Source organism: Cynocephalus volans, chromosome 1, assembly GCF_027409185.1.
Source record: "Cynocephalus volans isolate mCynVol1 chromosome 1, mCynVol1.pri, whole genome shotgun sequence".
Classification (NCBI taxonomy): domain Eukaryota; kingdom Metazoa; phylum Chordata; class Mammalia; order Dermoptera; family Cynocephalidae; genus Cynocephalus; species Cynocephalus volans.
Genome location: NC_084460.1, coordinates 249,942,344 through 250,014,432, shown reverse-complemented (window position 1 = coordinate 250,014,432; position 72,089 = coordinate 249,942,344). Strand labels below are relative to the sequence as shown.

Here is a 72,089-nt window from a genome sequence, read left to right as displayed (position 1 = left end):
TTATGCACCACATATACTATGGTGGTCAGAGCAATAGACTATACCATTAAGCCTAGGTGTATAGTAGGCTATACCATCTAGGTTTGTGTAAGTACACTCTGATGTTTGCACAATGACGAAATCACCAAACAGAGCATTTCTCAGAAGTATCACTGTCATTAATGTTTATCAATGTCATTAATGGCATTACAACTCAAGTCTTTTAGGAACAACCTAGTGCAGTGTTATTAGAACTTTCTGCCATCATAGATGTGTTCTATATCTGCACTGTCCAGTATGGTGGCCTTTAGTCAATTTTTATTAATTTAAATTTAAATAGCCACAAGTGCCCGTTAGGCAAAGGTGACAGGTAAAAAGTAAAAACCTGGAGGTCCTGGCAAAGGAGCCCATGCAGCATAGTAAAGAAATGTGGTTAGGAAGTTCATAGTGCAATGCAAACAGAAGCTTCAGTTACGGCTATCAGGCAAGAGGCCAGAAGTAGCAAGCCCTCATCTCTATACCAAGAAAGCAACAGCCACAACTCTGATTGTTCATACAGAGAAGTTCATCTAAGACTTACTATTGCAGAGAAGGAAAAAAAAATGTTTCCTCTACCCGTCTTAGGTTCCGTAGCTGGAGTCTAAAACTTAAACTGACAAAAGACAGATCAACAGCGGAAAAGGTATACAAATTTTACTTGATGTTAATATTTTAATTTTTACATACATGAATGCCTTCATAGAAAATAAACAAGGGGCAGGCCCCATGGCTCACTCGGGAGAGTGTGGCACTTGGAGTGCCAAGGCCGTGGGTTCGGATCCTATATAGGGATGGCCAGTGCGCTCACTTGCTGAGTGTGGTGCAGACCACACCGTGCCAAGGGTTGTGATCCCCTTACCTGTCAGGAAAAAAAAAAAGAAATGAGGACCCAAAGAAGATGGTTAGACCTGGGGACTATATACCATTTATAACAACTTAAATAAATTATTTAAATGGTATATAATACAATAAGTTTATAGAGAAATGACAAAGGAAAAGGGCTTTGGGCTTCTAGGTGCAGTAAATTGTGGGAGACAAGGGTTATTTTACTAAAGTTTTTGCAGCTCCATCTCTGTGCTGACTTTCTATCTCCAGTGATAACCGTTTTCCTCCTCCTGCTGTGGGAGAGCTGAGGGGAAAGAACTTCACAAAGGGACATTTATGTCCTGCTTTTATGAGACAAGGGGAGGGCAGAAAGCTCTTTCTGCCTCTGCTGCTTCTTAATTGCCTTCAGCTCAAAATAATCTTTATACCAAAGTGGCATATTTTGGGGTAATATATTCTGATCCCCTTCACTATCACTACTGGTTTTTGCATAAGCTGAAATCATATGTCTTCTCTGATGATTTTCTTTTCTATTTCTTTTCTGTTTAAAAGAGTTTGTATAGAAATATAATGGGGCAGAGATATAAAGTTCAGCCTTCTCAAAAACATAGTCCCACCTCCACCATTTTGAGATTTTGCATTCACTAAATCTAAGTCTCCTCAAATTTAGACTCTATAAATCTTTATTAGGTTCACATTTCTGCTGCCATGACCAAAATATATTATGTAAGAATATAAGCATATTTCACAAATATGCATTGAGAATCAACTATGTACATGAGACTGTGTTAAGCAATGAAAATACATTGGTGAACAAAGGAGACAGGGTCTCTGCCCTCATTGAGCTTACAGTTTTGTGGATAAGAAAGACATTTTTAAAAGTAAACAAATAAATAAATACAGAATGATGAATCGGGATGAGAACCCTGAAGGAAAAGAACTGAGTGCCACAAGAGAGAATAGCAGGGGGAACTACTTTAGCCAGGGGGAGTCAAAGAATGCTTCTCAGGAGAGGTGAGACATAAAGTCTGCAAAGGAGCTAAGCAGTTTAACATGAAAAAAGAGTAAACACGAACAACTGTGCAAAGGCACATTTGAGAGGACAAGAGGACAGATGTACATTAGAGGAAACCAAGGATGCAGGCAGAAACAAGCTTGTTTTGGATTCTGTAGACTTGAGTAGGAGTTGAGATTTTATTCTAAGTACAGTGAAAAGCTTCAAAGAATTTTGGAAAGGAAGTGACATGATCCAATTTACATTCTAAAATTATTATAAATCAGTAGTTCTGGCTGCTGTATAATAGAGAACAAAATAAAGAGAACAAGAGTGGATGCAGAAAGACCGTTCCGAAGATTAGAAAATGGCCCAGTATGTGCTAATAAATGGCTGCAAATAGTAGTTCCTGCAGCAGTCTATTAATAATAGCTGTTGTACATGAACTATTTTTTGAAACCCAAAACTAAATCAATATGTTAAGAGAGCAAGCGCTGAAGTTTCATCACAAATCAGCTCAAGCCTTCAGACTGATGCCTGAGATTCACTACACTAAGAAACTATTGATATACGGTCATTCGGACACGAATGGAGAAAACCCAGAAAAGAGGAAAAAGAACAATCCAAGCAAATGATGAAATTATAGTGCTTGGTATCAGAAGGACTACAGAAGATGAGAAGGAACCATGAAATATAACTCTCAAAAGGTGACAAGACTCAGACCCAAGGCCACACAGCTACTAAGCAATATTTGTCCACTTGGAGCTCTAGATTGTATTTTCCTGAGTTTCCTCATCTATGATATGGGCATAAACAAAAGTTTCTGCCTCATGGTGTTGTGAGTATTAAGTGAGCTAGGAAATATAAGCACATGAAATAGTGCCTCAAAAATCGTGTCTGGTTCAGAACATAAACAAACTTTGTTTAAATAAATTTAAGTAAAATGTCAGATATCCCTCATGTTTTGTTTTATCTTCAAATAACAGCCATTCCATATGGCAATCTAGGAAAATTGAAGTTAATATTTACAACGTCTTTTCAATATAAATTTTGTTGATTTATATGACTTAGCTGCCCCATTTTATTAAATTTATTTTTTATTAATTACTTTATATACACTCAGTTACCTCCTTTAGAAATCTTGTTTATTCATTTTGTGGCTCCCTATTGAGTTTAATAAGATATTTACTCTTAATAATGTAATAACTCTAGGTAAAACAGTATGATTAGTTTGAAATTTATTTTCTAAGTTAATAATATATTTAAATCTTTGGATAGCGCTTCTTTGCAAGGCTAGGATCAAGTTAGAAAATAATCACCTTTGAGATGTTGAGAAAAGTCTGGAGACATGAGACAAAAGGGAAAGGCATCCTTATTTTTTGAAACATGTTTGGGAAAGGTCAAAAAAGCAAGTATTTTTATTCAAACTTTGATTCATTCTACGCTTCCAGTGATTACAAACACACGATACAGTATTTCATTACATTTCGCTACCTAAATTGTAAATCAAATAGCTCTTTGGAGACGTAAGTATTTACCATATATAATTAACTTTTCAGTCGTAAGTGCTGATATAAATCAACGTTAACATTTGTATTTCTTATCTTTTAAAATGGTTAAATGATGAATACAGTTATCACAAAGGGACGGAGGGATTGAAAACCCTTTAACTGTTACTAAATCCCGAATCCTGTTCTGAATTTCAATTTGCTCTTAGAAAAATTTTAAAGCACTAGCACTTTGAGCCCAACCTCCTTTATACATAAATGCCATTTACTTCTTGCAACTTGCTTTTAATAATTGCTTGAGTCATTTAAATGCATGCAGACTTCTTAGCTGATGCTGAAACTTTGTACAAGTACTAAGGGTAAAATTAAATGACTCATTTCCTTTATGATCAAAGCTGAAAACCTTTTCTTGTTATTATGTTGTGAATTCCACTAAATAATTCCACAGTCATTTATTGGATTTTTCTTCTTTCAGACATTCACATTCCATGCTATTGTACTGTAGGTGAACTGGTAACTTTTTTCAATATACCTCAAAATTTCATTTTAAATGCCCTGCAGCAAAGATAATAGTAGCTATTTCCTGGCAGTGGGGTGAGCCAGTTTATCCTTTCTAGACTTTGACATTTAAAAGAAGTCCAGAAATATAAATCAAGAACATCTTAAGTTAAGGCCATACATTAAAATATAGCAAATAACACGTTTGCAATTAACTAATTTTGAATAAATGTCTGCTTAAAAGAAAAAATTCAGTCTTTCCTAAACAAAGTATCTTGTGAGTAACCTTGAAATATAATTTCAGAAGTCACAAAGCATCTTTGCTCTTTTTTTAAATATGTAACAGCTTCTGTACCTCTACTTATATCATTCCAATGAAAAAGGAAAAGAAAAAACAAATCAGAAACTCTACAACAGTAAAACCTTGCGATTGCTAAGTGGCAATTGTCAAGAGTCAAGAACAAAATATCAGTAATAATTCTAAGAATCTTGGTAATCGGAAAAAATTTATGAAAGCTTGATGTGACTTTATGTTGGTGATTCATTAAAGTCAACTTTCTTAGCTCCTTTAAAATCTTATTCAAGATCAGTTCACCTTTATTTTTTGGTGTTTTTGTTTTGTTTTGTTTTGTTTTTTGGTGGCTGGCCAGTACAGGGATTGAACCCTGGACCTTGGTGTTATCAGCACCACACTCCTACCAACTGAGCTAACTGGCCGGCCTTCAGTTTAGCTTTAAATGGAGAAATATTTTAACTCACCAATCGCTAATAAAAACATGATCTTCATATATTCAGCAAATTGCATTTCTGTTTTCTAGGACTGATAAGGAAGACAGCAAGACATCAATCAGTTGATATGACATTCCATAGGCTCTGTTAAGAGATGAATTAGGGCAATGTCATGTGCAAAACTGACTGTTAAAAACTATACCAGGTCACAGTATAATTTTTGTAGGTATCTTTTACTCTCTCCCTTCGTCTTTTATATTCAGTCTGTCACCAAGTGCTGACATTCTTCCATTATCATCTCCCTTCCTTCTCTTTTTCTTTCTTCTCCTTTCCCAGGTTCTCATTATCTTATGCCTGAAAAATTATGATATTCTCTTAGTTCAGGGGATCTTGAATATCAATCTGAGGATCTGTGCAGATATATATAACAGTGTTTTACAGGTACAGGAGAAAAGAGAAAAAAAGATCAATGCTGTAAGTCTTTCATAACATCAAGTTTATTCATCTTAATGTTCTGTCCTTTATCTGGCAGTACGTCCTTCCTACTGACTTGATATTAAAATCCCATTTCTTTATGAAATAGTAGAGATAGTATGTGGTAACTTATTTTTTATTTTTTGTTGTTAGTTTTCTTTTTAATATCCTTCCTTAGCAAAATAAATAATTTATACTACATATTAGAACTCAAGAATTTTTTAGAAACTTCAGTGGTCTATGAAATCCAAAAATCTGCAAAACAGTATGCTGATCTCCTTGAGTTTGGTTACTTCCTTCCAAATTCACTATTTGTTAAAGTTGTAAGATGCTCTGCCTAAAACCCAGAATCAGGCCAATCCATTGCCCAAGAACCCTCAATAGCTCCTTGTTGCATTCAACATGTGTTCTAACATCTACAGCAACCTCTACAATCTGGTCTTTTTGCACCTGTCCACCTACTACAGGCAGGCAAGTGGCCTCACTCTCTCTCCATATACTATCCTTCTTTCAGCTCCAGGCTTTTGAACAGGCTTTTAACCCCTGTAAAAAATCACTCTTTCCCCAATTTAAATATGTCTGACACTAAAGATTGTATTTATTCAAATAACTGGTGGCTCATCCTGTTTGTTTGTTCCAGTTCCTTTCTAGAACCAAATTTCCTGAATTCATTTTCTTGGTGAGTCAGTCAATAAATCTTTTTAGTATTATTATCTTCACTATTTCCAGTAGTCTGTGCATCTTCTCAAGGAGGTGGCCTTTGAGAAGGATTTTATTAATACAAATTGAACTATAAAAGGGAAAGCCAGATTTTTTTAATCTGAGTGTTCACATATTCATTACTTAAATTTTAAAAGGTATCTAGAAAGCCCAGATTTTAGTATATTGCATAAATATCAGTTTTACAGATAGAACAGTGTTTTGTAGGTTCATAGGCACTGATAAATGAGCCAGAGATGGCCATAAAACTTCGTTATGAATATTGTAGGATTAACTGAAGCTTAAATCAACAGTCTGGTAGCCATATTTCAGATAATAATCATATCCAATTACTTTTCTCATTATTTCAACTCAAACTCCTTTAACCTCTTCTCATTGTGAAAGAGTATTAAACACCCTTCTCTATGTTAAAGACAATGCAATCTTGTCTGTTCAGAGCGCAGTGATGTGAAAGGATGTCTATTAAAGTGCATAGTGGTTCTTTGTTGCCAACCTCAGCTCATTTAATACCAAAACTCATTGAATATATAGCATTTTGATAAGTCATTAAAAGAGCTTTAAATTGTTGAAAACATATGATCCTGTAATGTCTGAACAAAAATGTCAATTAGAGAAATTAATTTACTTTGCAGAGTCACTATATCTATGTTGTTACTTGTGTACATGCATTGTATCCAAGTACCTCGACCATAGTAGAAACAGCTCTAAATTTGGAGTCAGCAAACCTAGATTCGAGGATATACACATTCAGATCCTGTGGTGGAGTGAATATGGCAATTCACCTTCCTCTTTGAGTTTCAGTTTTTTCATCTGTAAATAGGAGAAAAATTAAATACCCTTCAAAAGTTGTTTGAAGATTAAATGAGAAAATGTTTATGAAAAATCTTTGTAATATTGCATTACTATAAGAAGTCTCAAATTAAACAGGACTTCATTAAATTTGTGCTCAAGTATTATGACTATAAGCCAAAAAAAAAAAAAAAAAAAAGCTGCCTACAGCCAAAATCCCTATTAAAAAAGTGAGAGAAAACACCTCACATGCCTTCAAAACTTACAACCAACAGTAATATTTCAAGTAACACAAAAATATTTTTATTGTGCAAGTTTCTATTTACTGTTGATAAAAAATATTATTTCTTATTCCATCCAGTTTGACGGACAGGTTCAATTTTCTCTTTGGCCAATACACAATGAATGACTCAGCAAATTATCATGCACTGTGTCATACCATAAAATTAAAGAGATTTATGCAGAAAGTAAAAAAAAAAACTAATTATATGTGATTTTTGTTAAAAGTTTCCTTGCCATGAGCAATTTCAGTAGATTGATGAAGTCACAATTCAATTTGCAGGTGGCTGAGGAGTAAATAAGAGGTGAGAAGGTGCAAATGGCAATTCTGTGCTTCTCTTTTAAGAAGTTCCGCTGAGAAAGGATGGAAGAAGATGCGATGGAATCTAAAGGGAGGCCACTGAGACAAAAAGGAGAGAAGGAAAGAAGGAGTAAGAAGGTACTCAAGTTCAAAATGAACAAGTAAAAGGGAAGGGAGAAATCTGTGGGATCAGAAACCAGATTGCTGAGATTTGAGAAGTAAATGAGAGTCAAGAAAATGGCAACAGCAAGACCCTTTCTTTTGCTACAGCCCAGATTTGTATTTTTTTTTTCGTTGTTAACAATTTGAGAGGAACTATATTTTTTTCAAATTGCATAACTTACTAAAATCAAAAATGACCTGCAAAATGCCAAATCAAATGGACACTATTCAATCTATATCTTGCAGTGAAGCATTTACATCTTCATCTTCTTGAACCTTCTCTCAGCATTCTTTTTTCATCTCCTTGAAAGTCTCCTTTTCCTAAGGCTCCCCCTGAATCATTAGAATAGACTAGGTAATAGTGTGTTAACAAATAACTCAGTGACATAACTCAACAAAAGTGCATTTGTCAGTCACACTGCAAGTCCAAGACAGTGTAATAAAAAGGATCAGAAATGCCCTGCTTTGTTGCAACAGTAACTCTGTACCCATTACAGGCTGTTGGATGAAAACCAGACACTCCTATCTGTGTCCAATCACCAGTGAGTAACAGTAGCTTTGGGACCCAAGATCTTTCAGACAGTTGAAGACTGTCACCTTCAGGTAGAGGGTTGAAAGCAATGTGATTAATATCTGAGTATTATTGGGAGCATTGTATTCGAAAGAAAAATAAAGGGCATGCAAAAGACTTTGAAAGATCTATCTCTCTTAGCATCCTGAAAGTTCTATCTCATTGCAATTAAAAGAATCAAAGGAAGGTCTAGCATAAGAAGGAAAATCACCTCCAGTTTTGACCAAGTATTTTGTACTTAAAAATCTTGTGAACTTTTTTTAAGCCCTCTGTCCTATTTTCTTCAATATTAATTTCTTTTAGTCCCAACAGATGGGTAAATTTATGTAATGGTAGCATATCTTCCATTAGTCATCATTCATAAGGGAAAACTCTATAGTTTTTCAGATAATCTGACTTGTGGATATAATCATGCAGAATTTTTACAACAATTTAGATCTAAAACTGAGCACTTTTTGGGAAAAAAATCTGGGTGGTGAAGTTACTTTTTTTTTAATAGTCATAGCATTCCATACTTAATTCTATGAAAGTTTTAGTACTCCATTGAACACGTGATAAAACTGATCCCAGATGCAGTTTTTATTTCACTAAATGCAACCTGAAAATGAACATGCTCTTTCATTTGGGAACAAAATTCAATTATAAAGAAACAGAAAATGCAATCTGAGATCAATAGCCTATTACAGTGCCAGCATGAGGGATAATTTCAGCTCAGTTTAATCTACTGAAATATGTGGCTATACACTGTTTATTTGCTTGTGCATTCCTAACATACATTTAGTTTAATTTTATTGGAATACAAAGAGTATATATAGAATCAAGTAGTATTCAAAAGCATAATAGAAAATTTTAAATCACCAAGCTGACAACTGAGGCAAAAAAAGAAAGTATCTCAATATGATATATAGATTCTCCTTAAAAATACAATTAGAATTTTAATATCCAATAGTCTCATTTTAATGAACATTTTCTTTTTTTTTTTTTTAAGTTGATTGGCAAGAAACAGAAATGCACTAGGTCTCTGAGCTGGAAATTAAATCTTAAGATGCATATTTCAATTTCATACATTTGTTTTTGAGGTAGGAAGCTTGTGTGGATTATGTAATCCACTTCTATGATTTCATAGATGAGCAAACAGTGTCCCAGAGAGATTGAATGACTTGCTTAAGGTCAATCAGCTAGTTCATTGAGACAAAAAGTGTGCTCTCATGGCTGGTTAGCTGGGATAGGAAGCCCACAGATTTGAAATGTCTCTAAGAACACAGGCTCTGTATCTGATATCTCAATCCCTCCACTTATTACCTATGTGATCTTACAAGGTTACTTAATCTCTTTGTCCTCAGTGCCCATGTTTGTAAAATAGGGATAATTATATTGCCTACTTCCTAGGGGTGCTGTGCTCATTAAACAAGTCAACAGATGTCAAAAACTATGAACAGTGCCTGGCACACCAATGTAAATGATACCCCCAGAGTTCTGCAGTGTACAGTCTATCTAGTCACACACACGCGTGGGGCCTTCAAAACATTCATGGAAAGATTTGTATTATCTTTCACTTCTATTTTTCCAGGAACTTTTAAAAATATTATATATATATATACATCTCTCAAAATATATACTGTATACTACAATACTGCATACTAAACACATACTAAATACTATGTTGTATACTGGATTGGATCCCAGAAGAGCAAAAGGACATTAGTGGGAATACAAATTATATCCAAATAAAGTCTGGAGCTTAGTTAATAATAATGCACCAATGTTTTCTTAGTTTTGAAAAATGTACTATGGTAATAAAAGATTCTAACATAAGGGGAAAAAAATAAATGAAGAAAAAAGAATATACTACAAAGCTATAATAACCAAAACAGTATGGTACTGGCATAAAAACAGACACACTGACCAATGGAATAGAATAGTGAATCCAGAAATCAACCCACACACTTACTTCCACCTGATCTTTGGCAAAGGCACCAAGCCTATTCACTGGGGAAGGGACTGCCTCTTCAGCAAATGGTGCTGGGATAACTGGATATCCATATGCAGGAGAATGAAACTAGACCCATACCTCTCACCATATACTAAAATCAACTCAAGATGGATTAAGGATTTAAATATACACCCTGAAACAATAAAACTTCTTAAAGAAAACATAGGAGAAAAACTTCAGGAAGTAGGACTGGACACAGACTTCATGAATACGACCCCAAAAGCACGGGCAACCAAAGGAAAAATAAACAAATGGGATTATATCAAACTAAAAAGCTTCTGCACAGCAAAAGAAACAATTAACAGAGTTAAAAGACAACCAACAGAGTGGGAGAAAATATTTGCAAAATATACATCTGACAAAGGATTAATATCCAGAATATATAAGGATCTCAAACAACTTTACAAGAAGAAAACAAGCAACCCAATTAAAAAATGGGCAAAAGAGCTAAGCAGGCATTTCTCTAAGGAAGATATACAAATGGCCAACAGACATATGAAAAAATGCTCAACATCACTCAGCATCCGGGAAATGCAAATCAAAACCACACTGAGATACCATCTAACCCCAGTTAGGATGGCTAAAATCCAAAAGACTCTGAACGATAAATGCTGACGAGGTTGCGGAGAAAAAGGAACTCTCATACGTTGTTGGTGGGACTGCAAAATGGTGCAGCCTCTATGGAAAATGGTATGGAGGTTCCTCAAACAATTGCAGATAGATCTACCATACAACCCAGCTATCCCACTGTTGGGAATATACCCAGAGGAATGGACATCATCAAGTCGAAGGTACACCTGTTCCCCAATGTTCATCGCAGCACTCTTTACAATAGCCAAGAGTTGCAACCAGCCCAAATGTCCATCATCAGATGAGTGGATACGGAAAATGTGGTACATCTACACAATGGAATATTACTCAGCTATAAAAACGAATGAAATACTGCCATTTGCAACAACATGGAGGGACCTTGAGAGAATTATATTAAGTGAAACAAGTCAGGCACAGAAAGAGAAATACCACATGTTCTCACTTATTGGTGGGAGCTAAAAATTAATATATAAATTCACACACACACACACACACACACACACACACACACACACACACACACACAAAAACCGGGGCCGGGGGAAGAAGATATAACAACCACAATTACTTGAAGTTGATACGACAATCAAACAGAAAGGATATTGTTGGGGGGGAGGGGGGAAGGAGAAGGGAGGGAGGTTTTGGTGATGGGGAGCAATAATCAGCCACAATGTATATTGACAAAATAAAATTTTTAAAAAAAATTTAAAAAAATAAAAAATAAATAAATATTTTACCTACAAACATATTGTATGTTTGTTGTAAATAATCCAAACAAAAGAAAGGCCTATGTTTTGTTATTTCACAAATATGTTTTGTTATGCAGTTTCATTTTCTCTAATACTACATAATGCCTAGTTTTATAGTATTATCAGGAAATTTCTCTCTCCATCTGAATATTAACTTTGATCAGGTGCTAGTTTCCAATCAAATGCATTCTTCTGGTATTTGTAAAATAAACTTAGTCCATAATTCAGATTTTATAAACATGATAGAGGAAATGAAAGCCAGGTTTCTCAAATAACCCATGTTTCCAGTTATTCAATTTTCTCTTACAAAAAATAATTTAAATAATCTTCGACAAAAAGAAAAAATGTTATATGGACTCTTAAATCCTTTAATGTTCTACCAAAACATAAAATTCTCTAGAAATTTTTTCCAGATTTATTCTGTGTAATTCAATTCTACAATAACAATTAAAGCAAGGGAGATAGATCACCTGCATCAGGATCTCCAGAGAAGCATGTTAAAACTATGGATTATCAACCTGGCCCCAAACCCATTGGTTCAGAATACCTGATAGTACAGCCAAGAAATGTGCATTTTTAACAAGCTTCCCTCACTTCCCAGCCAATACAGTGAGCCTTACCCACACTAAATTTTAAGAACCCCTGTGGTTTGGTGAGTCTTAGCTGTAACCCTCACTGCTTCCTATGCCCTGTTCTACATAGAGTGTGTTATCACTAATAAAATGGAACATGGGTCTTCTTTGGGACTCTTCACTTGCTCCTAAAACAGGACAATAAACTTAAATTCGCAGTCAATATAAATTTAGTTAACCTAGGAAAAATACACAGCACATATTTCTTTTTTAATTTTTTTAAATTTTATATTTGAGTTATATAACATGATGCTTTAATAGACAAATACATAGTGAAGTGATTACCACAATCTAGAAAATTAACATATTCATCATCTCGTATAGTTACCTTTCTCTTTTTTTTTCTTTTTTTCTTTCTCCTTTTTTTTTTTTTTTTTCCTTGATGGTAAGAGTACTGAAAATCTATTCTCTTGGCAAATTACTAGTATACAATACAGTATTATTAACTACAGTCCTCATGTTCTACATTAGACTCTAGGCTTACTCATCCAACATAACTGTAGGTTTGTACCCTCTGACCTGCATCTTCCATCCCTTGGGTAGCCACCTTTCTACTCTGTTTCTATGTATTTGATTTTTTTTTTTTTTTTCAGATTCCACATATAAGTAAGATCATGCAGTATTTTTCTTTCTGTGTCTGACATATTTCAGTTAGCATAATGTCATCTAGGTTTATCTTTGTTATCACAAATGGCAGCATCTGCTTTTTTAAGGTGGAATAACACTCCATCATAATTTCTTTATCCATTCATTCATCAACGGACTCTTCAGTTGTTTCCATATTTTAGCTATCGTGAATAAGGCTGTAATGAACATGGAGATGAGAGAGCTTTAGGAGGTCGTGGTTTTGTTTCCTTTGGTATAATTCTGATGGGATTGCTGGGTTATATGGTTTTATTTTTAATTTTTTTAGGAACTTCCATACTGTTTGCCACAATGGCTGTACCGATCTACATTCCCACAAATAGGGTACAAGGGTTTCCTTTTCTTCACACCCTCGCCAACATTTTTTAACCTCATCTTTCCATCCTAACAGGTGTGAAGTGATATCACATTGTGGTTTTAATTTGCATTTGCCTGATGATTAGTGATGTTGAGCATTTTCTCATGTGCCTGTTGGCCATTTTTATGTCTACTTTGGGAAAATGTCTACTCAGGTCCTTTGTCCATTTTTTAATTGATTTATGTGTTTTTGTTTTTAATATTGAGTTATGTGAGTTCCTTACATAATTTGGATATTAACACCTTATCAGATACAGCTCACAAATATTTTCTCCCAATCTGTAGGCTGCCTTTTCATTTTACTGATTGTTTCCTTTGCTGTGCAAAAGCTTTTTAGTTTGATGCAATCTTACTTGTTTACTTTTGCTTTTGTTTCCTGTGTTTTTTGGGTCCTATTCAAAAAATTATTGCCACAACCAATATCAAGGAGGCAAGGAGTTCTTCCCCTAAGTTTTCTTCCTGTAGTTTTACAGTTTCAGGTCTTACATTTAGGTCTCTAATCTATTTTGACTTGATTTTTGTGTCTGGTGTAAGATAAGGGTCTGATTTCATTCTTTTGCATGTGGATATCAGTTTTCTCAGCACCATTTATTTTTAAAAAGTATCCTTTCTCCATGATGTCTTATGCGTGCCCTTGTCAAAAATTAGTTGAAGATATTTGCTTGGGTTTATTTCTGGGCTCTCTATTCTGTTCCATTGGTCTGTGTCTGTTTTTAATCCTACTACCATACTGTTTTGATTACTACAGCTTTGTAGCAGATTTTGAGATCAGATGATGTAATGCATCCAGTTTTGCTCTTTTTGCTCAGGATTGCTTTGGCTATTCAGCATCTTTTGATTGGATGCCCCTTACTTCTTCCTTTTGCCTAATTGTTCCTGGCTAGAACTTCCAGTACTATGATGAGTAGAAGTGGTGAGAGTGAGAATCCTTGTCTTATACCAGTTCTTAGAGGAAAAGCTTTCAGCTTTTCCCTGTTCAGTATGATGTTAGCTGTGGGTTTGTCATATATAGCCTTTATTGTACTAATATACTTTCATTCTATACCCAATTTGTTGAGAGTCTTTATCATGAAGGGATGTTGAATTTTATCAAATGCATTTTCTGTGTCTATAGAGAAGATCATGTGTTTTTTTTCTTTCATTCTATTGATGTGATAGATTACATTTATTGATTTGCATATGTTGAACCATCCTTGCATTCCTGGGATAAACCCCATTTGATCATCATGTATAATCATTTTGATGTGCTGTTGGATTCAATTTGCTAGCACTTTATTGAGGATTTTTGCCTCTGTGTTCATTAGGGATACTAGCCTGTAGTTTTCCTTTTTTTGTTGTTGTATCCTTGCCTGGTTTGTGTATCAGGGTAATGCTGGCATTATAGTATGAGTTGGAAGAATTCCATCCACTTCGATTTTTTGAAACAGTTTAAGCAGTGTTGCTATTCTTCTTTAAATGTTTGTTAGAATTCAGCAGTAAAGCCATCTGGTCCTAAGCTTTTCTTTGTTGGAAGACTTTTTATTACTGATTCTGTCTCTTTACTTGTTATTGGTCTATTTAGGTTTTCTATTTCTTTTTGGTTCAGTCTTCATAGGGCATTTGTGTCCAGGAACTTATCCATTTCCTCTAGATTTTCAATTTATTGGTGTATAGTTCATAATAGTTGCTGGTGATCCTTTGTATTTTTGTACTATCTTTTATAATGTCTCCATTTGCATTTCTGATTTTATTTATTTGGGTCTTTTCCCTTTTTTTCTTGGTTAGCTGGTTAATGGTTTGTAGATTTTGTTTATCTTTTCAAAGAACCAACTTTTCAAGTAATTTTTTCACGTTGTATTATTAATTTCAATTCTATTTATTTATGCTCTGATTTTTATTATTTCTTTCCTTCTACTAATTTCTGGTTTAGTTTGTTCTTGCTCTTCTAGTTCCTTGAGAAGCATTGTTAGCCCACTTATTTGAAATCTATCTCTTTTTTTGATGTACACATTTATTGCTATAAACTTTCCTCAATACTGCCTTGGTTGTATCCCATAGGTTTTGCTATGCTGTATTTCTGTGTTCATTAGTTTCAAGAATTTTTTTTTATTTCCTTCTTAATCTCTTCTTTAACCCACTGGTCATTCAATAGCATGTTGTTTAATTCCCATGTATTTGTGGAGTTTTGCAAGTTCCTGCTGTTATTGATATCTAGTTTTATTCCATTATAGTCAGAAAAAATACTTGATACAATTTCAATTTTTTTGAACTTTTAATATTTATCTTGTGGCCTATCATATGGTCAGTTCTAGAGAATGTGGCAGTAGTGGCACAGCTTTGCTGGAGGAGGTATTGCTGGGTTGGTTCACAGGCTGGGGAGTTCACAGGCTGGGGAGTGCACATGCACCCTGTGGGTCAGTCATCTCAGGAGTAGGCTGACTGGAGATGCAGTTGCTGGATTGATTCTCAGGCTGGGGGTGTGGGCATATGGCATGTCAGGATCTTCGGGACTGGGTCTCTGCTGCTTCTCTGACCTGGGGTGGGCCTGCCAGAGGCACATCAGCCAAGCTGTTTCTCACTAGGATGTGTGTGCATGTGATTGCTCAAAGACTTGGGGGCAGGTCTTCCAGGGATGTGACAGCTCAGCTGTTTGAGTCAGGGGCGTGGGTGCACTTTGGTTCAGCTAGCCGAGTGCAGGTCTGCTGGTGACTATTTTGCTATGCTGGTTCCTGGGGCCAATGCAAGGTCTTGCTTCCCTCTACAGTTCAGGAACTGAACTGCCAAGGGCAGAGCTGCTGAGGCACTTCTCAGGATGTGGATGAGACCACTAGGAGAGGCTGCAGTGAAGGGGCCCATCCAGCTGCTTCTTGGGCAGTGGATGGGGCCACGATGCAGGCCCACAGTGAGGGGGCCTGTCCAGCCACTTCTCAGACTATTGGCAGGGCAGCTGGGTAGGCGTATCTATTTCCCTCACTCTTCCCCTCTCCCCCACCCCTCAGCTGCTCTGCAGCAATATCTTAAGATGTACAAACAATAACAATAAACAAATAAAAATAAATAGAGTAGTAAAAGAAGGCCTTGCTGGGAATATGACATTTGAGAAATAAAATTTAAAAAATAGGATGAGAGTTTGAGTCACATAGATATTGGGGGAAGAGTTTTCCAGAGAGAAGAGCAAATACAAAAGCCCTGAGATCAGAATGTACCCAGTATGCTTGAAAAATGTAAGACAAGTGCAGCTAAGCAGAGTAAGCATGGGGAAAAATAGTAGAAGATGAGGTAAAGAGGTAAGAGAAATGGGGCATGAAGAATGTAGGAACCTATGGACCAGGTAAGAACTTTAGCTTTTACTCTGAGGGATTTAAGGAGCCATTGGAGGGTTTTGAGCAGAGGAGTGACATAACCTCTTATATTCAAAAATATCACTCTAGCTGTGTTAAGAATAAACTCAAGAAAGGCAAAGGTGGAAATAGAGAGCAAAAAATGGTGGTGGTGGTGGAGGTAGCAAAAAAGAGCTGGATTCTGGGATTTATTGATTAATGTGTTTAATACAGACTGTGAGAGAAAAGGAGTCAAGGACAACTCAAGGTTCTTTGGCTCTTTGGCCTGAGCATCCACAGGATGGAGTTATCAACAGAGAAGGGAAAGTCTTTGTTTGGACATGTCAAGTTCAAGATAAGTATTAGATATCCAAGTGGAGTTATTGAGTAGGCAATTACTGTAGTAGTGGGCAGTTCAGAAGACAGTTTCAGGCTGGATAGAAACATTTTGGAGATGTCAGCATGGGAATGATATTAAAAACCATGAGACTGAATCACATCACAAAGAGAATACATGTAGATAGAAAAGAGAAGGCATTCAAAGTCTGAATTCTTAGGAACTCCAACACTAAGTTGAAAAGATGAAGAGATGCCAAAAAGAGAGACTAGAAAGGGGCAGCCAGTGAGGTAAGAGAAACAGGAAAAGACAGTGATCAACTGTGCCAAATGCTGATGATGGGTCAAATCAGAGGAAGACAGAGAATTAACCAACTTCCACTGCATTTAACAACATGGAAGTCATTGCTTACCTTCATAAGAGCAGTTTCAGTGGAATGGTTGGGATGAAAGCCTATTTTAGTGAGTTTAAAAAGAACCAGAAGAGAAATATTGGAGGTATTTGAGAAGAATTGCTATAAAGAAAGCAGATATATGTGACTCAAGGAGCATGTAATTGCACTAAGAATTGTTGTTGTTTTTAATGGGCAGAGATAGCACCATTTTGTTTTATGATAGAATAATCAGTAGCAAGGAAAAAAATGATGACTCAAAAGGGAGGTGAGAATTGTTGTAGTAGGCAAGAGGAGATAGGATCTAGTGGCCTAGTAGAAGTGTCGCCCTTGAACAAGAAAGACAACTCCTCTATAGTTTCAGAAGTGAAGACAGGGTACATGGTCACAGAAGTTTGTAGGCAAGTAAACATAATGATGGAAACTTGTGAAAGTTCTCCAGATTACCTCAATTTTCTTATTGAAAAGGAAGCCAGCTTAGTTGAGAGTGAGGACCAGGAGGGCAGAAGCAAGGAGAAGTACAGCAGATTCACTACCAATTTCTCAAATTCACACCACTTCTGAAATGTGCAAAGAAGAATCTAACATCTTTATTTTCTATAACTCATTTAACATTCTTCTCAACACTCCACCCCATTTGAAGGAAAGTGAGAGGACAAGGGCTTATCTCAAAACTGCCAATTAATAGTTCCAAGTTAAACAACATCTGTAAAATGTAAAATATTCAATCAGCTCAAAGTTTAGCTCCCTATCAGAGCTGTTCTTCCAACCTTCCTCATCTGAAGCTGGCATCTGGGTATAGAAGAAATATTACAGAATTTCAAGGGATTATCCCTTCCATGTAGCCTTCCATCTTTGTGCTGGTCTCCACTGTGGGCCAACTGGTGTGACCCTTGGGTGTGCCAAATTGTTTGAAGAATGCAAGGTCTGTTACCTTTGCTCAGTCATGGCCTGATGAGACTCCGTCCCCACCCCACCCAATCCTCACTGGCTCAACCCCCAATCAGATCTTCTTTGCTGTGCAGATCTCCTCATGGAATTTGGAGGTGACTCCCATTGAGTGCCAGGCCTCACCCACTACTGACGCAAACCATGTTGAGCAAGTTCCCAGTAAGATCCCTTCCAGACACAGCTGGACTGTGGGAACCAGGAATCTTGCCTCAGACTCATCTTTCTAGACACCTTCATCCACCATTGCCTCACTATTGCCTCCCATGTTGAGACAGAGCCACCCTAAGTGATCGCTTACACCAACATTCCAAAAGAAAAATAGAACAAAAGCTACTCTGTTTTTGGTTTTCTTGGAAACTCATCAGCCTGGAGAAGGGAAGTCAGAAACCTATATTTGACTACCTCTTTCCCTCATATTCTGGGACCAGAAGAAACAGCCTTTTTTACTTTTCTTTTGGCAGGATCTTCCAGAGACTCACTTCCTCCTTCTTTTCTTTGGGGTATTAAAACAAACTGCTCAGCCTGAGTGGCAGAAGGGTTACCCTTCCTATACTACAGAAGAAAATATGTTATCTGAGTCCTCTTGGCATGATTCTAAACAACAGAAGCCTTGGATCAACTTGGAACTAGGTATTAGTAAAGATGAAAATACATTAGTTTAACAGTTGTATTATCCCTTCTACACCAACAACTTACATCATCAGTGCTTTCTACTTGCTCTGTGTAATTTGGAGCTGAGTTGAAAATACCTAATATTAAGAGGGTGACTTCTTCAAACTCATATTTGAGTCTATGATTGTTTTAATCGTTCATATTTTGTTGTCCTCACTGTCTTTTTATTTTTTAATTCCGCACTGTGGAGATTTCCCAAAGGGTACAATTTTTTTAAATCAATCAATAAACATACTTTACTGCTATCTAAACTGTAAAGCCAAAATATTATTCCAAGTGATTATGATGAAGTTATTTATGAATTCTCTTTTAAAGGTCATTCCTGTAAATTGAAGGCTTTCTATTAAACTGGCATTGCCTGCGCTGTGCTCATCATTGTTTAACCTGTAACAACCTGTTTTCCTCTTGAGAGAAGAAAACCTCATTAATTCACATTAATACACACAGGTTTGACAGCCAATGCTGTTAGGCTTTCAATCCTTATTAATATTTATATACGACAAATTTTTCTTCTTGTCAAACAATGCCTTGAACACATTATATGAAAGTATAGCTTCACCAAAGAGGCTCAAGAGTTAGCATGGTACCTAATGGATCAAAAATGTTTATTTTATTGATTGTTCCTAGTCAAGGTTTAGTAGATTAATTCCTTAATCATCTAGAGTTGTTTATGAAGGAGGAAGTCAATTCATTTGAGCTAAATGTTTTTGTGATGTGAGAACACGGACCTTTTTTTGGCTAAACTACAAGTATATCAGAGATTATGCAAAATGGTAAGGTAGCATACTTATGTTTATAATGGACAAACAAGTTTGAAATTCTATAACAGGAGAAACAATGGTACTGAGTCTATAACATCCCAAAATTTTATAACTCATTGTACCTTTTATGTTGTATTAGTAGAATTTTCCTATTAATATTTTGTGCTTTATTTTATTTCACACTGAACACAGAAAAATTTTGGAAAACAGATTCCCATCTAGCCAATTGATGACAGACATGAGAATTAAAAGTCTACATTTATTACGTTCCCATCTTCTTCCATATGCTCTAAGGAACATTAAAAATAACTAACGGTCCTTGTCCTTGGGTACTTAGAATTTCCAGTTTTCTGGAACCAATGATGCCTCACTGTCCTGGATTCTATTTAATTTGAAAAGATATTTAGTGACTACCTACTAAACGCAAGTACTACTACACTAGGTGATGAAAGGGATAGGTTCTTTTCTTTTCCTAGTTTCCTTTCAGTTCTCAAGAAGCTTATGAAAAACCTACATGTTTAAGAGTTAAATAATAATCTAATGGATTTCTATGAGTGCCCTAACTGTCCTAATGTAAATCGTAAAATGGGTTTTAAAAATAGTTCAGCTGTGAACTTGTGTGAAAACTGTAGTGTATAAAACACATAAAAACAGATATGCTTTGATTAAGCAGTTGCCTTAGAGGGTCCTGCAGAGCCAACTTGAAAGCCACCATGTGAGGAGCATGAGCTTTAGAGTCACACAGACCTGAGTTTGAATCAAACTCTACTCCTTACTACTTCTATGGCCTAGGGCAAGCTGCTTAATTGTACTGCCCCAATGTCCTCACCTGTAAAATAGAAACAAGGGAACCTATACTGTAGGTGCTCAGTTACACATAGCTTGAAAGAGTCCATAAAGGAGGACTTCGGGGCTGGCTGGTTAGTTCCACTGGTTAGATCACAGTGTTATAACACCAAGGTCAAGGGTTCAGATCCCCATATCAGCCAGCTGCCAAAAAAAAAAGTACAGGGACTTGAAGGCTGGTTGAAGAGGAAACATAAAGCATTCTTAATTGGGAGTTATAACCAAAGTCTCAGAGGCAACTTGATCATGGCATATGCAGAGTGCCTGCCTATGAGCAGAGTTTATGTATTAGGACTAATGGGAAATAAACTGGAATACACAAGGTGGGGCCATATTTTAAAGGGTTTTGAATGTTGGCCTGAATTTTATTGTTTCCAATAATTCTTAAATGTTAGTGTGCATCAGAATAACCTATGTTGCTTTCTTAAAATGCTGATTACCAACATCCGTGTTCAGTACATGCAGGATGCCCACAGGCATCTGCACTTTCAGCAAACATCACAAGTGATTCTGATGCAGCAATTCATACATCATGCACTGCACTTTGAAAAATGAAGAACTGTGCAAGGTTTTCTTTATTGGACAAGGAACAAATAGAAAAAAAATCATGATTTAAGATCAGTCTTCCAGCCATGTCTAGAATGAATTGAGAATACAGAAAAAAAAAGAGTAGTATATTAATCTACTCATGAAATTATCAAGAACTGGACAAGAACAGTCTAAACCATAAAGGAACATGAGTAGTGGATATGAAGCATATTTCTAGACAAGAATCAAAAGGACTCTGATTAACTGAATTTAGAAAATAAAAGCAATTTTAAAAGTCCCTAAAATAACCCCAAAGCATCAACCTAGATGACTGGGTGAACAAAACAAAAGAAATTGGTAAAACACACTGACTTGCAAAGGAATGAAAATAGTCCCATTTCCAACAAGTGTAGTTTAGGATAACAGTGGGACTGCCTGGTGGAAATAAATGTTCATCATGAGTACTAGAAGTCTTAATATTAGTCTTGAGTGAGAATACAAGACTAATAATAAAAGATTTAAACATCAATACAAAAAGGGAATGTTTGAAGCCCTAAGAATGAACCATTTCTTCAAGGAGAAAAGGCAAAATGAGAAAAGCAGATGGTCAAGGGAAAAGAAAAATCAGTTAAACCAACAAGTGATTTGAAGACTGAATTAGGGCTGGACCATTAACAAAGCTCATTTGGTTAGAGTGTGGTACTGCTAACACCAAGGTCAAGGGTTCAGATCTCCTTACTGGCCACTGCCAAAAAATAAAATAAAAAACAAAAAATAAAGACTGAGTGAAACATATTCCTCAAATTGATTTAGTTTTATATTTATTCTCTCTAAAATCAAGAGGAAAACATTAAATTCAGAGAAAGAATTTTGTGAGGGTGGAGATATTAAAAGGCTGGTAATTCTCTAATGCATTGTGTGAAGCTAGAAATAACTTCCATTCATTGATTAAGTCATTCATTCAGCACCTATTCTATGATATACACTCTGTGAGGTACTGAGGATACAGAGTTTAATAAATTAATCCCTGACCTAAAAAAACTAATTTGAATTTTGTTAATAAAGTCTGCCTATTAAAAAAACGATGCCACTTTGTTCAAATTATGCTTCAATGTTTGCTAATAGCTATTATGAGAAACAAGAGACAAGAGCAGCTGACATTTCTGGTTCCTAGACATACCTCCTGTGGAAAAGAAAAGCACAACTACCATTATATTTGGATTATCTCTTCAGTTTGGAACCAGTGCTGAGTCAAAGCAAACAGAGAGAATCCAAAAAAAGTAAACTACGCCCAGGCATTAGAGACAGCTTTGGGTATGGATGCAGCTGTTACTTTCAATGAAAATGTGGAATCGGTGAGTATGTAACTTAAAGCAACACAAAATTATTATTTTACAATTATGAACATCAGAAGTCCTTACTAGGCTAAAATAAAGGTGTCAGCATTGCTACATTTATTTTGGAATTTCTAGGGGAGAATTAGTTTCCTTGCCTTTTCCAGCTACTACAAGCCGCTTGCACGCCTTGGTTCATGGCCCCAAAGCCATCAGTGTAGCATCTTCAAATGCCTCTCAGAATATCATCCCTGACTCTCCCGCCTCCCTGTTTCATTTATTAGGACTCTTGTGATCACACTGGGACCACTCAGATAATCCAGAATAATCTATCTCAAGATCCCTAATTTGATCACATCTTCAAAGCCCCTTTTGCTAAGTAAGGTAACATATGAATTTTTATAGGTTCTGGGATTAGGACATAGACATCTTTAGGGCCATTATTCTGCCCTACCACACTGAGGTTTTATTTTATAACCAGTTGTCTTAAACACTTTTCATAAACACTTCCAGGAGATGGGATTTTTATCAGAAATTTTCGGAAGTCGGTTGCATATGGAGAGTGTACTATATAGAAATCTGAAGATAGCTAGTTCCTAGCATATGTGTTAAAAGAGAAATGGCCCCGTTAAAACAGCCAAAAGCAGGCTATAGTTGTGGGTTTCATATGTACAAGTAATTGATGTATTTATACTCTTCCTACCACGACTATTACAGTTAAACATCAAAGAAAGTGCTAAAGCAACATTTTCAACAGAGATGGAATTCATGGGTATGTTTTTCGGTTCTTGAAATAATTTGGAACACTTGTGGCATTTAATGCATAGGAGCCAGACATGCCAGATATACTGCAACCTGAGGACTAGGACTACACAATAAAGTATAAAATGGCGACCTGCATGATTTGTGTAGGTGAAAACCTGTTTATAATTATGTGGGCCTAGAATCTAATTTCATTTTACATGTAAATACAAAGTATTTTTTGCATTCTTTTATACAGTGACCATTTATGGTACCATGTAATCAAGGAACAAACGTATTCGTTTTATACAAAATTTAACCGAGAGTTGCTCATCATTTTGGAAAGTAATGCCATCATCAATCATGCTTCCTCAAGGTATCTGACACATTAGTATGATACAATCTGCATTGTTAGCTATTGTATTCAACATGCTTCTCTGTGTAGATGCACAATTTTGTTTTGTCGAGTGCAATTGTGCTCATGGTTTTACATACTGGAATACATTTATTACATATTATTTTATATTTATTCTTCTTTTATATTACACTTAGAAAATTATAGTTATTTTCCAAAATTTGTGCACGTAGGTAGGTTAAATTTCATGTTAAGATAGTAAAGGAAGCATTAGAAAATATTTGTTATATAAAGGGAGCCTTGGGGCTGTGCTGGATTTTTCAAAGCTATGACTCACTTTGGCCTTGATTTTATGTGGCTTTTGAAAATTACCGATGTTCCTTGCTGCAATCACCAAAAACTATGAAGACTTTGCGTGCCACTTTTAAACTTCAAACAGTTTGGTTGATTGCTTATAGCTTTGTCATATACCATTTCTAATGGCCTACAACTTGCCCCTCTACTGGACCCCAGAGACCTTTTCCCCAATACTATTCAGTCTACAGTTGAAGGACATAAACACATTATTTTATTAAACTAGTAATATAGGGTAATAATAAAATAAAACCCAATTCTGAAAAATAGAAGTGTTATGAAGCAAATTATCTAGAAAACTACAAGAAGAATTTGGTTTGTGCAAGACCATTTTATCTCAATAAGATAAATGGTGTGCCCAGGAAAAGAAGTTAGGTGTAGAATGTTAGGCAGGAGGTGTCTGAAAAAGAAATTTACTGTTTTCTAAAAAATGAATATCTTATATTCCTATCTCCAAATTTTGGGAAATAATTTTTAACCTCCTAGAGAATTCTTGATGTATATATAGTTTTTTCAGAGAAGGACAATTCCTTTAAAAGGAAACATGAGTATACTGGATAACCATACGTAAGAGTTGATATACAAGTCTATTTCTCAACCAAAAGGGAAAAAAAAAAAAAAGTAATGAAAAAGCCTTGAAAAATGATATATTTACTGTGCTGTTCCTGTCGGGTGCAGTACAGGGTAAGTTTTACATAGCACATCACACAGAAAGTTGCCTAAAATTCCTCTTGATAGTTCTCCTTTCTCTCAAAGTGTCACACTTATAGCCATTGCTAAACTTTCTTCATCAGTCCCTGAACGTTTTCAAATTATGACCCTTCTTATCAGCCTCTTGGGATAAGGATTTTGTATCCCAGAATGACTGTCTTTCTTAAGAGACCAGTCTACTAAGAATTCTGCCAAACAAAATTTGTCTCCAATTTCCAAATTAAGGTCTATTAATCATGCAACCCAACTGGTTTATAAGGCTTTTGCTGCCCTTTCTTGGCTGTCTCACAGACCATCTCAGATGGTGTGGGCCCTTCTGTACCTCATCAGTCTATACCACTTGCATCCTCTCAAGTCAAGAGCCAGGCCAGAAGTTCCTAACCCTACGGTAACTGAGCCATTATAGTTATCGCTAGAGTATCTGCATATGCCCTTCCATGCTTGTTTTCTTCATCTTCAAATGCTTTCTTTCTATGAACCCTAGACCCAATTCTACCACATCCAAAACCTCCCAAGATAGACTTTGACTTCTTCAGGAGCAAGCCACATTGAAACAGGTTAGGAAGCAATCATTTCAACACTCCCTTTTCCTAAAAAGTTATGTTTTGGTTTCTTTGAGACTAAATATTCATTTTTAAATTTCCTAAAATATTATTTACTGTGAAACCACTTATATACTTTTACTGAAAGACAAAAATTAAAACCTGTTTTTGACTCAACTCTAATTAAATAAATACCTTTTTTTGTGCTTGTTACTCAACATGAGATTAATTATAGTATCTGTTCATCACTGCCCAAAAGAGACTTTGTATTTGGAAGAACGTTATAACTAGAAATACGTAACTCTATAGAGGAATTCTATATAGTCTACATTAAAGAAACAACAGAATTTCCCAACCCTTTGCTCTGATTCAAATTGATCCCAAAGAATAGATGATAGATATAGATAGATGGATAGATACATACATACATACACACACACATACATGGATGAGTGGTGACTTTTTCCTGAAAATTCTGCTTTGCTATGGTTGTTCAATGCCCAGATTAAATCAGCCACATCTCAGAACTGGTATATAGTCTCATTATTAATAATTTGGTGATATCAAATAACACCTGATTTTCTATTCTATGCAGAACTTCTCAGAGAAAAACAAAAAGGTGAGGGGATAGACCCAAAAAAATTAACAACTTTCTATGTATGTTCAACTGATGTTCCTGTTAAATAATTTTTATACTATAGTGTATATATTTTTAGAAGCTACATCAAATGCTTTATAGAAAGGACCAGAATACAAATACAGGCATACACACTTACACAATATAGCTATATCGTATTTCCTTCTGACCCTTCACATTCTAATCCCTGTAAAAATACTTTTCCATCCTTTGGAAAAGCCTCTTTCACACAGACTATGGTTTCCAAAAAAGGCTAAAGCAATATGTACAAAGTTTAATAAAACTATTTTAGGAGCCTCAAATATCACTATTTTTAGCAGGTTGCAAAGGGCCAAATTGTAATATAATTAATATCAGGCCCAGCAAAGAACCAAAACTAAAGCTTTAAGGTTTTTAAAGCTATAATGGTTCATATTTTTTGTACAGTCACAGAACTGCTAACTTCTAACTTCTATAACTTTAAAAGCACTCAGGGACGGTTGCTTTATAACACTTAACAGAATGTACATTTGCTACTTGAATTGATCTGTAAGTGCTATCACTTCTCTACTACCTCCTTGCCACTCTCTGCCAGCAAGTAAAAGTAGCACTTTTGAGTGCAGTGATTGGAAATTGAATATTTTAAACATATTAAGATTTATTCAACTTATAAAATTATTTCTTGACGATTGACCCTCTTTACAAAGTAATTTTTTTTAAAGTACATAAGCTCTGTAACTTTCCACTAAGAGGAAGTCTGCACTTTATACTACTAAGAATAGCTTAATATTTACTTACATAATATTTACCACATTCCATGCACTAAGTCCTTCATATACATTAATCCCTAACTATATCCCCTCACCAAGGCTGTGAGATATGCATTCATTAAGGGAGTCTCAGCATTCTTAACACTCTGGTAACTGTTCTTTATAGGCCAGGAAAGATAGACGAAACTGCTGCCATCAAACGGGACTCCTTAAATTCAATGGTGATAGTGACAGGATGATAGGGACCAAATGGCAACACTTAATTGCCAAAGACAAGGTTGAGGTGCTACCACAATGGGTAGCAGAGTTGAAGCATTAACCAGAATGGTTTGACGTATATAAATATCTTTGGCATAGGTAATCAATCATGGTGTCCCTAGAGTTGAATTAGATGGGCAGCCTACCAAAGTCTTACTTGATTCGTATAAGTGAAATGTTCTAGTTGTGACTAGAATTACAATAAAGAGTCCAGGTCCCCTAATAAATTCCCTGAGTAAAGACTCAATCCATTTTAAACTACAATAAATTTTACAAGCCTTCAGTGTTTTCAGTGCTGCATAGTACTAACTTCTTTTTCCTAATAATCATATTAATCATTAATATTGCAAACATTTTAACTTAAATCTAACAAAGTTACATTCGGGTTGGGGTTTCAGTGGAAACAGGAATTAGCTAATATAAGAAACTGCATTATGCTAAAAGACCCTTTGTGAACAGGCTTTACTGAACCTTAGGGAACTAGTTGCCTTGATGGTTAGTGCAATTTACAGTGCATATGTGAATTTAATCTTAGGTAAAGTAACTCCAGCTTTTTCAGTTTAGAAAGGATTGTGGAAGCAGCGTATCTATTGTGCCCAACATTTTACCACAAAGAAAGGATTACAATTTTTCCTCTCCAGAGGAATGGTAGTGTTTCCCTAAAAATGCTTACACATTATAGTTCTATCACTTAAAAGTGATGTTTGAAGCTACTGGCCTTCTAGTATACAGAGTTGAGTCAATTTCTTTTGAAACACAAAAGGACAATAGAGGATAGCTTCCATCAGGATGTAAACTGTACTGAATACAAAGTTTTGAGAAGACCTCTTTTTAAAAACATTCTATTAATGATTGCTAAGTCCCATTTTAGGTCTTTCTGCATGTTGGCCCAGAAATTTTCCTTTGTCATATTCTCCTACAGGTACAACTTCTTAAACATAGCTAATTGGAGAAGATCCATAGTCCCAAACTGTAATCCATTGTCTCAAATGGAGCTAAGTTTTATTGAGCATGCAAATTTAGAAGACAAACACTTTAAATTCCATGCAAATTTAGAAGACAAACACTTAATGATGATCAATTCATAAAAGTTATGTGCTACTACTGCTTGAGGGAGCCAAAATAGAATGCTGTGGAAAATATATCCACATTCAAGAAACATTGAAACATGAGCTTAAAGACTTTTTATTTCTCACTTAATTTTTAACAACTTTGGTTTTAACAAGGACTTAGTTCATTGGAATAAAAATTGGAAAAAAACAAGGATTAGGATTGGCTTCAGAGGTATTCAATCTTGGCTTTACTAGGTGTCATTTTTGCCTAAATAAATTAAATTACTTTAAATTTATTTAATTGTTCCAAATCATATTAATCTGAATTTCCTGAAAAAGAAATATATATTAATATTGAAATCTAGTATAAAAGACTTTTCAAACTATCAAAACGTAGTGCCTGGTATTGAGGTTATAAATTACTAGCTTTCTATTACCAAAGCTGAAAGGTGTTTACCCTCAGAGAGATTATGAAAACCACTGTTGTTAGGTCACAGAAATTTACATAACAGGACTCCAGTCATATCATAATACTCTTCTACTTAAAAGTATCCCATTGTTCCGTTTCATCCAGAACATATTAGTTTTCTATTATTGCCATAACAGATTACCCCAAATTTAACAGCTTTAAAAAAAAATTTATTACTGTACAGCTCCCATAGGTCAGAAGTCAGGTGAACTTGGATCAGTCTCTGCTTAGTCTCACAAGCCCAAATCAAGGTATCAGCAGGGGTATGTTCCTTTCAGGAGGCTCAGGGAGGAATCAGTTTCCTTGCTCATTCATGATGTTGGCAGAATTCAATGTGTTGCAATTGCAGGACTGAAGTCTCCATTCCTTTACTGGCGTCCAGTTGGGGGCCATTCTGATTCTAGAAGCTTGCTCTGTGATAGGGAGAAGGGAAATGGGGGGCAGTTTTCCTCCACGTTTAAGGGCTAATGTGATTAAATTGGACCCACCTAAATAACTATAATATCCCCATCTCAAGGTCCATACCCATAATTACACCTACATAGTACCCTTTGCCATGTAATGTATGTAACATATTATTTACTAGGATAATTTCCTGCTGTTTCTTTCTGCTAGAATGTTAGCCCCACAAGAGTGAGAAACTGTCTTTATTCCTCTGATATATCCCAAGGCCCTAGCACGTAATAAGAACTCAATAAATATTTGGACTAGTTGTTGAACAAAGCTCAACAAATATTGACTGATAAAATTACAGGTATATACTATCTGTGTTCTTCTTGAGGGTCATACAGACTGCAGTAGAGCTGCTCGAAACAATCAATTATATCACCTTGATTCTTAACCATTTCTACTTTAAATCAATGACAAATCAATGTTTCCATATTTCAATCCATCAAGGCCGACATTCCTTTTATTCTGGCTCAAAAGAAAACCTGGAAAAAGAAAAATAGCTTATTTATACCTGTTCATTATCCCCCAGAAACATTTTTGATCCTTAAAGATAAAAGTAAATATGTACAATATGACTACACCAAGCCTCCAGAAAGGCAGAAAAGAACAAAGATGTAAAAAAGTTGTATTTCCAAAAGCTTAAATACAGCAATTGATATTTATCTCAGATTTCCAACTTCTGTTTTTAAAGTTTACTCTAAAACCTTTTCATTTTGGACACTTCTGACAAATCACCACAAGATGGAAGTACACCTGTAGTTTGAGATAGGTTCTGAAGTATTGAGAACATGAATGCTTTTTCAGTTACAGAAAATCTAACTATTTAAATTCCACTTGAAATTATGCTTCAAAAACTGCTGCAAGACTTAACCACTATTTACAAGAAACAACCAGAAAGAGATGGCTGGTTTAAATTTATAAAATATCTTCCACTGATTAACCAAGAAGTAATCTGATAATTTATGATGTGACCTAAAGTCTCCAAAGAAACCTGTTTCATCTCTTAGAAAAAGTCTGGAGTCCCTTCCCAACGTCCCTGCACCTACCTACCCCAGCACACATTGCCCTGAGGTTTCTTCCGGTTTGCAGAAACTTAGAGCTAAAGGATGTATATGTATTCTCTGGGTCAGAGAGGTCTTTTTGTTCCAAGAATGGTCTCAGCCTAGACAGTAAGTGCTACCACAAAAAATATATACAAAGAATTCAGCAGACTTTAATGATATTTAAGTATTCACAATTAACAAATGTGTATTGTGATTTATACTGTGACAATCCTTTGCATATTGTAAAGTTTTAGGTAGTTTTTTACATGGCCAAAAAGAATTCACATATTTGACTTTATGTTGTTTTTAAAATATTTTCTTTTCAAGTGTTCTTTAAGCATTAGTTAATTCTAGAGCTATGATTGGAACCCAGGAGGTTCGCGTAAAATACTTCTCCAGTTCATCTTAAATTTAAAGTGTTTAAAAATCAAATAACCTAAATATCAAAGAAAATATGCTATAGTTCCACAACACTGCATTTTAGAGTAGAGGATCTGAGTTTCTGTCCTACTGCTGTCAGTACATATCTATGTGATCCTAGACAAGACATTTAGCTGTTTTGTGTTTTTACCCTCTGGCTCCAGTTGCTGTGTAACCTACTACCCTAAAACTTAGTAGCTTAAAACAACCACCATTTTATATCTCACAATCTTGTGAATGAGTAATTTAGGGAAGACTTGGCTGGGTAACTCCCTTGCTTCACTTGATATGGAATGGGCTCTTCGTAATATTCAGCTGGCAGCTAGGCTATGCTGAATAGTCTGACAGCCTCACTCATTTGACTGAAGACTGGGTTTAGCTGAACCCCTCTCCTGTTTCACATAGTCTCAGGCCCTTTCCATGTCATCTCTCCCACAGGATTACCCTAAGGTTTTCTCACTTGACAGATCAGGGCTTCAAGAGACCAAGGTAGAAGTTGCCAGTCCTCTTACAGGTTTAGGTCTGGCATAGTATTATTTCCACTGTACCCTACTGGTCAAAAAAAAAAAAAAAAAAAAAAAAATCACAGAAGTAAAAACAGACCCCACCACTCAAGGGAAGGAATGCCTATAATTCTGCAGCCATCTTTAGTCCATCAAATACTCATTTCTTTTTTAAATGAGGCTAAAAGTGAGCATATCAGCTAACCTTAACTAATAATGGTAGGTAATGTTCAATGGGTACATAGTGCATGCCAGGCATGGTTCTAAATGATTTATATGTATTAATTCATTTAACCCTAGCAATCCTATGAAGATACTATCATTATCGCATTTTATAGATGATGAAACTGAGGCACAAGAAGGCTAAAATCAGTAGCCCAAATTAGTATCTAGCAGACACAGAGGAAATTAAAGTCTTACTCCAAAATCCATGCTCTTAACCACTTTTAAGAAGCCAATTTTAAGATTCCAGTAAATTTAACCACTTTTCTTTTTATTACACAATGTAAACATTTTTTGTGGCCCTTTATCAAATCTCTCCCTAACCCACCCTCCCTCTCCACCACTTTTTTTTTTTTTTTTTTTTTTAAAGATGACCGGTAAAGGGATCTTAACCCTTGACTTGGTGTTGTCAGCACCACACTCTCCCAACTGAGCTAACCAGCCATCCCTATATAGGGATCCGAATCCTTGGCCTTGGTGTTATCAGCACCACACTCTCCCAAGTGAGCCATAGGCCGGCCCTCCACCACTACTTTTTAATTAACCAGTTATTAATACAGCAATGTAATACACTATCAGAATATTTACTGAAACTAACGTTAAGGACAATAAGTTGAGAAGGTATTCTAAGTCAGATATCCACTTTGGAAAAGTATTTAAAACTATGTCAAAGGTATTAATTTCACTTTAAATCATTACCTTCAATGACCTAGCTAAAAAATTGAAATAATTTTGATTCAACTTATTTACTTACTTGCAGGTAATTTCCAATATCCACACCTTTGCTTCATTAACATTCAAGAGTCTTACAAACTCTCTAAGAAATTTAACTTCAATACAAACTCATTAATAGTTTTAACTTCAATCAGCTTTCTACATAGGTGGAAATCCTGACCCTTTCAAAGCCTGTCTGGACTTGCAATGTCTAGGCAACATATACCTAAGTCCACTCTACTTCACTAGGTTGTAGGGATGGGAAAGTTACTGCAGGGAAAGTACTTGAGAGTTAAAAGAACATTCAGATTTAAGGCTAACTTTGTAATTCGTAGGTGTGACTTCATACCCTAAATCACAGAGCTACTGCCAATCAAATCAAAGGAAATGAGAGAAACAGACTCACGATTCCCCACACTATCAGAACATAAAAGTATCCAGCAGTATTATGAACAGGAGAGAGAAAGATGTATACAGAGAGCCTGTAAGTTTCACTGGAGGTCTGTGATACAGATGAGCTAGAAAACACAAAGCGGAAATAAAACCCCATAAAAACATGATGTCATCTAGCTCAAGACTTGTTTATGACTATAACTTTCCATTTAGTTGCAAATTAGGATATGAATACAGATGTATTTCAAAAGTTAAGTTTTTTAAAAAATCACAATGTAACAGAAGTTTTTTAGTTCTTTTCTTTTGCTATTATTCTTCGGGAATGGAGACCAAGAAGTGTTGGGAGACAAAAGGAAGAACACGGTGAACTCTGGAGAAACAGAGGTTTAAAAAAAAAAGTGGGGGGAGGGAAGGAAGATACTAGAAAATGAATCATCTTGAGTCTCAAGAAAAAGATCAAACCCCCATGTCTTATTTTTGCTCAATTTCTAGCACCTAGCATAGTGACTACAATATAATATGTACTCAATAAATATTTCACAAATGATCAAGAATTTTAAGAGTCAAGATCAGGTAACAAAAGGAACGATGGAAGGGAAAGGGCTTTTTAAACCAACAAAACTTTATAAAGATGTGATTATTACATTTTGGAGGAAAGGCAAAAGAATTCCAGAAAGAAATGAGGGGATTTAACTGCAAACTTTCAAGCTACAAATAATTATATTTTTAGATAACAATGGGTTCTTTGTGGAAGAACTTCAGATTCTAAATACACTCCTGTATTTCTTCACTCTAATCACTAAAAAATATAGTTGGGACAAAAACAATAGTTTTCCATCTGCAAAAACATCCAACAACTCTGCACACATGCACACACACACACTCACTTCTGAGTGTACAGGAGGCCCTAAGACTGAATTTTCACTACCTACTCTCCCTTCAAGAATCCATTATGGCTTCAAATGCTATCTATTTCAATGTTCCTATATGCATACATAATATTCAAATTTCAATGACAGTCTCCTGAAAAATAACTTATACTAAAGGAAGATTAGGTCAAGTAGATAACTTGGCCTATTATCAAAGGTAATTCTAAGTACAATGTAATGTTGGCGTTTAAATTTGCATTGAAATTCCATCCCTCATGAATTCGGGTCTGAATCCTAAGACCTTGTGAGTAGGGATGGAAGTGGAGGTGGGCAGGTCTTTAAAAACTGCAAAAGACTCTGATTCAAGGGAACAGTCTGAAAATACGCTTGTGCTTGTCTCCTTCCTTATAGCCAACATAATGGTGGGAAATACCAAAATAAACTAACACAATATCAAAGATAAAAGTAGCAACAGCACCAAGTAATTTTACAAGACAAAATAATTTTATAAAATTCTACAAGACAAAGCATGTGGAAATGCATAGACAGATATAACAACACAGTATACAAATGAATGGACCACAATGAAAATGGAAGCCACTCTTCAAAGCAGAACCTTAGTCGGCCGGCCTGTGGCTCACTCGGGAGAGTGTGGCGCTGAGAACACCAAGGCCCCGGGTTCGGATCCTATATAGGGATGGCCGGTTAGCTCACTGGTTGAGCATGATGCTGACAACACCAAGCCAAGGGTTAAGATCCCCTTACTGGTCATCTTTAAAAAAAAAGGAAATCTTGGTATCCATGCTATTTATTTCCTCTTAGCTCCAAATGCACCCTTCTTTATCCAGCTTTGCAATACTGGAACTGAGTTCTGCAAATGACATTTCTCCTTTTCAGCTAATTTGACATTAAGACTCTGCCAATAGAGAGTGCAGAAGAAGAACCGCAAGGGTGGTAGAAGAAGAGACCAAAGGTCTCTCTTTCTTCTTCCAAAGATCTGTTTTCAATGTGGCTGAGAGTGAAATCAAAATTGAGCAGGATAATGTCAAGAGGGATAAAGGAAAAAGAAGATCCCTTTAAAAGTGGGGGAGTAAAACAGTCAGGAAATAGCAAAAAGATGCCACATTGTTGTTTATAAGAAAACGACAGAAAAGGAACCACTGTGAAGTTAGACTTTCCCGAACCTTAACTTTTCTAAAAGTTCATAACAACTAATTTCACATAAAAAATGAGCAAGAGCAAAGTATCAAGGTCAAATCCTGTACAAAGTTATTATAAAAAAGAAAAATGACATCCATACAGACAACAAAAGCATGTGAGAAAGACAAGCCCCTGAAAATATCAAAACTATAACCTTGTATCTCAAGCAGAAATAAAAGACATCAAGAAAATGATACAAACATAAAATAACATAAATCAAAATTAGAACTAAGAAATGAGGTACAAAATTTAGAAAAGAATCACAAATTAATGAAAAATTTTTAAATGAAGATCAGAAGGAACACAAGACTGAATAAATACAATGAAGCCATAAAAGAGAAAAAAAAAATTAAAAACTCAATAAAAGTTATTAAAAGTATCCAATTCAGTTTCTCCCACATACTGCTTTTTTCTTTGCTACTCAAGTGGACAAGATTACTACCTCCTCCAAGAATGTCCAACACAGTGTTTTTTTGTTTTTTAATTTACAAATAATAAAATGCATTTCTACCACTACCCTTTCTCTGTGCTTCCAAACACTCCTGTGCTATACAAGTTTAAATACTATTATTTCTTTATAAAACTTTTTGAAAAAGAAAAAAGTCAAATCGGGATAAAGCACTTGTCTAGATTCTCCTGTTTATTCACATGCTTTTTCAAGAGAACAAATGTTTATTTTTAAAAAACTTTTCCTGAAGTCACCCCACTACTCTTTATTTATTCAAGTTTAGTAGAAATTAAGTAGATCCTTATTAATAACAAAAGCTATAAGAAATTACAAAACATGAAGATGTTTGCATGTATAAATGTTGTAGAAGAGATATTAAAATGAACATATTATTCACCTTTCTCTAAAATATATGAAAAAATGACAAAATATTGAAGATAAACAAAGATCCAACATATGAGTGGCACGGGTTGCTGAAAAGCAATACCATAACTATGAAACAGAATAAGCAGTATAAACAGCAATTCAAGGGGGGAGGGAGAAGGGAGGGAGGTTTTGGTGATGGGGAGCAATAATCAGCTACAATGTATATCGACAAAATAAAATTTATAAAAAAAAAAAAAACAGCAATTCAAGAAAATTTTCCTAATATTAAAAAAAATTTTGAAACTTCATATGAAAGCTTCTGGATCAGTAGTCTTAAACACAATTTTAAAAGTTCTGGGTCAAAATTCTCAGCTACTGGACTGTGCATCTGAGAATATTAACTGAGAATAACCAACACCACAATACATTCTAGTAAAATTACTAAATTTTAAATTTAAAAAATATTTTATGCATCTAGGAAAAACACATGATTTCTAAGGGAAATTAAATGATCACTTTTTAACAGTAACACTATACGCCAGAAGAAAACGGTGTTACCTATTCAAGATACTCAAGGAAAGAAAATATAAACCAAGGATTTTACATCCAGAACACTGGTTTTCAAGTATAAATGGTAAAAACTTATCCACATTTAATAATTCAGAAATAATTCAGTGTTCGTGTTTTCATGAACACTTCATAAAGAATGTAGTAGAGAATGAGTTTCAACAACCAAAATTAATAGGAAGATATCTACATAAGCTTGAGCACTAAATATAGTTACCTGCACAACTAACAAAGTTTAAAAAGATAGTATTGTAATGGCTAAATGCTCAATGTAGATATAGCACAACAAAAAATGGGAAGGGGGAATGGGAAAAACAGATGCAATGGAAGTAGTATTAGCATTTTTATTGAGATTGATATGTATGTAATGTGGGATAAAGTAACTGATTAATAATAGGACATTCCAATATTGTCATTACCTGTCTTTAAAAAATCAGAATTCTAGTATATTCAAGCATAATATGGAAGAAATTAAGTTTGTAATAAACGACTGGAGTTCTGAATTTGAATACTATCAATATGAGCTCATAAAATAGTTTATTATATATAACCAACTTAGTAGCAACAAGCAATTCCAAGCACCCATATTGTGGAATTGAAGTCATTTTCCCTAAAAGGAGAGCTAGAGCTTAGTAAAGAAATGACTGATTCTAGGAATGGTGCAGAAAATGTAACAAGATGACTATATAGTATCCTGTGACGCATAATGAAGAAACTATCAAAAACTAATAGGGTCACGTTAAAAGGGCTCAGGAGCCAACTTGAACCAACAAAGAGGCTCCCAAAGATGAGATGATTTGAGCTTCAATGTTTATTATAAACTGAAACCATCAAATATGGTTGTCCCTCAGAATTCCTTGGGGATTGGTTCCAGGATCTCCTCTGGATACCAAAACACATAGATACTCAAGTCTCTGATACAAAACAGTGTAGAATTTGCATATAACCTACGCACATCCTCTCGTGTACTTTATGAGACAATGGAACTTCTCTTTGCCTTATCTACTGTGAGAATGAAGACCATTCTCAGCAATAAGATTGTCAACATTCCAGAAAATGTCGACATTACTTGGAAGGGACACACATTTATAGTGAAGGGCCTCAGAGGGACTTCAATCACATCAACATAGAACCTCAGTCTCCTTGGAAAGAAAAAGCAGCAGCTCTGGGTTGACAAATGGTGGAGAAATATAAAGGAACTGGCTACGTTCGCACTATCTATAGCCACGTACAGAACACGATCAAGGGTGTTAAGCTGGGTTTCCATTACAAGATGCGGTCTGCGTATGCTCACTTCCCCATCAACGTCGTTATTCAGGAGAATGGGTCTCCTGTTGAAATCTGAAATTTGAGTGAAAAACACATCTGCAGGATTCGAATGAGGCCAGGTATTGCTTGTTCACTCTCAAGCCAAGAAAGATGACTTAATCCTCGAAGGAAACAACACTGAACTTGTTTCAAATTCAGCTGCTTTGATCCTGCAAGCCACAACAGTTAAAAACAAGGATATCAGAAAATTTTGGGATAGTATCTTTCTCTGAAAAAGGAACAGTTCAGCAGGCTGACGAGTAAGACCTGAGAGTCGTCCAGCTACAGAAAACAAGCTACAGGATGATTCCTAAGACATGCGTGCCAACTTTAATGATGGAATAAAGGACCTGTTCATTTGGGACTTTTTCTTAAAAGAAACACGCTATGTAAACAGTTGCTACACTTACTGTTTAGGGAATAATGACAAGAGAAAAAAGTCTGTACATGGAATCCATGGTTAAGAAACCCACAAATATGGAAAAATGACTGTATACCCAATTGCCACATTTCATAATGAAATAAAATAATTAGTTATCACACATGAGTCAACCTGGTATCTTACTATAAACCAAAAATTAACTGCTGCCCAAAAGAGTGGACCCAAAAGACAGTAATGAGAGAAAATTTACCCAGCAGGCTGAGCTTCAAGAAATAAAAACTTGGTCAACACTTTGGTCTAGTGATGTGACATCAAATTAAATGATCACCACAGACTTTATGTCAACATCTTTCTAATTAATTTGAGGGGAATTCTCTAGTCCATTCCTCAGGAAGCACTCAAAGGAAACATGCTCCCTGAATTCTCACATGTTTATGTCTGAGCACTGATTTTTATACTTAAAAATCAGTTCTGCTAGATATAAAAATCTTTTGCTCACGTTTTCTTCCCATGAATATCTTAACTGTGCTTTTTTTTTCTCCTAGCACAGAGTTGCTGTTTAAGTCTTGCTCTTATCAGTCACATAGGCAAAGTTTTATCTTGCTATTTGGAAATGGTTGTTGCAGGATAATATTCTCAGATAAGCAAAATGTTCTTCCAATATGTAGTTCCAAGTCCTTTTTTTTTCCCAAAGTATTTTTAATTTGATTTTGTTCCATATATATGTTGAATCTTTTTCTTTTCTATCTCTAAAACTGGTCATTTCCCCACTAATTATCTTTTCTTTCTGGCTTCTAAAGCTATCTTCCATTTTCCTTAAAAGCACCATCTGTTGTTTATCTGCTTTTGTTTATTCTAGTTTAGTCAATTTCTGAGTGACTTTCTTCCTTTGTTTCTAATATTTTCCGAAGTTTTTCAAATTGATTTTGGCTATCCTTTCACATCTTACATCATTTTCTAAATATCTCATAACTCAATTTTAGGTAACACGTCATAGCTTTTATCCATTTTATAGGCATGCCTTTCTGGCGTGCTTTTTAATGGCTGTAGAGATGTTATTTTGTTCTTTATCCTCTTTTTTTGTAACAACTTTTCATGACTATAGTTTTGTTGTTTTTGTATAAAATCAGCTTTTCTGAACTTTTACAAGGAAGCTTGATTCAGGGTAACTTTTCTAGTTTCACAGATATCCCATTTCTGTTGTTTTTGTATCATGTTCAAAAATACGGCGGCTTCCTTCCGGAGATCTTCCTGGATCTTATTTAAAATAAATGATGTGATAGACACAAAGAAGGGTAAGTAATGATACTGGGGGGAAAACAAAACCAAATATAGCAAACAAATATATTTAGTAAGAAAGCAAACTTCATACTCTATGGTGGCCTATGCAAATAAAACACACCCTCCAATAAACAAGAAAAAAAATCCTTATACAAAAACGTATACAACTCAAATACAAATGCAAGAGTCTTTTAATGGAATTTAGTAGCCAGTTCTACCTTGATTAATTGAGTTCTGCATGTAATGAAATAGAATATAAAATATAATCTTATTTTAAAGTTGAAAGAGACTTCAGTGTAAAAGTTTTCGGATAAAATATACTCTACAAATATAATGATTAATGGATTTTCATTCATACCAGTACATTTCTTAGTATCACTCCATCTCAGAAAACTAGTCTTTAATGGTAGTTTGCTGTGATTTCAAAAGCATATCAAAACCCTCCAAACCATATATTATTTTAGTTACTTTTTTTTTATAAAAAGGGATTAAAGGTGAGGAAAGACCTAGATACATGTACTAAGATCAAATATAATTTCAATTAAAAGCCTTTTTTGCACAAGAGCCACTTTGATGAGGTTCTCACTGGCCAAGGGCGATAATATGAACAAAAGAATAATGACTGCAATTGACTAAAATAGTGAACTGAAAAAAAAAAAAGTGATACCAAAAAAAAATTTTTTTTAAATTCATAGGATACCACTGGAGGTTACTAAGGCAGCAAAACAATACTCTGAAAACCAATAAAAACGAAACGATTAAGTATTTATCCTGCCCTTTTGCATAAATGTATTCCATAGTAACCAAATAGCCCTAGCAAGCAAAGTTCTTCTATATAAGAGAATTCCAGCTCATAAATGCGACAGGAATGATTTGGAAAATAATCATTTTGCAAGCCTTGACTGAATAACTGATTCAGAGAAGTATCATTAATGCATGCTTTTAAAACATGTAAAAAGACTACAAGGAACTTTCCGATGAAGGTGTCAGGCTTCTGCCTGTGTGCCCAATTGTCAATCTGAGCATCATTAAAAGTGGGACAACCAGAATTAAATGCCTCCTTCATTTAATATAATATAAACTGCACCATACTACTATCAAGTATTCTTGCCCCCCAAAATAGAATCTTGTAAATCCTCACTAGCTCTAATTTCTAGAATATGGAATAAATGATAAACAAATTGAACAAGAAAGCAACTGACTAAATTCACACTGTGGGATACTCTATAGGCAACTCACATTGTTCCTTCAACAAGTCATCTAAATCTAATTTAGATTTCAAGACACTTAAGAGACAAAACAAAATATATTGTGTACACCTAGTGTAGATCATGATTTGAACAACCATAAATATTAAATTTCAGAGACAATTAGGAAATTTTTAAATGGACTGGTTAGTAGATATTAAAAAAACAATTATTAATTCTGTTAGGTGGGATCTTGACATAATTACATAGGAAAATGGGTTCTTTTGATACATCCTCAAGTATTTAGATTAAAACAACACAACATCTGAGATGTGCTTTAAACAAAATAAAAGAAGAAACAAGTATGGCAAACAATGGTGATTAAAGCTGGATTACAGGTATATGAAGGTACATGACATTTTCTCTATTTCAGTAAACACTTAAGACTTTTTGTAATAATAAATCACCATTTCAAAAAATGTTCAATACATATAATAGACAAAGTTTATTATTAAGAAACTTTAGTAGTAGGTTTCTAAAAAAAAAGTTTTGATTTTATAATACTGAAAGATGACAATCCATGACAGGACATATAGTAACTACAATATTAAAATATTAAATACTATCTAAATTAAAAGACCATAATTCAAATTGCTAATTATAATCTCTGTCTTGATAGAAGTGCCTGTAGGTTCCCTTCATGAAATTCACCCCACGTTCTCATGAAGACTACGAAGCATCACCACAAATTATTTAATTTACAGTAATCAATGCTGAGTTTTCTTTGTGCTTAAGCATGCACAATTACAGGGATATTAAGTTTTCTTTAAAATGTATGTCAAGCATCTTTTAAAGTGCAAGCTACGAATAGGCTGCATCCTTAACGAAAAAGGTTTCTAAAAGAATTATGAGCTAGCTACCCGATACTGCCAAGAGTGGTTATACAACTAACCAAAGGAAACCGGCAGTACTCTGCTAACTCTTTTAGTGTAGCAACCTCCTCCTTGGTAGTTCTTAGCTCTTATTATACTACCAGCCGAACATGTACTCCATTGCTTTAGATACAAGACTTTCATCTTTTTTTGGCGTTTGTCTGTCAGAAATAACCTATTAAGAAAACACACATAAGAAAAGTGTTAGGTTAATGGTTTCTTCAGTGTCATAGTTAATACTACAGTTAATGGCTAACTTAAAAGAGAAACACTAAAGTGCATTTATAGCACTGAATTGTACATTTTAAAGATTAAAATATGGACTTAGAATATCTGTAAACTTTTAAGAGTGTCAAAATCTTATTTCTTTGGCAAAGCAAATATCTGCTTCTTAAATTAGAAAACTGAACAAACACAAAAGCTACAAACAACAGGGAATTTGGGGCTTAGATGGGGAGGCAAAAAAAAAAAAATGGGGAATTTAAAATATCAGTAAAAGAAAGGAAAGGGAAAAAAAGAACAGCTCTAGAATGACTTCCAAATTTCAGGGGAAGTCAGAAAGCTGAACTATCACTACCTGCCCTACTAAAGCACAAGTGTTCTATGCACAGTGTCTACAACTAGTTAAGTTCAGAACTCTTGGCTAATTAGTAGGGGACAATAATGTACTGAATGAGAGTCACAATACTTCTACCATCCTTCAAAGAATATAATAAACATCTCTTGCTGTTTGGCTTGGGGTTTTTTTGTTTTTTAAAAAAAGAATAACACACTTCTTCAAATTTTTCTGAAATGAGAAATTTTTCCTCTGAATAATGGGAACTGGTCAATGCCTTCTTTTGATAACCAAAGCTATTCCACCTAAGGTTCTTCACTTGTGCTATCATCAGATTCAGTCTTCAAATAAAAAGGGTTTTAATGTTTCCTCATGCCAGACATGTGCATAAGAGACACTTGTATGTACGCAATTATAGTTGAGAAAACACTAAAACAACAAACTCTCAAAATGTTTTTTAAAATGGCAAAGAAATTTTTTTAAAATTCAAGATAACGTTCCAATTGGCCAAGATTCTAACTTTAAAATAGGAAATTTAAGAAGTTTAAAGGTTTCATCAAGGCAATCACCTAAGCAGGAAATATTTTATGGTATACGAATCAATCCAATGAAAAAGTTAAACATGCTATGCGCTCAGCCTTTAAAATACATCTTTTTTATCCAGTCCTTAAAATACCTGATAGTCACTAGTAGAAGCTTTGTATGCTGTAGCAAGAGGTCTCATGGTAGAAATCCTAGGAGTACTTCCAGGTTGTGTTGGTGTACCTAAGGTTCTGATTGGTGGTGTAAAGGCTAGAGATGGAGATGATAAAGCACATCTGTCACTGTTTTCCATAACACTCTGGAAAACAAAGAAACAACTTCTCTGTTTATAAACATAATTTGTATTATCCAATATTATGTCCTATTTACAAATAAAATTTATTTTAAAAGGCAGACTTTATTTGATCTAATTAACCTTTCAAATAATTTTAGGCTGCAGAAAACAATAGATGCTTCTTAGCTAGCATTTGAGATCTCAGCCAGAGGTCCCACTTCAGTGACCATAAACAACCTCAGTACAACTATAGACCACAAGAATAAGAAACTCCTAACACTATGAAATATCAGCAAGAACATAAAAGAGAATTCCTAGGGAAACCTGGATTGGACAGAAGAATCAATGTCCAAAGCTATATAGTACCTAGTAACCCCAAATATTCCTCTAGCCTCTGTGAACATCTACTACAGCACAGTATAATAATTACACAAATACAAAGCTACAATAGACTATGAGAACAGCAATCACATCTGCTTTACACACTAACGCATGTATACTAACACCAAGTACAATGCCTGATACATAGTACAAGTTCACATATATTTACTTAAAGAATGTTCACAGTGATTTTAAAGTCACAAAGGAAAGTTTAAATTGTACTCGATATTGTTTAATAAGTATATAAATATAGAATAATTTTTAAGTATCTTGAAATAGAAATGACTAACAAAAAGCTTCAGCCATTTAAAAGTCAACCATCAGCTACCATTCATGTGAACTAGTTCACTCTGAAATAGTACCATTCCTTTAAAGGATTTAAAGAGTCTGATATTGCTTTGTATAAAAAACACAGTGGGTTAGTAGTCAAGAGTCCTAAAATCTAGACCTCACCTTTAACAACTCTGGGCAAGTTATTATGCCCTGTTAGCTTACTTATCTGAACAATGAAGGGGATGGGATGGATTATATCCAAATTCTAAAGTCCTGTGATTAAATATCTTTCACTTATCACAAAGAATACTATAAATATTACCACATTTTACAAACTAAGAAAAAGAGGCACGGTGAAGCCAAATGATACAACCACCAATGTCAACACTGGTGTTCTTCCTATTGATTAAGCTATTTTCCTTACTTTACCAATAACTTACTTTATCAATACATGGTTTTACACCAATCATAATGGATTCGCCAAAAATTCTCCCATCTTTGCTTAAGGCTTTCCGGGCCTGCAGTTTAGACTGATAACGAATATGCATCCAATTTCCTGTGTTAGACATCTGCAAAGAATAAAACTGTTTCTTAAAATACAAAATATATAAAACTACACACCTAATGAATTTGGTTCGAAAATAAAAACGTGTGAAGTTAATTTTACTTCCATTTTTTATTTTATGCCCCATAAAATGCTGTATACTAGGGCATTCAACAAAATAGTTCACTAATCTCTATCTAGCTCTCAAATATTTATTCCCCATTCTAAAACAAAGAATATGTGGCAAATATTCTCTAAAAGTAAAATAATTCTAAAAGGCTGGCTGGTGAGCTCAGCTGGTTAGAGAGTGGTGTTGTAAAAGTAAAGTAATTCTCAAAAAACTATTGTTTCTTTTAAAAAGTTATATTAACACATGCTATGAAATTTTTTAAATTGTATTCATCAATCTCACTTTGTGTAGGAGTTAAGTCAATCTCTAGTAATAGAAAAAAGATTTGTTATTTATAATTTCTTGAGCAAGGAAAAAAAATTTTTGAACCCTAATCCAAAAAGCTCTAAAAATTCCATAAGCTCAGGAACTTCCACCTCTTCCTCTACCCCCTATAAAACAAGCTCAAATTGGAAAATAATAGCATAATATTTGGCATAATATATCTTTAAGATTATGAACTACTTAAGAAATGGGGGAGTAGATCCTGAAACTCCCACTCTCTTCCTTATCTTCCCTCTTTATCCCTTTTTATCAAACTATGCAACTTCCAGCATTCCAAACTCCAAAGGACAAACATAAACAAAAAAAAGGAAAGAAAAAACACTTTTCAAGTTTAGAAAAAATAAACAAAATTCAAGCAAAACCTTCCTCAATTCTCAGCTTATCTTCCCTTAGCCAAAATCTTCAATTGAAAAAAAATTAAGCCTTACCACATGTTTTAAGATATTCCCATATTGTGCAAATTGTAATAATATATAGGAAGCAGATGCTTGAGGAAACCTGAAAAAGAGTCGTCCAAACAAAAGTCAACTTCCCCTATCAATACGAATGCAAGTTACCATACTTACAAGTCTTTCAAGATAAATTCCCCTCCAACTGTCTAGAACATTAATAAGGATCATCCTGTTTTCCTAAAGTTAGTTTTGACTCAGCCACTCTTCTCCATCCCAGATGCTATATCTAAAATCTCTAAATATTCCACTGTCATTGACATTATCACAGCTCTTAAAGAAGAGTTATGAAGTTACAGTTCCATACAATTTATTTTACTGCGTGTGTTTATATACAATATTTAGGTATACTATGGTTACTGAAAGGGGAAAGAAATTTATATAGAGTCATATCATTATGCATTAAGCAACACCTAAAAATTCTGAAATTCTGAAACAAATATAAAATCCAGCACCAATATCAATTGTATAGAATCATCAGAGAACAGTAACCAAAATTTTAATAGCCATATCTCTGGTATGAGAAATTCTAAATGGTTTTTGCTTTCTTCTTTATGAAGTTCTGTAGGGTTTGAAAATTTTATAATGACACATTATTACCCTTATAATCCAAACAATAAAGCTATTTTCAACGTGAAAAACAATAAATGCTATCAATAATATAGAAACACTTATCTAGAATTTCTTTAACCACTAACTTCAGCTATCTGGAGTTTGGATTAGAACCCTAAAGAGAAAATACAAATTACACAAATAAATGAGAAACTAAAACACATTAAAATCTATGTGAGTGAAATATCCTCTGCATTCAGAACTGGAAGTAAAGTAAAACGTTATTTTCCTTTATTTATATAACTCTGGATAGATTTCTAACCCCAAAGAAAAACAAATGAGGCAGGGTGCCTACAGTGGCAGAGATAAAGAAAACAAAAGTGAAAAGGAGAAATAATGGTTGCCAAGTAAAGGAGGTCCTTAAGAAACAAAACATAATTCTAGGACTCTAGAGCCACTTTGAGTAGAATCTAATATTCCAAAACTCTATAAAGAGTCACCCAAAACAATGAATGATATTTTTTGAAGATCTTGAGTAAGCAGGAAAAAAAACTTTGAAATAAAGAACATATATAATGCATTTTAGAAGTACTTTCCTACAAAATGGTCAAAATAAAATGTTTTATCCTTTAAAAGAGAAGGCTTGAGTTCCTGTTTAATCTCATAGAGGGTTACTAAACATAAGAGTAACAAAAATAGCTGGGAAAGTATTGCCTTAAACATGAAAATAAGAGCTAGAAGTATTTCAAGCAATTTACCTAATTAATGGGAATCTTAAAAGCAACACCATTACTATTATAGACTTATGAGTGGATAGCTATGTTCAAAAACATGCAGCCATTTTATGAGAATATAAAAATTTAAACATAAGAGAAAAAAATCAAGAAGCTAGACAAATTGCTATAGACAGGGCAGAGCATGGGCTCTCTGAAGAACAAGGGAATGCAACAATCCAGCTTTTTACCTAAATAGAATCAATAACACACAGAGTTGCTCTGGAAGGATACACAAAAATAGGTGACAGTCATTGTCTTAAAGAAAAAAATTATAGATGGAGGCAAAAGTAGGAAGAAAGACTTTTCACCGTATTCTTATATACCTTTTAAATTTTAAATTTTTAAATAAATTGAATACATAAAATCCACTAAATATTTATTGTGCATTATTCTTCCTTCAAATACTGTGTGTTATTTTCATATTTTTTTACCCCAGAAATATAGTAAGATCCAGTATCACTATGGCAAATCACATTTTCAGAAATAAACCTTGTGTATTATAGTATAAATATCAGCTTGAAAATCAAAAGATCTGAGTTTTTGCTGAAGCTCTGCTATTACATAGATGTGAACCTCTGAACAAATCACTTAATCTGTCTCTACCTCACAGTTTTCTCAACTGTAAAATAAAAGATTATATAATATAATCAATCACTAAGGTGCTTTGAGGTACTTTTTTTGGACCTAAAAATCTATTCAAAATGCATCTAAGACTGTCGTCCTCTGTTTCAATTAATATTCAATGTCCTGTGACTAGAAAGTATCAATCCTGTGACAAAGCATACATATATAAATGAAGTTCAATTTATTAGTCCAAAACCGGTTAAGTCCACTAGAATTAGAGAAATAGACATTAGAAAGAAGGAAAGGAGTTTCCTAAGTCTACCCTGCTCCATCCAATATCCAGAAAATATACTCAAGAGAAAATAATTTGGGAAGAGATAAACAAATGATTTTTTAAAACTACACAAATACCAAACCTTAGTTAATAACACATATGTTGAAGTATTAGGGTGATATGTACTGATGTCTACAACTTACTCTGAAACGTACCAAAAACAACAAAACAGATGAATTGATAGATGGATAAATGATAGATGAAGCAAATGAGCAAATTATTAACAACCGTAGAACCTAAGTGGGTATCTGCTGCACAAGTCTTTCAACTTTTCTATATGTTTGATAATATTCATTACAAAATGTTGGTCTGGGAGTACTTTTTAAAAGGTAAATGATCCAAAAATCTTACCCAAACACAGTCACCCAAGTGTCATCGAGGTGATCTTCAGAAGTCAGAGAATCTCCTTGAGTATAAAAAGGATCCAACTGGGCAGGAGATAATGTCGTCTTTCGTGGTTGACCAATATTTGCTGGACTAAACATACTTTGCCCTATATCAGTATATTTAGTAAATTAGTTTCCGATATAAATGGTTTATTTTAAGTCAAAGATCTTAGCTTTAAATGAAAAAGTATACTAAAAGTTGGCAATTACATAAATAGTTCAAAACATAAAATTCTAATCAAATGGCAAGTTCATACTACCATATGATGAAAGGAAATCATTAAAAATTGAGTATAGTTTATGATTTTGCATATACATTTGCTGAATGTTTTATCAATTTCCGGTGATGCCTATACCAGAAGGATCTTCCAGTCAACCTCAAGGACTTTCTGTTGGATTCATCTTCCAAACCTACCACTGTTATCACAGCACCTCTACCTTAAAAATATTCAAAAACTCCTCATAACCCACAGATATCCAATGCCTCTGTCTCCATGATATAGTTCCAACCTTATTTTTCCTGTATGCCCCTGAAGAGTCTCTACCCTACCCCCTAAAATGTGAATGCAGTTTTTTTTTCAAGTCATTCCTATCTAAAATATCTTATTATTTCTTACACTTCAATAACTGCTACCAATAAATGAGTACTTCCATGTGCCCAATATGCCATGCTAAACACTTAACATGTTCATTTTATCTCAGAGGCACTGACCAATTAAGACTATACCTTTCCAAAAATGTGGCATATATACACAATGAAATAATATTCAGCCATAAAAAGGAATGAAATTCTGCCATTCGCAGCAACATAGATGAGCTTGGAGAATATTATGTTAAGTGAAATAAGCCAGGCACTGAAAGAGAAAGACCACATGTCCTAACTCAGAAGTGGGAGCTAAAAATAAATAAATATATAAAAAAGAAAGAAAGATACAATTACAGTAATTCCTTAAACTTTCAAAAAGAGAGAACAGAACTATGGTTACTAGAGGTAGAAAAGGGGGGAGGGGGTTAGCAAGAAATTGGTAAAGGGTCACAAAGAATGATTACATTTTGTAATGATGAATATACTAATTATGCTGACTTGATCATCACATATTGTATATAGGTATTGATAGTCAACTCTGTACCACACAAATATGTATAATGAATTGTTTCAATTTTTTAAAAAGACTCTACCTTTCTAAGAAAAAGAAATTTTTCTTTCATCTTGTAGTATCAGTAATGATTCACTCATTAAGCAGTATTTTTTCAGCACTTAATATGCACCAAGCATCATTCTAGGTATTGAGAATACAGTACTAAACAGGTTAAACAATCAAAAAACTCATCCCTAATGAAGCCTAAATTCTAGAGGAAGAGAGGCAAATAAGTAAATATCTAGTATGTTTAAAAAACAAAAAGTCCTATACAGAAAATGAAAAAAAAAAGAAGGGAGACAGGGATTATGTGTGAGGAAAGGTTAAATGAAAAAGATTTCACTGAGGTGCCATTAAAGCAAAAACCTGAAGGAGATGGGGGCAGGGGAGCAGAACATGTCAATACCTGAAGAAGTGAATTTAGGTGGAGAAAATAGCAAGTGCAAAGGCCCTGAGAAAAAACATGACTAGTGTTGGATGAACAAGAAGGCCACTATTTACACAGTACAAAAGGGGGATTTGAGGTCAGAGCAAACAGATGAGAGAGCAGAGAGGTAATAATATGCCAGATCATGAAGAAAAACCTTGTAAACCAGGGTAAAGGCTTTGGCTTTTACCTCAGAAATGCTTATTACTACACCATTCTTTACACAGATAATTTTATTTAACTCTAACAACCTATAAGATAGGTCATATTAGTAGTTTCATTAACAAATCAGTAAACAGGGTAATATTAAATGACATCCAGAAGGTAAACTGGAATTCCAGTCCAGGCAATCAGAATCTAGAGCATGAGCTCTTAGGCAGTAATCTAGTTAACACCTGTTATTTTTACTCAGAGACCCTTGGCTCCCTAAGACCCTCTCATGAGATCAGCCAAGTCAAAATTACTTTCACAATAATATAAAGTTTCATTTTCCTTTTTCACTCTATCTCATGAATGTACAATGGACTTTTCCAGAAGCTACTTGATGGGACCCAATGGATTCAGATTGAATGTAGAAGATGATTCATGAGAATTCAGTGATACTTTATTACACCAGACATTGAGAAGATTTGAAAACATAAAACAACGTCACTCTTCTCACAAAACCTTTCCTTTTAGAAAATTGTTATTTTTCACTTCAAAAAAATGTCACTTACGTTTATATAAAACAGGTTTATTATTTTTAAATGAATATATACTTTAAAATTCATTAAATATTTATAGCTATGACCCATATGAACAAAAGCTCTTTGGTCTTCAATTTTTAAGAATGTAAAGAAGGTCCTGAAATTAAGAAGTATGAGAACCTGTGCCCCTACAGGGGCACACACATGATTCACACTCTTAAAAATGGTCTTTCTGGAAACTGATCTTTCTCGAAGCTCCCTGCTCAACACACCCTAACTGTACATCTGCTGCCTTGCCATTTATCCTAAATTCCCAAATGAGTCAAAAATCAGCCTAAGTTATTCCAAAGTATTTATAGTCAAATGAATTTATCAAAATGTTCCCAAGAAATAAAAAGATTCTCTACAGGGGGAGGGGGGGGAGCTACTGCGACAAAAGTTTTATAAAAAAGATACATATATTATCCCGATGGGAGATATAAAACGCATATTAGCATATTAAATACTCTCAGAAGTTGTTCAATACGGAAATCTTTAAAACTTCATTCAACTCAAAATTTCCTATACTACTTGAGTGCATTTCACCCTCAGAAAACATATACTTTGGTAATGCTGATCTTGTATAAAGTACTTCCAATATACCTTGTAAACACCTGTCTAACAGAAGAATTTATAGAGACCAAACCTCTTACAAAATAAATTACAAAGCCACTAATCAAATCCAAAGATGAGACACACAAAGGGTTACTACTTTTAATTTCTTATCCATGAATACTGAACGATTTCCTCAGAGCCACACAAGAAGTTCTCTTAAGAAACAAGCTATATTCAATAACCAGACACAGTGACACACTATTAACCAATCACAAAGAAGGACTAGAGAGTCAAGTTAGTCTTAAGATTTTACTGTAAGAGTCAAAAGGTCAAAGTAAACTATCTAAAAAAAAAGGCCTAGAGAGGCCCAAAGAATTTATTTTGGAAGATTATTATTTTATTCTAATTCCTTATGCTCCAACTGCTACTGAATTACAAAAAATAATGAAAATATCTTCTAACAGATGGAGGGGAAAGGTAGCACAATACTTTGCTTTGGGAAAGCTAATATGTCATTTTGTTATAAGCTCAGAAATGGATTGGATGGCAGAAGGACAGCATTTCTAGCCTCAAGCCAATCATTTACCTTGGTAGAGAGCATCATACAGTGAGAAGAGAGTAAGTTTATAAGTTCACACTGTAATTCTATTACTTACTAGCAGAAGCAGAGCAAGTTATTGAGCCTCACTTTCCAAATATTACAACAGCAATATTAATGATTGCCAGCATGTACTGAACACTTATGCTATACACAAGGTGCTATTTCAAGTACTTTGCACGTATTCATATCTAATCCTAAGAGCAAATTCTATAAAATAGAACTATATCTCAGAGCATGGTGCTGATAATGCCAAAGCACGGGGTTTGATTCCTGTACCAACCAGATGCCAAAATAAATAAGTAAATAAAAGTGTACCTTAACAATGTATAAGTTCAACATAAATGATGCATTTGGAGATCCTGCCAGTGCAGCATCCTGCAACCTCAACCAGGGAGTCCCAACCGCTTTCAATGGAGGAGAAGCCTGGCCAGCCACAGCCTCAGCACCATCAAAACCGTCACTATCCATACCATCACCCCCACCAGCACTACCACCACCATTATTATTATTTCTACAACAACAGCCACAATCACCACCATCACCAGCAGCTTCACCAATACCTGCAGCATGGAGCCAAGGGCAGCTCCAAGGCCCAGCCAAAGCTGCTGAAACATGAGCAAAAACACACACTCCAGCAGTACCAGGAAACACCAAAGAAGAAACAGACTATGGTGAACTAAATGGTAATGCTGAAGAAAGAGAAATATCTTTAAAGAGCCTAGGTTCTGATAAAGCCATCAACCCATTTCCAGGGTCCCAAATGGCAACCAACAAGTAAGTTGTAGACACTAGCCTGAAGCAGACTGTAAGTCCAGCACCTTTGGGAAAGTAGGAATTAAAATGGAGAATTTCATTCGGAAAAACAGTATGGACAAAAAGAATGGGAAATCTTATGAAAATTAATCTGGCAAGAACCAGTCTGTAGATAAGACTGATACCATAGCAATTCCAAATGGTGCTGTAACAAGTAATTCTGGCTATATTACTAATGATTGCTTGGGCAAAGGAACAGATAAAGACCGTAGTGGATCTGAGAGCAGATATACCACTCCAAAAAAAAGGAAAGCTAGGTGTAATAGTGTCAAGGTTGTGAAAACCTTAATTTAGTTCAGGACAAAATAAGGCAACGAGAGACCAGTGTCCCAACCTTAAAACAAGAACTTGAAACTTTCAAACCTGACTACAGTGAACAAAAGGGAAATCAAGTAGATGGTATGAAGCCCATTTGGAAGTATGAAACTGGGTCTAGAGGAACAAGTCGAGGAAAACTTGCTGTGGGTGATATGCTTCAGAAAAGCTCAGATGTTAAATGTGATGTAAGCAACAAAAAGTTTGATGATTGGCCCAAAGGAAAGCATGCTTCGGCTCTGCCTCCAAAGTGGACTCATGGACCCTATTTAAACCACCCCCAGTTTTTCCAGTGGACAACAGCAGTGCTAAAATAGCTCCTAAAATAAGTTATGCAAGCAAAGTTAAGGAAAACTATACAGAACTGTACGTAACAAAACTATACAGAACTCTTTTGTGTCACCATCTTTACCCTCTTCATCATCTGCTGGGGAAGCCCACACCCAATCTTCAATCGGTTATCCCAGGTCCCCATGTCAGGGATGAAATCTATTACTTCTGCCCACTTTTCTAATGGGCCTATTTTAGCAGGGACAATGAAAGTGTGTATCCTCGAGGGGGTCAGCCACTGCTAACTACTGCTGCTGATACTCTAACACCCGTCTGGGACTGAATCGGTTCTCTACGACATGAGTCTAACTTCAGCAGCAGGTGAATAAATTAAGTCTAGCCTTTTTATCTACCCTTCAAATAGGCAAACTGTGCTGCTGAGCACAGCACAAGTGGATCTCCCCTCTTAGATCAGCCAAACCTGAGGGATATCTTCCAGAATCAGTGGGGCTCAATTCATAAATGAGCCCAGTGCTGGTCCTGAGACTGTTACTGGGAAATCATCAGGTCATAAAGTGATGGAGGTAACATTTCAAAGAGAATATCCTGCCACTTAGATTTCACAGGGTATGAAATAATCCCCTCAAGAACTAAGCATCCTGAACTGAGTGTCCCAAGGCTTACAGACTAGAGAAATGGACTAGTCCTCAAGCTGTGGGTAACATTCTAAAATCTGGGACTACTAGTGGAGCCTTATCCTTGGAACCCAGTCATATAGAAGACCTGTGAAAAGGGGACACCAGTAGTCAAGGTGCTTTACTGTTTCTCTCAAAGGACTATGAGATACAAAATCAAAATCCTCCGGCCTCTCCTATGAACACTTTCTTAGGCTCCGCCAAAGAACAGATACCAGAGAGGCCTAGAAAGGAATGATAGCTGGGTTTCTTTTGACCTGAGGGCTGCTATTGTATATCACCCTAAAAAAATGGAATCTACTTGTAATTTGCAAAGCAAGATCCCAAAAGGATAATCACTTACAATGAAGCCATGGATAGTCCAGATCAACAAAGGACCAGACTGCCTATCTGAAACTTTTTTGTAGCATTGGAGACACCATTCATGGGGGACACTAGGCTTTTATGCTCCTAGATCTTCAATACAGCAGAGGAACCATAAGTAGAATCACAGGATAACATATACATACATACATACACACAGTTATTTTTAAAAAGCCAACTGAAAGTAATTAGACTTCTCAAGGAATCTAATTTATTTCAAGAGACTACACATGGTTATTTCAAGAGACTACAGATCGAATTTTTTTTGTTAGTTTTTAAGTGTGAATGCAAGTGACTAACACAGACTTAACGAGCATGATTCTAAAGTTCTTGCTATCTATCATCAACATGCGCAAAAAACAACCCACTAGAAAAGGCAAGTCCACTTAAAAGATCTCTGTATCTTGTTCTGTGACTAAAGTGATACACTAATCACAGGGAACCCAGAATGATTCAACATTTTCCCCCACTCTTCCCTTGACCTTTTGGTTTTACTTTAAGCCCTGTGAGAATACTGGATAACTGCCTTCAAGTTTGCAGGGATGAATCTTTTTTTTAGTGAATATGATTTGCACCTCTTACCAGGAGTTAAAAAGCCTCTGTGGGGTGTTGGGGAAATATTTTCTTTCTTTCCTTTTATTTTTTGTGGGGTGACGATAGGGAAGGACACTGAAGATCTACAATTCTGGAATAGTTGATGGTAAATAGTTAACTTGGATTTGGTTACACACTGGACTTTTAACAAGTGAAGAATCCATGAGTGTCATTTAAAGAAAAGTTGCAGAACAAGCGACTGGCTTAAATATTTAATAAGGAAAAATATTCTTATACCCATATTTTAATGTAATTGTATAACTGGGAGCAAAAATATATTCTGCTTTTCAACTGTAGGTGCTCCAGACTTGCTCTCTGTCACTAACACAAAGTGTGCTATTCTCCTTGTTTTTCAAACATCTAAGAGAAATTTCTGTACCCATCTATAAATTCTTTTAATTTCTCAGCAAAATATAAAAGGGGAAGAGAAAAGCCTATAAGAACGAAAATTTTTCATGTTTTTAGCCAGTAAGGAGGTAAAAACCTGCCTATAGAAGATGTGTTTTCATGCAAACTATAGTTCTGAGCTTATTAGCTCCTAATTATATCCTAATAAGTACATTTTATTACTAGAGCAAAATGGGTTAAGAAAAATAGTATGAAATTCTGCAAATTTCCTTCTGGGCAGAGAAGAGCATTAACCCTGTCTTACACTGCCATCCTGTTGCATTGCAGCTTGTACTGGGCATGCTAAAATGAAATTTTGTGTGTGTGTGCAGAAACTAAGAGTCCAATTTAAGACTGGCTGATGTTAGTGACATAATATCACGTTCTCTGGCCTGATGTAGTGTCACACCACACACAGAAATTAATATATCCATGTATGTCAAATACAGGTTAAAATAATAGGGCATTTTTATAAAGAGATGAAGTCTTCTAATAGAAGTAGACTGGATCCCTTGGGCTTGTTGGGGAGAAAGTAACTATTTTTGCTCTACCCCTTTGCTTAAGAAATGTTTGGTTCTGAACAACTGTGAAATGGATGGGTTTTCTTGTTTTGATTATTTGAGGCTTTTAACATGTAGTTCATGAAAGAAGCTGTTGGACTCAACATAGTACAGAGAAAATATCTTTTTAGTCTGGATTTCTTCCCTGCTTAAATTTTAAAAGTATAAGCATGGGCTGCCAGATCCACTTGATGTAAACAAAAATTTTTAAACATCATATATACATAATAACTTACTGTATCTGTCCAGGTTCAGAAACGTGTGGTAGGCCAGTTCCAGACAGTTTCATTTCACCTGTAAACTGTATCACTTTAACTGATACTGTAATTTCCAAATGTGTAATATGTTTACAGATAGGCTCTGCATTTAGTCTGCCTTGTTCTTATTTTGATTTTTGTTGAGTCTCCTGCTTGCCTGCCAAAAGCTAGGATGCTTCAGGCCCATGTACGATAATTGAAAGCAGAGGCATCCTTGAGCTTTAAAGCACTGAACAAACTGGAAAATGCAACATAACACATACTGAAGTGAAATAAAGGCCAGTGTTTTTGTGTTTCTTTAAATAAAAATTTTTTTTTAAATAAAAATTTTTTTTAAGTTAAAAAAAATGATGTACTTCGTACAATTATTCTTTTGCATCAACAGCACAAATATGATCATATTCATAAAGTCTAAAAGACTTCTAGGAACGATGTCCATCTCTTGCCTCCAAACAATACCAAAACCAAATTATACCCCAGACAGGATCAAAAGTTAAAGTTATCAAGTAGAAACTACAATGCAACAATGTGATTCTAATTGAAGAGAAAAAATATTATTACCCAAGGATTTCGAAAATCTTAACTCTTTAATAAGTATGCTATATAATTTGAGTCCTACACTTCCTTGGACTCAAATTTGGAAACCATAAGTACTCTAATTTAACCTATTAAAATAACTTTCCTTCAGGAAAAATATCTTTCAGATCATCTCAAATCTAAAGAATCAATTTAATTCAGAACACTATCCTATACCCTACTAGAAAATAAGGAAAGATGCTCAAGGTTAAATATCTTTCAGATCATCTCAAATCTAAAGAATCAATTTAATTCAGAACACTATCCTATACCCTACTAGAAAATAAGGAAAGATGCTCAAGGTTACCTCTCTGTTCATGTTCAAACAGTAGTAAAGTAACCAGGATAAAAACAATTTACCAGCCAGGAAATGTGAGTAGCCAATAATCGAATATTTTTATAAGAACATTCAAACAAATGAAGATATGTAACAATGATTAACTCTAGAGAAAACAAAAAGGCATACAAAAGGAAAGGCATCCCAGTATAGCTGAGTCTTATAGAATTATCTGACTATCAAAACTGAGTTCATGTTTAATTGGGGGGCGGGGGGGAACAGACAACACACAAAGCAAATAATTTAAAGGAATGCTCAACTACATAAATGCTATAATAAAATTATTTTTTTCTAATCAGAGATGCACTTAACATATTTCTAAAATAAGACTGACTTAAAACGAAACATCCCACTTTGACAAGTGCTATATGTCTTAAAAATATCTGCTTATCAACAAACTTCTCAACTATCTCTTCAGGAAGTAAACAGAAGCACACATCTATACAAAAGATACCATCAAATAAATTTAGTTCTTACTACAAAGATAAGCCTTTAACAAACCAAAGATAGTAAAAGACATTTTAGTATAAAATCTGAAGCCAACTAAAAATTTTTATGTTCTGTATTACCATTAAGAAGCTATGATTTAGTTATGCCACATCATGTAATAACCTTTGAGCAAGAAATTAAATGCTCAAATTGAGACAACCATTATGACCTTTAAAAATAAAACAAGTCAAAATTAAGTCTGAAATGAATAAGCAATCTAATTTTTGCCCTGTCAACTTCTCTGAAAAATGTAATTACTTATACATAATCTAAAATTATTTACATAACTTCAGCATAATTGCCCCCCATCTAGTTAATGTTTAATTGCTCCACTGATTTTACTTCCTTTCAATCAGACTTCTGGTACCCGCATGCTATGCTTTACAAGATGAAAATAAAGTATGTCTATCAAACCACATCAAACTGGACTATAATGTGTCTCCCTTGGTAAATCACTATTCAAACATTCTTTGTAAGATCAAATTAAAGAAGAGGGCAAAAGACCTTATTACCCTTTATGAAAATGTCTTCAATTAAAGAACAGATTCAATTATTTCAAAATAGACTACTAACCTAAATGAAAAGAGAGATTAAAAGTAGTAAATTTTAAACAGATATATGACAAATACAACTTGGAAAAAAGAGATGCCTGGCAGTGTCATGTTACCTTTTCACCATAAAACACAGGAGCACAATGTGTAATAAAGAATTTGTACCAGCCAGCCACAAAAAAAAAAAGAAAAGAAAAGAATTTGGTTTCAGCCCAATGAAAGGTCTGGCCTTTGTCTTGTTCCTAGGAGGAAACCTCTAAACCTCAGGAGTTTCCCCAGCAACAGAAGTGTCTTTATTACTCATGGTGGGCTCAGCAAACTGCACCTGATAGTTTATGCTAACAAAGTGACTCATGGTGGGGGCTGCTTACTCCAAACAGACCAACCATGTGATGAAAGGGTGGAACTTTGAGCCACATGATATCATCACACCTCTGGGAAGAGGAGGAGGACTGGAGATTTGAGTTCAACCACTTCATCAATGATTCAGTCATATCTCTGCAATGAAATTCTAATAAAAACTCTGGATACAGAGGCTCCAGTGAACTTTCCTAGTTGCTATGTGTGTCTCTTCCTTTGGCTGGTTCTATTTTGTATTCTTTTGCTATAATAAAACTGTAACTATAAGTACAGCACTTTCAGTGGATTCTGTGAGTCTTTCTAGTAAATTATGAAATAATGACAGTTTCTAGTAAATTTACTAATTTCTAATAAATTATCAAAGTATAACACAGATATAAATGACAGGAGAAAAAGTAGAAAATTAGAAATCTCTATACTGATCAAACACACAAACAGAAGGAATTCCAGAAAGAAGAAAAAGAGATAGCAGAGGGAAACCAATTACCAAACAAACAATATAGGGAAGATTCCCCAAACTGAAGGATATAAGTGTCTTGATTGAAAGGATCCATCAATTCCCTAGCAAAACAAATGAAAAGGTCCCATACCAAGGCACATTTGTGAAACTGACAACACCAACCATAGAGAGATGGCAAATTTTTCCAAAACGAGCCACATACAAATACTCAGAAATCATCACTGCAAATGACTTCCATGGAACACTGCAAGGTAGAAGACAATGGAAAAACGTCTCCAAAATTCCAACCTAAAATATTATACTCAAACTATAAATCAAGTGCGAAGACAGAGAAAAAGCACTTCTGTCATGACTTTAAGGACACTGCCAATGAGGGCTCACAGACTGAAAAAACTGGGAGTTAGAGGATCAAAGGATCCAACTCATAGTTGGATACTGTTTTTGTTATTATCCACTCTGACAACCTCTGCCTTTTAACTGGAGTGTTTAATACACTTCATTTTATGTAACTGGTTATCTGGTTTGTTTTAAATGTACTGTTTTGCTATTGTTTCTTATGTTCCTTCTTTTCTGTTGCTGTGTTCTTCTTTTCCTCCTTTACTACCTTCCTTTTATCTCACCACCATCTCTCGTCTGGTTTACTGCAGAAACCCAACTGGTATGGTATCCTTATTTCCACGCTAACCGGTTACCTCCAAACTGTTCTCACCACAGCAGCAGTCTCATCCTAATTGTTTCCAACCTCTTCTTGGCAAAGACCAGTTGTTACAATGACCTACAAGGCCCTGTAGTACATGTGCCTCCATTACCTCTCTGCCCTCCTTTCCTACAATATTCCTCCTCACTCATTCCATTTCAGTAACACTGGCCTCATATTTCCTTGAATGCCCAGGCACACTCCCACCTCAGAGCCTTTGTACTTGCTGTTCTCTCTGTCTAGAAAACTTTTCCCTACCTCTCTCACTTAGTTCAGACTTTTGAGCGAATGTTACTTTTCTCCTAATGATCTGTAGGGACCTGTGACACCATAATGGCCCCCAAAAGATGTCCACCATCTAATCCCTGGAACCCGTGAATATGTTACATTACTCGGCAAAGGGAAATTAAGGTTGCAGAAGGAACTAAGGCTCCTAATCAGCTGACCTTAAAATAGGGAGATTATCCTGGATTATCTAGAAGTGTCCAATGTATTCACAAGGGTCCTTAAAAGAGAGAGAGGGAGATGTAACTAAAGAACAACGGTCAGAGAGATGCAAAGTTGCTGGCTTTGAAGACGGAGGAAGAGGACCACAAGCCGAGAAACATGAGGAGCCTCACATTAAAGTCAAAACTCAGATTATTCCCTGGAGTCTCCATATACTCCATACATACAGCCCTGTATCAACACTTTGATTTTAGCCCACTGAGACCCATTTCAAACTTCTGACCTCCAGAACTGTACGACAATGTATTTGTATTGTTTCAGCCACTTTTAAGTTTGTGGTAATTTGTTATGGGAGCAATAAAAAACAAATATATTACTTCTAAGGCCCATCCCCTATGCTGCTTTTTTCCTCCACAAAATGCATTACCTTCTAACAAACTATAATTTACTTATTGTGTCTATAAATGAACATTCTGTAAATAAATGTAAGCTTGATAAAGGTAGGAATCATCTATTTTGTTCATTGTTCCCCAGAGCCTGGTACATGATTAGGCACTGAAATATTTGCTGAATAAACGTTCTATGGGTTTATAAACATATGGATATATATATGAAGAATTATGCTAATGATGATGTTGATGGTGGTAAAAATGCCATTAATCTTAAGGAAAAACTAGATATAATCAGTAGTTGTTTGTACACAATGGCATTTAGATTTATAGCTATGCATTCATGTCTTTCAAAACACCTTTATTATTCCGTCTCTTGAGTATTCCTTTTCTTCCCAATTACAACACCTTTTTTTCATTACACAATTTTTAACAACTCAGGAGACACTTTAAACATTAAGTATACAATTTTTCTTAAAAACTCTTAATACTTTTGACTAGAATATTCCACACACCTGTAACTTCAGAAAATAATCAATATACAAAGTATTTCCTTCCTGAAGGAATTATTGACACGTAAGAAAGTCTGCAAGTTTGAAATATAAGAGAAAAAAACTTGGCCATAATCAACAAAGGTCTTATATTCTCTTAAAAGAATAGAGAACAGTCTTTGGTGTTAAGAAGGAATTGCTTACCTGTTCCAGGAGTAGTAGTTGTAACCCCAACAAGAGGACTCTGCATTACTGCAATGTTTGGCTACATGAAAACAGAAAGATTAAGATAAAAATGCGAAGTTCTCACCATATAACAAACATAGTCAGTGTTTAAAGGCTTTGTTCAACAGAGAACTGAATTTCAATCAGGTGCTAGCAATGCCTCTAATTAGCTCATAGTCCAAAGGTACTCATTTTTCTTTTTTTTTTTTTATTTTAAACAAAACATTTTTTCTTTTTAAGTTGGGCAATATTAACCTAAAATATGCTAGTCCACTCAGCCTATTATTTGTTTAAACTAAAAAAATTCACATTCAGTAAAAAGACATTTTTTAAAATAGAAAATAACACAGTAGTTCTTTGTTTCTAGTTCTTAAAGTGCAATATTTGAAATAACAGAGATAATGGTGATTCTTCAAATCATTCACTTAGAAAAACAGAAAAGTAACTAAATTTTACTTTTCAACAGACATAAACCATGAAATACCATAAATTCAAATCAGTCTACACAACAAAAGACAGCATACCCCTACCACTACCAGTAGAAAGTTACAAAGTTCAAAAATTATCAGTACTAGTCCCTTTAAATGAGGAAATCAAAGATTAAAGTAATCTATAAACAAAGACACTAGTATCCAATCAAAAAAATGAGAATGAACTCTCTCTAGAATACAGACATAGATTTTTAAAACATATTCTGATTCAACTAAAGAAATCTAAAATCTAGCTATATCTAACAACAAGAACCAAATGTTGAGTAAATGTTAGGAGCAATACAAAATGTTTTATTCAATTCTTAATGCCAATTCAGGATTAGAGAGGTTAAGCAAAATCTCAGGGGGCATAACTAATTTGGGCTCTAATCTAGCAATAATATTCTTTTAAGTTAAAAACATTCTCCATAAAAGTTATGACACAAGTCTTTTTAACATGTTGAATATAGCAATAACTGTAAACAACCTTTCTTTTTGTGCAGAGGAGTAATGAAAACTAACAAATTTACAAGACAGTGGTTCTCATAGTAAACTAAACATCAGATTTACTTAACCTTTAGAAAACCATCCCAGGCCAAGATATCCTGGATTTAGTAAGTCTAGAACACCACTGTCCATTAGGAATATAATATACACCATACACATGATTTTAAATTTTCTGCTAGGCACATTTAAAAAGTACAAACAGGTAAAATTGATTTAGTATAGCTTATTTAGCCTAACACATAAAATATTAACATTTCAATACACAATCAATACAAAAATTAATGAGATACTTTACATTCTTTCTTTGTAAATCTTCAAATTCCAGTGTGGTATTTTACACAAAGTATATCTCAATTAGGACACATTTAAAGTATATCTCAATTAGCCACATTTCAAGTGTCGATAGCCGTGCTTGGCTAGCAGCTACTGCACTGGACAGGAGGACATTCTTAAACTCTCAAAACAACTTTGCAAAATTTGATTTAAGAAAGGGCATAAAACATGTCTCCTAATCAAAGAGCAGAAATATCTTCATATGAAGAATTTATCAATTTAAGTGATACATTTTGTTTATATGTCCTACTAAGCATAATAGTGACAGGAGAGAACACTTGTGACTATAAAAGCTACTCAATTTCCTACTTAAAAGAAAAACCCATACTACCTTCCAACGGACAATCCAGACTTTGGCTCAGATTCAAGACTGCCTGGGTTTGAAGCCTGGCTCTGCTATAAACTAGCTGCCTTACCGTTGACAAATTACTTAATCTTTCTGTGTCCTAGTTTCATCAGTGATAAAATGAAGTTCATAATATCTACCTCATTCACAATAAATAGATTCATTATGAGGATTAAATAATACATTAGAAATTGTGAGATTAGGGCTTGCACATAGTAAGTACTTAAGTATTAGACACTTTCTTATTGCTGTCCCATCAAACAGAGAATCTCTACCTTGAATATAACACATGACTGAAAATAACACCTACACTAACCAAAACTTAAATTAACAACACCAACAGAACACCTACACCAGGAGCATACTAAACAATCAGTTTATAAGTATGCAGAAAGCAGCTTTTTTAGTAAATAGTGAATATAGCTCTAAAAGGATATTGGTCTCAAATCAATAAAACCATTCATAAAATAAAGATCTCAAATCCAAGTCCCCTACATCTGGATAAAGCCCTGAATCTCCACTTGTCCTTTCACAAAACTATGTATAAATATTAAACTTCTTAAACTAGAATGACTTAAACCATAATCATATTCTACATGTATATTAAGTAGGTTGGGGACACGAGCAGGTGGATAAGGCATACCTAGAAAAATCACAGAATTACCTATATGAGAAAACAATCTAGAGTTCTATTACATTTTTAAGTACATTTCATGATAAACATAATTTAAGTAGATTCTATGACAACTGTCTTTAATGCTTAGTCTGCTCAACCCAGTTACACTAAAATGTTCAGGGAAAAATTGATCCTCATTGTATAACCACATAAAAAAACATGAATTAATTGTGGATCATGAGGTTTATGTGTATCACCTGTCTTCTTGAAGTTAAAGGTGTTGACCCAAGTCCTGGGCTGGAAATGTCATCGTATATACTTCTAACTGGTGGAGCTCCACTTTTATCTTTATGAGCTGGTACAACTGGTTGTGGTGGTGACCCACCTATAATGTACAAAAAATATAATCAGATGAGAAAACAAAGAAATCTTCCATCTTTCTGGTAAGATGTTTTTAATTTATATTTTTAAATACAAACTCTTGTCTCTTAGTGCTTTTCAAACTTTAAAATGCACAAGAGTCACCTGGGGATCCTGTTAAAATTCAGACTCTGATTCAGAAGATGTGGCGTGAAGCCTGTGATTATGCAGTTCTAACAAGCTCCCAGGTGATGTCAATGCTGCTAATCCACAGGCTGCACTTTGAATAAAAGGTTCCAGAATTAGTTAACAGAAATTTTAGTTTTTAGGAAACACTTGTAACTTTTGCTTTCTCTACAAAATGTGTAACATTTCAATGTAAAACTCAATCCCATTTCTCACTTAAAAGTAGATATTATACATCTCTCGTCTGTATATATACCTGAATAATAAATATATGCATAATCCACTAAAGTGGAATTTAACTATCAAGATTAAACAAATCCCATTCACATTTCTCACAGTAGAAATGTATTTAAGTACATAATAAAGTGTAGAATATGGACCAAATGACATAAAGATGTCTTGATAAGTCAGAGAACCAGCAATGACAAATAGTGAAGCAACCCAAGCCCTCTTTAAGACTAATGTCAGGGTCTGGGCAGTACAGCATAAGCTAAGGAAGAAGGCTGGGCTGGGCTTTACTGTCCTGGTCTGTCACTTACTAACAAGTGAGCCTTAGCAAATTATTTACTGCATTTAGTCTCAGCTTCCTCTTTTAAAACATGAAGATACTACTACCTACCCTTTAAGATTGATAAAAGAATGAAATAACATATATATATAAAATGATTAGCTTACTGCCTGGCTCAAAAGCACTCAATATATGGTAAGTACAATTAAAAAATAACACATTTGAAATTTTTAAAAAAAAAATCTGTCAAGGAAATAAAGTTAAGTATATTACTTCAAATATGATTTATGATAATTCTCTGATCAATTAAAAAAAAAGATAATAAACCACTTTAAACCAAATAGTACTTTAAGGGCAATTAAAGAAGGGTTTCCATTTAAACATCTATCAAGAGGACTTTAGCTCACAACTGGAATTCAACCATTTCTGGAGCTAATTCTCACTACTCATAGTTAAAACTTTAAAGTTATCTTTTAAAATATTTCTATGCTAAAGGAGTCCTATAATAAATACAAGTTGCATTTACGTTAGAATACTTCATGCTGACAATTGCAAGTTCTGTGTATAAAAATTCTCCCCCCAATTTACAAAGTACTTTCACTAAACAAGCTATATGTGAGAATCTTAATTCACTATTACTAGAAGTAGAATTTCACATGAACAAATTTTCAAATTACACTTATTTTAACTGAATATTTGCTATTCCTTTATTTTTAAATAAATTATTTAAATTTAATTGACTTAAAGTTAAATGACCATATTTCATCAATTCTAAGCACTTCCCTCCACACACACACACTTTAACGTCTCTGAAACAGAGATATATTTTACAAAAATTAGCATCTTGGCATTGTATCATATTCAGTTTAAGTGGTACTTAAAATAATGGTGAGTTTTACAATCTTAGGCATCATAGATTGGATGAAATATAGTACACATATTTTTAATGAGTGGTTCTTGAAATTACAGTAGCTCATACTACTTACACCTCTACTTCAAAAGCCTTAAAGGTTTTACTTTATAATAGAGGCATTACTTAATTTTTTAATTAATAAGTGTGTTGATAAGGGTGTATGATTCATCATTACTCTTCTTAAAATTCTAGTACATGTACTGAAATTACCACAAAACTTTTTAAGCAATTCATCTACCTGCGAGTAAAGGTGATCTCATTTCCATTACTCCTACTGAAGGGCCACTAAATGATCGAGGCTGTGGAGTCACTGGAGCTGGCAAATCCCCCATTAAAAATCCAGGTAAGAACTGGGCATTAACTCCTGGTTTTGGCGATGTGGGTGAACCCAGCATCATTGGTTCAGATCCTAAATGAATCAAAAAATAAAACAAATTAAGAACTTTTCTGTTACAATATCTAACAAAAAGATGCAATAACCTAGCATAAATAAATTTGAGAATTTAATCAAAACTCCTAATATTAAAGAACTCTGAATTTATTATTTTAAAAGCCAATAAAAATTATTTCTAGAAAAATGTAAAATTAGCTTGTATTTCACAACATTGATCTTCGACAGGTGTTTCTGCTTACATCACTTCACAGTTTTAAAAATCAACACTTATTTTTAAATTTAAAAAGATTAGCTTATTATCAAAAAAAATCCCTAATATAAACAGAATACTTTCTCTCCACTTCTGGGTCAGTTTCTACCACGTAACAACCAAAAACAAGGACCGAGTGCACTGAGTTTTAGCAAGTCAGACACAATGGGTTTAGCTACCTAAGTATTCCATTTTTTCTTCCCCATACACAACAGCAAATCATTTTTGTGATTAAAGTGTATTCAGGCATACATTAGAGCACTTATGTAATAGTGACAATTAGCACCTAACTCAGAAACATATTGAAAAGAGTTGAAAATTTTATTTGAGATCATTTTTTAAAAATATTAGTTTTAAAATTAGAAATAATCAAGTATCAACTAATACAAAACCAATTCAAAGAGAGAACTGATACCACATGATCATTTAATCATCAATTCAAAATTAATCTTCAATATTTACAGGGTAGATATTATTCTCATTTTGAAGATGAGGATGCTATGACTTATTCTAATTTCAGAGCAAGATAACACAGTAAAAAAAAAAAAAACATGGACCATGGAGTCAGAGATGTGGGTTCAAGTTCTCTCAGCAAAATAAGCATAAGGTAGCATCCACTCGGAGCTTTTATTAATATTATAGCAGGTACAGCACTTGACCCGGTACCTGGTATACAGTAAGTGCGCAATAAATATTATTATTCTTCCAGTAGCTTATAATAGCAAAAACTGAGTGATTAATGTGTAAATGTAGAATTTGCAATTTCTGCATATGGAAACTTAATTTTCTGACTGTGACAAGCCTGAGTATGATTCATGGCACTCAGAAAGGTCAAATGTTAGGTAGATTATTTATATGTTTTTTGTTTTTAATCAACTATTACTTAACTTCTAACTATCCTCAAAAATTTGTTTCTCACCGTCAAATACTTATTCTTCGTTTTATTTCCCATTATAGTAGACCTACATATTAACAATGCAGGCGTATAAAAGAGGACAAAAGCAAAGAAATTCAGGAAAAGGATAAAGCAAATACTGAAATAAGGTGTGACGAACTATAATTACATTGTAAGTATTTTATAAAGTGCTAGTTACTATGTTACGTGGTACTACTACATATTTCCAAAAAACACAGACTAAAATCAAACCAAAATTCTAAACAAAAGCATATTCTGAACAGATATTTAGAAAACCGTAGTAATAAATATGAAGTTTTTGGTAACACCACCACCTTCACTCTCCCACTCCTCAAAAGAAAAAAAATATATATATGGCAAGTATAATAAGAATTAGGTCAAGAAAAGTTCTGCTACCTCTGCATATATACTGATACAGTAGAAAGCACCAGAGAATGAGGAGGGCACGATGGGTTCTTCATCTGGACTGTCACTAACCACCTCTCCGGACCAAATTTCACTTGGAGAGCTTAACCAATGGGTCCTTCATGTCTTAAATTCCGTTTCACAGACTGTGCTCCGAAATGGTAAGTACTGTGTCTTACTCAGCTAGCACAGTTTGTTGACGTAAACCCCTCAAACGGTTCAAGTTACTCTATTCTCAAAACGAACTTACTTTATACAAAACATGGCAAGCATTTCATGCCCTTCAAATAGAAAAAACTCACTGAACACAATATATCGCGATTGCTCTCTTTTCCAAACTCAGAAAGTTATAACCTAATTTTCAGGTAAGTCTCTATGACAGCAGACGGTTTACTTTGTGTTCTAAAATTTTCAATGGTTCTCACAGGTCACAAAAACTCAGCAAAAAAGTGGGAGGGATCAACAACATGTTCTTAACTTAGATTTTTTTCAAACACTACATATTTCAACAAGGCTCCCCAGTAAATAATGGTAAATAATCTTTAAAAACCGTATTGTGACCGATTACATAAAAAGACTTCCTACAATACTTTCCCAAGGAAAAGGCGGGAAAAATCGTGCGAACTCCTAGCTTGCTATTAAGGCCAATATCTCAATAATTACCATCACCTGGTCGATTAAATGTCGCAGGACTCAAGTTTCCACGAATAACAGATTCCTTTCGCAAAGCCCGGGAGAGGGAAAGATTCAAAACAGGAACTAGAATAGGTGACCAAGAAGCAGCGGAGTGTAACCACACGCTCCAGGGCACCGCCCACCCATGTGCAAACAGATCAGCTCCTTCCCAAGGAAGCTTCCGGGGACCCGGGGACCCTGCACCGCGGCTCGGACGTCGGTGGGATTCTCAGGTATGGGCCTGCCTGGGTGGGGAAACGAAACCCGGCTCAGTCGCCTCCCAGCGGCCGATTCCTCACCCTCCCAGCCCCACAGCTTCCTGAAGCCGTCTTGGCAGCAGCAGGGTGGCGACGCCTCCTACAAGGGGTTGACTAGGAACTTGGGAACACAGACCCAAGTACTCCCCCTCCGCGACTGGAACCAGCAGATGAAAGCCTGACTATTGCCTTTCAGTCTTGCCCCCTTCCAGGCCTACAGAGTAGATGGCAGTGACAGCAAGGAAAAGCAGTTTTTCACTCACCCAGCGTAGGCACCTGGGGTTCCACGGCAAAGGCTGCCATCGTGGCTGCAACTACACTTAATCTCGGGACCTTCCCAATTTTCGAAAATGGCGGAAACTCTCCCCACGGGTAGGGGCGCGTTACTTTATGGGATTGCGTAATTTCCGGACATGCGCTATGCTTAAGTTGTGGTCACCGGAGCCATTTTGGAATAGGGCAAATGTCTTTTCGCAGACAAGGATTCTCCGACAAAAGGATTTTCCGCCGGGATAATGGTGAAGCAGAATGGGAGCTGTGGTTCTGGAAATGCTTTTGGTCACTCTGTGAGACTCCTGATTTGTTAGTACTTAAGTTTTATAGACGCACAGATTCTTTTACTATTTCATAATTAGCGTGAGTTTACCCAGTGCCCTGTCACCTGTCAGCTTTTCCGAGTAACACCTGGAAAAGTCGACTTGATCAAACAGTTGGTGCCTCTTCCCAGCGTCGATTTCTGGGCTTAGTGCATGACGCTCCTTTCTCAAAGCATATTTCCTACCACCTGTATTCCACTTCTTTTAAATTTTTTGTTATGTAGGCACATTACAGCATAACTTATACGCTGTTTCATTACATATTAATACATACAAAATAATGTAGCTAACGAACGCTTATATAACTATGTAAATAATGGAAGAAATAATTATAAACACCCCTGAACCCACAACACCGTGGATCTTGTGTACTTCTGCCTATGTCAAACCTGCCATCCACCTCCCCTCACTTTGCTGCTTTTCTTTACGGCATATTCGTATATAAATTCTCTCTCTCTCTCTCTCTCTCTCTCTCTCTCTCTCTCTCTCTCTCTCTCTCTCTCTCTCTCTCTCTCTCTCACTCACACACACACACACACACACACACTATATAGGTATATGTAAAAATATGTTTAGTTTCGCTCATTTACTAACTTAATAAAAATAATGTGCTACATGCGTTATGTTCTGTGATGCTCTCTAGTCTGCACCAACCTCATTATCCCCAAGATATCCACCCATCCTCAGCTATTTCCTCTGGGAATTCCTAAAACCCCAAATCCAACCAAAAAGTCATTGCGATGAGGAATAATAATTACTCCAGGATTAAATGGCAGGTTCCTAGAGATCAAATTTTAAAACCGCTTACAGATTGACTTTTTTTTAACGGGTGCATGGGTTGAATTGTGTCTCCCAAAAAGTTATGTTCAAGTCCTAACCCCCGTACCTGTGAATGTGACCTTATTTGGAAATAGGGTCTTTGCAAATGTATCAAGTTCAGATAAGGTCATCTATTACCACAAACTTGGTAACATAAAACAACCCAAATTTATCTTCTGCTTCCGGAGGCCAGAAATCCAAATGAGTATTGTGGGGCTAAAATCAAGGTGTCATGAGGGCTTGTTTCTTTTGGAGGCTCCAGAGAAGGATCTGTTTCCATGCCTTTTCTAGCTTCTAGAGCTTACCTGTATCCCTCAGCTTATGGAACCTCCTACCTCTTCCAAGCCAGCAGCATAACATCTTATGTCTCTCTGACACTGCTTTCTTCAGCTTCTGTCATCACATGGCCTTGTGATTACATTTAGGACTCACCCAGATGACCAAGGATAATTGTCTCATTTCAATATCCAGTTTAGGTAATTAAGTTAATAATCACATCTGCAAAGTACTTTTTGCCATATAAGGTAATATTCACAGGTTCCAGTTTAGGGTGTGGGTACCTTTGGGGACCATTATTCAGCCTACAACGCACACATCAGTCCACTTTTTAGAATTAAGCTACCAAGAAAGATTCATCAATGAAGGAATTTCTATTAAAATAATGATCTAGCCAAACAAAACACTATGCGCCTGTTAAAGAGAATAAGAGGCAATTGATATGTAAGTGTGAGTATGTATTGACCTAGAAAGATCTCTATGATCGATATAATGAAAGAATTTGAAAACATAATTAAATATTTGTGTGTATGTAATATGTCTTCATTTTATTTAACAAAAAGGTATATTTGGGTACAGATACAGGGAGAGAGAGAAGAAAGAATGAGAAATGCTTGTTTAAATAAAGGAAAAAGTTGGAAAAGATTTGCACCAAACTATTCATAGGAGAGATGGAGTGAGAAAGAGGTTTGTAAACTAGAGGATTTAAGAAGGGTCCTTAATTTACATAATTTTTGTGGTTGATTACAGGTGTTATTTATACTATTTTCAGTATTTTTTCAAATGAAAAAATTTTTCCTTTAAGAAAGTCATTTCCCTTTCCTCACCTGCATTTCAATCTTTTACCTTTGCAACTGGCTCTTTCCTTATCAAGCTGTAAAAATGCCCAGTTTGTCCTATCTTGCAATCTTCCCTAGGCTTTGGTACTCCTTCTAGCTACTATGTGCTAAGTTTTCTCACATTTCTTTTTTTCAAGATCTCAAAAGGAGAGTCTACAGACTTCACTAGATGATCTGTTTCCCTATCTTCACCATCTCACTTTTTAATTCATTACACACTGGCTCTTGCGTAAATCCTCTTCTGAAATGAAACTACTGACCCCAACTATTTTTTTCCTAATTGCCAAATTAGGCCTCTCTCCTTGACCTCTGCAGTATTCAACAGCTTTAACAATCATTCCCTCAATATAAATGTTTTCCTTGTTTTTGGTGATGCTATACTTCCTATTTCTCCCCAAAAGCTCCTACTCCTTTCCTGGCTTTTTGATAATTGATTACATTTCCTTCTAATTTGTAAATATTATTGTTAGTCAAACTTTTGTCCTCTCTCCTTTCTTCTTTGAATCTCAATGGTCTCTCTTGCAGTCCAGTTGTCACATCTATGCAAAAAATTTCCAATACTGTATGCCCAACCTCTCTCTAAAGCTGAATGCCACTTTTCCAAATACTTGCTTGACAACCTACAAGTACATCACACCTCAAAAACAAACTCATCTTACCCTTAAAACCAGCCATATTCCAGTTGTCCCTTTTTCTGTTAGTATCTTAGAAACCCAAAATTAAAATTATGGTGTGTTAGAGCAGAATTTAGAGTCAGATGGACTTGAATTCAGAGCCCAACTCTCCCACTTAAAACCTTATAACTTGGATTTGTATTTAATTTCTAGACATTTTCTGTAACTATTATTTTCTAAAACAATACCTACTTTGAAAGGTGGTCATAATTAGTATACTGCCTGGTCCACTTTGCTTTTTCTGGCATTCATCTTCCGTGCCATTAGACATTCAGATACCAAGTCCTTTTCTTTCTGCCTCCTCAATTCCTAGACAATTGCGGTCAACTGTTTACATCTCCCTGCCTTCAGTCTCTCCCAAGTCAAAACTCCCTTCCTTGTATACATTACCCAACTATCTAAAAACACTCACTGACTTCCTGTTCCCTATGACAGCCTCCTTCAGTCTCCACAAGATTCACATGTGCAGCATGTGCCAACTAATAACATCTTTCATCACACTATAGAACCCCTCTGACCTGGGCAGAAAAGGAAGAGAAAAATCAAAATCTCTCAGGAAGGGAGTGCAGAAGCATCTCCTTCAGAGATTTCAATTGCCACTCCTAAAGGCAATACACATTGTCATCCTACTTTCACCTTAGGGTGGTTGAAAGTGCTGGCTTCAACAGTAAAGGCCCTTCACCTTCTCATCCTAACCTGCTCCAATCAATTCTCCTATTATTCCCCTTGGCAAACATATCTTCACATTGTATTCCTTGCTCACAACAGTTCCCCTGCCTAGCATCCCTTCCCTTTTGTAAAGCTAGGGCTAGAGTTCACAGACCCCTCGAGCCTGTTGTACAGACTGGGTCACAAATCCTCCACACACAGGTCTATGAGCTAGGTAACAGGAAAAGGTCCTGGGAACCGTGGGTGAAAAATTAATAGGCTTTATTCAGAGCTGCTCCTAACTCTTCCCAGAGCGTCCCAAGAAGCGCCGCCTATCAGAACCGTCAATCCTCTAAAGTCCGTAACTCGAAACACCTGGGTGCACAGGCGCGCTCATATTAGACAATAACAAGGCCCACCTGGGTGCATGTGCATATTTACATCAGAGCTGGGCAAGATTCTGAACATCTGAGGGGCCCTGAGCATTTTTCTATATTTTCCCAACACCTTTCCATTCCAATTTACAAAGTCCTGTTCTTCTTTTAAGTAGCAGCTTGTAGGGAAAATATAGAAAAATGGTCAGGGCCCCTCAGATGTTCAGAGTCTTGCTGAGCATTTGATGGAAATATGCACGTGTGCCCAGGTGTTCTTTGATTACTATCTAATGTAATTGCACATGTGCACCCAGGTGTCCTGGGTTATGACTTAAGTATAAAGGACGAGTGGCTCTGATCCACAGCGCCCCTCACCCCCAGGATGCCCAGCAGAGGCAGGCGGGCAGGCGGGCGGGTGCGTGCGTGGAGGCTGCTGCTGGAGGCTGTTGCTGCCAGTGCCCCCAGGCCCTCCAAGAGGCTGCTGCCACCGCACGTGTAAGCTGCTGGACCTGTTTGCTGCTGCTGTTGCTAAGGACTGAGCTTATATTGTCTGCTAATGGCTCCAAGGATCTTTTCCGGTTATTTAGCGTGGACCTGCGTGTGAGAGGTCTGGTGACCCAGTCTGTGCAATGGGTTTGAAGGGCCTGAGCCTTAGCCCTGACAATACAAATGGAAACTTAGTATAACTAAAATAATGAAACCTTTTGGCTTTAGTTATGAATGCCTAGCCATACGATTAGTGTAGCTGTTGCCTCAACCCGACAACTGGCATAGTCTTGTAGCTTTACACAGCTCAAGTCCCTCCTGCCATAAAATCCACTCCAGCCATGCCAGCCCTCATCTTTCATTCCATTTCAGACATTCAATGCACTTTCTCAGGAACTCTTTGCTATAAGATACTTGTTTTGGAAGTTTTCTTTCCAGCCACACTAGATGGACTTTCTTGAATGCAGAGATTATAACTTTTTCTTTCTCATATTTTCATTGCTTTTCAATAAATGTATGTTGAAAAAATAAAAAATTTACGATGAGCTCTAAATAAACATTGAATAAAGGATAACTATGTGACATAAAATGGTACTTCAAAAAGTTACTTCAAAAAGTTTGTGGAAAATAAAACTAAAAAATATGAATCGTTCCATGAAATTTAAGTACCCTCATAACTTATTGATGTAGTTTTGCATGTTTGCACATTTTTTAATCTTAGCTTTGTACATTCATTCTACCAGAAGTGCTTATTATCATAAAATGAAGATTTATAGTTCTAATTATTCCTTTTTTTTTTTTTTGGTAAAACGAGATTTTCAAAATTTGGATTATCTTGAATGTGAAAAACACGTACAGTTTAAACTACAATCTTTAGAAATATTGCATGTTCATGATATTCCTCTCTATATGAATATTATCTAAATTACAATACTTGGTTTCCTACTTTCTGTTCTGACCGTATTGAATAAAATGTCATGTAAAGTAGAACCTGTTCTCTATTTCTGTTCTGAATTTGTGGTTCCCTGAATACCACCTCCCCCACCCCCAGGACATGAGATTTCATCAAAATGCTACTTTTGTAGACCACTGATTTTCAAACTTAAGATGGGGAACCCTTTCTTCAAACAAAGTATAGTGCAAATGCTTACGAAATACAACAGAACTGCTCTGGTTGGGAAAAAACAAAAAAACAGGAAGAGTACAAGCCCCGCTAACTCAGGGTTCTTGCCCCCTAAACTGTCCTCTGACTATCACACTTCCAGGTGACCCTGAAAGACTTGAGTGGAGTACGTAGGGCTAGAGAGAGCTCAACCTGAAAATTA

At 35.3% G+C, this 72,089-nt stretch overlaps 1 protein-coding gene and 1 pseudogene across 1 annotated transcript; one reads left to right on the top strand and one right to left on the bottom strand.

Annotated features, from left to right (window-relative positions):
• Positions 1 to 39,820: 39,820 nt before the first annotated feature.
• Positions 39,821 to 66,408, bottom strand: NUP35 (nucleoporin 35). The gene is made up of 9 exons (XM_063100549.1): positions 66,316 to 66,408; positions 63,394 to 63,564; positions 61,446 to 61,573; positions 58,896 to 58,956; positions 46,159 to 46,300; positions 43,561 to 43,630; positions 42,575 to 42,703; positions 41,340 to 41,504; positions 39,821 to 40,282 (listed from the first exon to the last, which is right to left on the bottom strand). The coding sequence occupies exons 1-9, from the start codon at positions 66,353 to 66,355 to the stop codon at positions 40,205 to 40,207; spliced, it is 984 nt and encodes a 327-aa protein (XP_062956619.1). The 5' UTR covers positions 66,356 to 66,408; the 3' UTR covers positions 39,821 to 40,204.
• On the top strand, positions 50,051 to 52,127 carry LOC134388690 (FMR1-interacting protein NUFIP2-like; annotated as a pseudogene).
• Positions 66,409 to 72,089: the final 5,681 nt, after the last annotated feature.

Excerpts from the sequence above, each read along its gene's own strand:
- NUP35 (XM_063100549.1), bottom strand. The coding sequence starts at position 66,355 with ATGGCAGCCTTTGCCGTGGAACCCCAGGTGCCTACGCTGG. Across the intron at positions 61,574-63,393 it reads GAGATCACCTTTACTCGCAG|GTGGGTCACCACCACAACCA; the intron begins GTAGATGAATTG and ends TGTACATTATAG. Across the intron at positions 58,957-61,445 it reads CTTTAACTTCAAGAAGACAG|CCAAACATTGCAGTAATGCA; the intron begins GTGATACACATA and ends GTTTTCATGTAG.